The following is a 72,089-nucleotide window of genomic DNA, read 5'->3' as shown; positions in this document are numbered from 1 at the left end:
TGCGAGAAGCGGTGGTATGTGTTGCAGTCGAAAGCAAGAGAGGAGATTGCAGCACACAAACGTGAATCTTCACGCACAGGTGAGTGATATACCACTTACAACCGCTGGCAAAAGTTAAATACATAATTAATGTGTACATATTGGTCACTGGATTGCTTTTTAGGGGGTGGACCACCTGCTAGGCAGCTGTCCCAGGTTGCAGAAACAGTGTTTAATATACTGGGACAGTCAGAAGTTAGTATGACCGGGCTGAGGGAAGGCATTGACTCTTCAATGATGCAGGTCATTGAAATGCAACAAAGGTAGGACAAGTGAGTTTTCATATATCAACAGGCAGGTAAACAAAATATCAAGAACAATATTTATTCATTACGTAAGCCATTTCTCATATCTCTTGTACATGCTCATTCTGCTAAATCAATGAAAACAAAACTATAATTAAATAAACTAAATGTACCGGAACCGGGGCCCTCAACATCGCAGGTGTACGACCCTCAGCTTGAAACATCAGAGTTCAGCCTGCCTGCTGCTGCTGCTGCTGCTCAAACACCATTCCTGCAGGACAGAAGATTGGAGTTGACAATGGATGTCTTCAGACAGCAGAAAAAAGTTCTATGCCTACAGGAGGAGTACTATCGACTGAAAATTGAGCTCCTAAAAAATAAATCCCATGACAAATATATATTGTGTCTTCTTGTGAGTAATATGTGTCATGTATTTAACTATTATAGGCTATGTATAGTAAAACTGTGGTATATTAGTTCAATGCAGTCACAAGTTTTCAAATGACATATACTGTAACTTGCCTGAAATGTAAATTTGTAAATTGGGCTCTGTAAGGCAGTCCACTTTGGGTTGTTGGTTGGTGCAACACAACATGTGCGTGCATGCGCGCTTCTTCTTCTTCTCTAGCCTACAAGCATGTAACTTCCTTGATTGTTATTGTTGATAATTCTATTTAAATAGGCTACATTTTCATTTCCCGAAACATTCTTAAACAAGAAAGGAATGATGGTCTCGACCTAGTTTCAAGGTGAAGACCAGACACGCTGCCACACGCCACACGTAAACTAGTGACATAGCGACCTCATCATCACATGTAATCCTAGCGTGACGACAAGTGCAGTAATCCCAGCGTGACGTTCGCGTGACGCACTTGCCTAGGTGACGCCGTTAATGTCGTCAGTGCAGTAATCCCAGAGTGACGTCCGCGTGATGCACTTGCCTAAGTGACGGCGTTAATGTCGTCAGTGCCGAGGCTATGACGCGGCAGTATTTAAAGCCACGCCGGGCGCACCACCGTCCTTGTTCCCTGTCCTCTGGCCGCTGCACTGAGCTGATCTAATTCCTTCTCTGGAAGCCGCGTTTCACTTCTCAAGCTGCCCATTCCTCCAGATCCTGCTATCAAGCCATCCGCATTCACGAGACCTTCCTCCAGATTCCGCTATCAAGCCATCCGCATTCACGAGACCACTCACCGTTCTCTCCTGCATCATGTCGAGCTGCTAAGACGAAGACTTCGAGGCGCAGTACCAATTCGAGCTCGAGGCATCCAGCTCCGACGAGGACTTGCCCATCGAACCATCCATGCCCGGGCACGGGCTGCAACAGGCTGTTCTTTCGGGCCATCAAGCCATTCAGTCTCCAAGCGTCAGCTGTACGGATCCTGCTAATCAAGCTTCTCAGAACGTCCACGCTCGAGGCAGGCCCAGTCCCACGACGCGGTCGGGGAATTCGGCTCCCACGATTAAACGCTATTCCAGCCGGGACGGCTTGCAGCATCGTCAGAGCGCAGGGAACGCCCGCGGAGCGCGTCCCGGACAGCAGTCGAGCGCAACGGTAATTAACCTATTAAATTCATAACAGTGTCATATAATTTTAGCAACCAAATCTTAATTTTAAATCATTTCGGCGTGCTTCAAAAACAATCTAACCATTCCCTGCGGTCCGCACGTCGGGCGCAAAGGAAACGAGCTGGGCATAAGTAGCAATGCATTCATCATAGTGAATGAATGATCTCTCGACAATCTCCGTGAACTGGTCGTTATATCCTCGCCTACAGCTAAAGAAAGACGGCGGAGCTACATTAAATGTCTCTTCATCCAATAACGTGAAATTAAATAACCTGGTGCATTCGAGAGCAAAATGAAGAGGCTAAATCTATGGAGAACTACACACATCTCTAACGTGTTAAATAATTAGGCCTAAACAATTAATATTAAATGTATTCACACATCGTGCTCAAATTGCATTTATTGCGACAATTTACAATAGTTAATAGCCAGCCAGAATCATTGCAAATGGACGTTCAAAGCATCAGTTAGCAATAGCAGTCAGTTATTCAATGCCTAATGAAGGCCAGATTCAGTTTTAAACTTTAAAAATGTTTCCCTTTCTCCGAGTCGATGCTCCAGTCATCCAGCCAAATTAACAGAAGCCGTGCTGCTCATTGAATATACTCATTAAATGGCAAACCAAGTGAGGTCACAGTAGCCCACGATTTGGATATTTAACCGCGCGGCGGGGCGATGCCCATCATCTGTAGCCTATACGGCTCCACATATAGGCCTACTCTCATTCCACGGTAACAATGCTGCAAGTTAAAAATATCCGTTCAGCGACTATTGGCGTCCAGGCTTCTCCAGGCATCGCCGGGCCGTCATCACCGTGCGTCACCGCATCCTTGCATCATTCATAATAATAATGCTTGGCGTTGGGGTGTTAGTTCATGCATGCCACAATGGCTAATATTTGAACGTGCTATCCTGCTGGCCAAGATTTCCATTTAAGTGCTAAATAGCCTAAGCATCATTGATTCATTCCGTCGCGTAAGCAGGACCGGTCACAAGTGGCACTTTAAAAGGCCTACACGGGATCATCCCCACAAATTATTGGCCCGTAATATCCAGCTCAGGGCAGACCTAGTCACATGGTGCATTCGCATTTAGCTCTGCCCACTCATTCAGTTCTGGTCCTTGCAACACAATACGGCTGAGGGGGCTAGAAATTAAATTCATTGTCTCTGACTAAGCTGAATGCTTAGTCTCGCTGTCAACGAAACTGGAAATCAAATCCATTGCCACTGTCTAGGCCGAAATCAAGTCACGTCTCTGATTAAGCTGAATGCAGAGTCATGGCCGGTGACGAAGCCGGAACCAAATCCATCGTCTTCAAACGGACGTTCCAAAAACGCAACCACCTTAAGCAGCATGGCAAAGGCAAACCCGCGCAGCAGCACCCTTTCATCGCAGTTCATTGGTGGTGGTCTCCCCGAAATTATAGCGCCAGCAGTAAGCCGCCGTACGTCGCTCGTTGCGCAGGGGCGAGTCTAAAGTCATAGCGCAGCAGTAGCAATGCTCCGAAGTAAGTCGGTGGAACAGCGTGTTCCCTTCCAGCGCTCTCCCCGAAGTTATAGCGCAAGGGGGTGCTAAAGTCATATACTGTATATAAACTTTATTCCAGACTCAGGTCCATATAAAATACGTACACAAACACAGACAGTACAATAAGAAAGAATTAAAATAAAATAAAACCACACAACAATTAGATTTAAAACACATACAAGCAGCTATTGCCGTGCTTCCAGAAGTGCAACATAAATTTTGCGTCACTTCGCGCAGGCACCCGCGAGGGCCATAATAACTCCATTCTCCGACTGGCTAAGTCGACGCATAAAACTGTAAATAAACTGTCTCAGAACAGTGCGGAAAGCGAGCACATTACTCCTCACAAACACATGGCTAGCACCGTCCATCTCGGATGCCTGAGTAAAATCCTAAATGCACCATTATATTATATACTATCCTGAGCAAAATCCTAAATGCATCATTATATTACGTACTATATTATAGCGCCGGGGGGTGCTAAAGCTATAGCGCCAGCAGTAGTTATGCTCCGAAGTAAGTCAGGTGCAACAGTAGTAAGGCTGCGCAGTAAGCCGGTCGAACATGCGTTCCTCTTCCAACGTCACGCAGCAGTAGTAATGCTCAGAATTAAGCCAGGTGCAGCAGTGGTAATGCTCCGCAGTAAGCCGGTCGAACAAGCGTTCCCCTTCCAGTGCCGCGTGCGCGTAAGTCACTGGAGCCTGTCTAGGTTGTAGTGAGTGGTTTTGCTAAGTCACCGCGCCGAAGCTCGCCGGATCGGTCGATCACCCAGCGCCTGCTGTAGCGCTGCGGCCACGCCCAGGGGGCATCGTAAGTCGCTGCGGCGGTAGCGCTGGTCCTCGCCAGCCTATGCGGCCTACACCCGACCAGAGCAGGCCGCCAGTTTATGGGTTCCTCCGCGTCGGCGAGTCCACATGCCCGGCGTCGTTCGACCCCTCCCGGGACGTGACCCGGTCCGACCTAAGCTTTCACCCCGATCATCATCCCCCCTGTTCCTCATCTCGCCCCACCATCCCATGACAAGAGCCTGGTTCACTCTTCACCTCAAGCGGATCCTCCAGACGTGCGACCTCCCAGCGGAGCACTATTCCGGCCACTCCTTCAGGATCGGCGCGGCCACATCAGCCGCCGCGCAAGGGGTGTCCTCCGCCTCCCTGCAACCGATGGGCCGCTGGTCCTCGTCAGCCTACGTGGCCTACATCCGACCAGAGCAGGCCGCCATATTGTCTGCCCAAAGATCTCTCCTCCCCTAGGCGTCACATGGCCGAGCAGAGCATGGACGGCATGGTGGCGCAGTGGTTAGCACTGTTGCCTCACAGCAAGAAGGTCCCGGGTTCGACCCCGGTCCGTCCCAGGTCCTTTCTGTGTGGAGTTTGGATGTTCTCCCCGTGTCCGTGTGGGTTTTCTCCGGGTGCTCCGGTTTCCTCCCACCATCAAAGAAAGACATGTATGTTAGGGTTAATACTCCTGTCAGTGCCCCTGACCAAGGTACTGGCAAAATAACTGGAGTTGGTCCCCGGGCGCTGCACAGTGGCTGCCCACTGCTCCTAGTTCTAGGAAGGTTCCTAGTAGAGGATGGGTCAAATGCAGAGGATGAATTTCCCCAAGGGGATAAATAAAGGATAACTTAACTTAACTTAACTTAACTTAACTTTTATAACTTAACTTTAACATGGTAAGCACATGGCATCCATTCCTGCATTCCTCGCAATAGCCGTTACTTCGCATTTCGTTGGTGGTGGACTCCCCGAATCAGTGTCGATCTAATTGATTAAGCATTCTATGTGTTGAGCAGCCTGCAAGTGTTCGGCGTTGAACAGCCCGCAACAAATCACTAATTCCGACCACAGTAGACTACTCAAAGTGTTCTAGGTGTCGAGCAGCCTGCAAGTGTTCTAGGTGTCGAGCAGCCTGTAGTCACACCAATTCAGACCCCAGCAGACTACTCAAAGTGGTCTACGTGTCGAGCAGCCTGTGAATGTTCTAGGTGCCGAGCAGCCTGCAAGTGTTCCGGGTGTCGAGCAGCCCGTAGTCTCCCCACTAATTCAGACCCCAGTGGACTACTCGAAGTGTTCCAGGTGTCGAGCAGCCTGTAGTCAGGGGGGGGGGGGCTCAATTCAAATCTCAAAACCGAGGGGGCTCAATCCAAATCTCAACGCTGAGGCAGCATCACTAATTCAGACCTCAGTAGACGACTCAAAGTGTTCTAGGTGTCGAGCAGCCTGTAGTCACATAACTAATTCAGCAAGACCTCAGTAGACGACTCTCACTAATTCAGACCTCAGTAGACGACTCGAAGTGTTCTAGGTGTCGAGCAGCCTGCAAGTGTTCTAGGTGTCGAGCAGCCTGTAGTCACATAACTAAGTCAGCAAGACCTCAGTAGACGACTCGAAGTGTTCTAGGTGTCGAGCAGCCTGCAAGTGTTCTAGGTGTCGAGCAGCCTGTAGTCACATAACTAATTCAGCAAGACCTCAGTAGACGACTCGAAGTGTTCTAGGTGTCGAGCAGCCTGCAAGTGTTCTAGGTGTCGAGCAGCCTGTAGTCACATAACTAATTCAGCAACACTAATTCAGACCTCAGTAGACTACTCGAAGTGTTCTAGGTGTCGAGCAGCCTGTCAATGTTCTAGGTGTCGAGCAGCCTGCAAGTGTTCTAGGTGTCGAGCAGCCTGTAGTCTCCCCACTAATTCAGACCCCAGTAATCTACTCGAAGTGTTCTAGGTGCCGAGCAGCCTGCAAGTGGGGGGGGGTTCAACGCCGAACTATGCCAACGCCGAATTATGCCGGACTGGTCGATCGTCCCGCGCCCGCGCATCGCGGCGGCCTCGCTCGGTCGATGGTTTCCGTAAGTCGCCGTGCTGCCGAGCCAACCGGTCGGCGACAAGCGTCGCCTTCCGCCCAGCGCCCGCTGTATCGCGAGGCGAGCAGACCGGTTGGCCTTTCAGGTTTCTCTCTTTTGGGGGGTTCCCTATTCTAGCCCGGGCAGATGCCCTCCTGCCTCAAGAAGAGAGGCATCTTGCCACGGAGTCACTACGCCAAAGAATCAGTTGCCATGCTGCCACGCCATCAGAATTAATGCCATACCGCTTCAGGCCATGAATCTCATCGCCATGCCATACTTTAATAAAGCTTGCTGATTAACCTTACCCTCTGGTCTCTCATGATTGAAATGATGGTCTCGACCTAGTTTCAAGGTGAAGACCAGACACGCTGCCACACGCCACACGTAAACTAGTGACATAGCGACCTCATCATCACATGTAATCCTAGCGTGACGACAAGTGCAGTAATCCCAGCGTGACGTTCGCGTGACGCACTTGCCTAGGTGACGCCGTTAATGTCGTCAGTGCAGTAATCCCAGAGTGACGTCCGCGTGACGCACTTGCCTAAGTGACGGCGTTAATGTCGTCAGTGCCGAGGCTATGACGCGGCAGTATTTAAAGCCACGCCGGGCGCACCACCGTCCTTGTTCCCTGTCCTCTGGCCGCTGCACTGAGCTGATCTAATTCCTTCTCTGGAAGCCGCGTTTCACCCCACCCACCTCCCCAGTCCACCACCAATGTATTGACTCCCGAAGAATCCCCCACGGGTGGGGGTTCCCTATTCTAGCCCGGGCAGATGCCCTCCCGCCTCAAGAAGAGAGGCATCTTGCCACGGAGTCACTACGCCAAAGAATCAGTTGCCATGCTGCCACGCCATCAGAATTAATGCCATACCGCTTCAGGCCATGAATCTCATCGCCATGCCATACTTTAATAAAGCTTGCTGATTAACCTTACCCTCTGGTCTCTCATTATTGAAACATAGTGCACTGCAAAATATTTTTAATTACATTTGTAAAAAAAAAAAAAAGGATTTTTAAATTTTTTCTCTGAAATTCTTACCGAGGTCCGGACCTCGGTGACCTCATAGCTAGATACGGGCCTGTGTGTGTGTGTGTGTCTTGGGTACCGTTCACATTTGAACCGCTACACCTGGAATTCGGTACCCAATTGTACCTATTTCCGGTACTTCACTCTCTCCATAATTAGTGTAATTTCAGTTGGGGGGGGGTTATATATAGTTATATTAAACTTTTAGTAGTCCTCTTAACACATCTCATTAAATGAAAATAATTGGAATGACTCATCTTTAATACAATTTTGACAGTTTTCAATTGGGAAAAAGTCGCCAAATGTTATCATTTTGGAAATACATTGTAATCCCAATCTTTCCAAGTACCCCCTGCAAGCTGCTCAAGTATCCCTAGGGGTACACGTACCCCTGGTTGGGAATCACTGACATAATTAACACTTGTTTCAATCATGTTCCCTGGTCTTATAAAAACATGACATACAATTACATAAAAACATCAGGTAGACAGTACAGATCAATAAAGAATAAAAGGAACAAGAGACATAAACCAACATACACCGGGAGACTCACATGTTACTGTCACAGATTTTGCGAGGACCCAAATGCAGAACACACAGGAGACAAGTTGAAAGTCCACAAAGTAGGTTTTTACTGAGAAGTATCACAAGTACAGAGCACCACAGACACGAGGCACAATAATCGAACAGCCACTGAGTGTGGCACACAGGCTTAAATGCCAAGCAACCTAATCAGAGTCAATGTGTAGCAGCCGTTGATGATTGAACCAGCCACAGCTGGGACTCGAGCAGGAACCCCTTGGCAGGAGCCTTTGGCAGGAGACTTTGGCCTAGCAGCCTAGGGAGTAGAGGTCAGGACCCTGACAGGACCCCCTCCCCTAGGGACGGCTCCAGACATCCCTCCGGGCAGACCAGGGTTCTGGCGGTGGAACTCCCGGACCAAGTGAGGGTCCAAGATGTGACGGCGAGAGACCCACTGGCGCTCCTCTGGACCATTACCCCTCCCAGTCGACGAGGTATTGAAAGCCCTTGCCGTGGCGCCGCACATTCAACAGCCGACGGATTGTATACACCGGACCCCCGTCAACCATGCGAGGAGGTGGGGCTGGCGGGGGGACCGGAGCCAAGGGACTGGAGGAGACAGGCTTCAACTGGGAGACATGGAACGTAGGGTGGACTCTCATGGACCTAGGAAGTTGGAGACGGACAGCAACAGGATTCACAGCACGGAGCACTTTGAAAGGACCAATGTATCAAGGAGACAGTTTCTGAGACTCAACTTTCAAAGGAAGATTTTTTGTGGAGAGCCAAACCTTCTGACCGGGGCGGTACTCAGGAGCAGGACGACGACGGGCATTGGCATACCTTTGATACCGAGCCCCTGCCCGGAGAAGACCGGTGCGAGCCGCTCTCCAGGTCCGATGACAACGTTGAATAAAGGCATGGGCTGAGGGCACCTCGACCTCCTTCTCGACCTCCGGGAACAGAGGTGGCTGGTACCCCACGGAGCACTGGAAAGGAGACAAACCAGAGGAAGAAAATTGGCAGAGAATTGTGTGAATTCTCCACCCAGGGCAGTTGGCTACTCCAGGTGGTGGGATTTGTGGACGCCAAGCAGCGAAGAGTGGTCTCCAGGTCCTGAGGAACCTGAGGACAAGCTGACAGAGGCGTTAAGGAGAGAACAGAATGCCTTCCAAAAACTGAGGCCCCCTGTCTGAAACAATATCCTGTGGCAGGCCATGCAGTCGAAACACATGTCTCACCATGAGTTAAGCCGTCTCGGCCGCAGAGGGCAGCTTAGGAAGGGGCACAAAGTGGGCAGCCTTGGAAAACCGGTCTATAATGGTATGATATAAGTATCACCGTATTCCCACTGGAGGGAGGCAAGCCAGTAACAAAGTCTATGGCGATATGAGACCAAGGGCATTTAGGAACAGGCAGGGGATGAAGGAGCCCAGATGGCCTCTGCTTAGGACCTTTGTTCTGAGCGCAGGTGGCACAGGCGGCAACAAAGGCGCGAACATCCACCCCCATGGCAGGCCACCAAAAACGTTGCCGGATGAGGGAGAGAGTGCGCTGAGCTCCAGGGTGACATGCTAGGTTGGAGGAGTGCCCCCACTGGAGAACCCCCGACCGGGCAGACAAGGGGACGAACAGATGATTTGGAGGGCCCCCGGCGGGCCCTGGGTCCAGTCGCAACGCCTCCCGGACCACCGACTCAATAGCCCAGGACACAGGAGACACGATCCAGGAACCGGGCACAATAGGCTCGGGCTCAAGCTCCCTCTCAGAAGGACCGAACTGGCGGGAGAGGGCATCAGGCTTCACATTCTTCGACCCTGGGCGATAAGACAGCGTGAATTGAAAACGACACAGAAACATGGCCCACCTGGCTTGTCTAGAGTTAAGTCTTTTGGCAGACCGGATGTAAGTGAGGTTCTTGTGGTCCGTCCAGATGAGAAATGGATGCGCTGCCCCCTCCAGCCAGTGTCTCCACTCCTCCAATGCCATCGCCACCGCCAACAACTCCCGGTTCCCAACATCATAGTTCCGCTCAGCCGGCTTCAGCCCACTGGAGAAAAAAAAAGCACAGGGGTGCAGCTTCTGATCCTGAGGAGATTGCTGAGAAAGCACAGCACCAACACCAGATTCTGAGGCATCTACTTCAATCACAAATGAAAGTGCAGGATCAGGCTGGGTGAGTATGGGAGCAGTTGTAAACAAAGTCTTCAACTCACCAAAGGTTTTCTCAGCAGCGGCCGACCACTGGAACTTGGAGGAAGGACCAGAGGTGAGTGCATGGAGCGGGGCTGTCACCGCACTGAAGTCACAGATGAACCGCCTGTAAAAGTTTGCGAACCCCAAGAAACGCTGAAGCTCCCTCAGTGTCGTGGGCTGCGGCCAGTCCGTAACCCCCCTGACCTTAGCCGGATCCATCTTGACGCTGCCTGCCGTCAACACATAGCCCAGGAAGGAGATAGTGTCCTTGTGAAATTCACACTTCTCAGCCTTTACGTATAACTGGTTCTGCAGAAGACGCCGCAAGACACTGCGGACGTGCTGGACATGCTCCTCTGGGGATCTGGATAAAACCAAGATGTCATCCAAGTATACAAAACAAAACTTGTTAATCATGTCCCTCAACACATCATTGACTAATGCCTGAAACACAGCCCGAGCATTGGTGAGACCAAATGGCATAACGAGATACTCATAATGGCCTGTGTGAGTGTTTTCCATTCGTCTCCTTCTCTGATGCGAATCAAGTTATAGGCATTCCTTAGGTCCAACTTCGAAAAGATGGTGGCCCCCTGCACAAAATCAAAGGAAGAAGCGATCAAAGGGATCGGGTACTGGTTCCTGACAGTAATCTTGTTCAAACCTCTGTAATCGATGCAGGGCCGTAATGAGCCATCTTTCTTCCCAATGAAGAAAAAACCAGCGCCTGCTGGGGAGGTTGATGGCCGGATGAATCCCGTAGCGAAAAACCCCCCTTGACATACTCCTCCATGGCTGCTGACTCTGGAGCCGAGAGCGAATACAGATGGCCCCTGGGGGGGAAAGTACCTTTCCGTAGCTCTATAGCACAGTCATAAGGCCTGTGGGGCGGCAATGTAGTAGCTCGGTGCTTGGAGAAACACAGGCTGAGATCCGCATACTCCCCAGGCACTCCAGACAGATCCAGCGGCTCGTCAGATTGACGAGTGACGCCGTATTGTGCGATGACTGACGTGTGAGGAGTGAAACAGTAATGCAGGAAGAATGACAGCGTTTTCGTGTGAGGACTGAAGGTGTTTCAGACCACACTCGACATGTCGAGTGTAGGAGGCATGACAACTGACAACGCTTAGACTGAGGAATGACAGCCAAACCTCTGAATGACGAGGATGCCCTAAAATGGTTGCCGTACCGCGCTCACTCATCTGTCTTCCGTGTAACGTAAAGAGGAAGGCAGAGCAGACTTTACGACGGTTACACAGGAAGTCACATCACACATGACGTCTAGCTTACAGCTCACAATACAAGCGCATTCTAACAGACTGGTTATAAAACATACACATATATACTGGCACATTCTTTAAAGTCCCTGGAAACCAAAATCCACAAAAACCTTCTAACTATTAAATGTAGGGTCTTATGTGAGTAATTGTGTGCCTCAGAAATTAATTGACATTACTTTCAACCCGAACCCCAAAAATCGACACTTTTCTACAAGGTCTGGATTTCCATTTCCTCATTGAAGAGAGCGATGCGCGCTGTGCTAAAATGCATGATCTTATCACGTCATAAGATTTAATCGAATCACACACACGCACGTGCGCACACACACACTGACACACAGTAGCGCAGCGGCAGAGATCTCTTCCTCTCTGTAAACCCTCTGTGCTATGCGCCGAGCAACGCGCAAACACACACACACACACACACACACACACACACACTCCATCTCTCTTTCATTCTCTCTCTCTCTCCTTCTCTCTCTCTCTCTCTCTCCATTTCTCTCTCCGTTAACGGAGAGAGAAGTTTCCTCCGAGCAGGTCTCCTCCAAGAGAGAGAGAGAGGAGACCTGCTGCAGACGGGACACGCCCACATAGTCCGCGGGAGAAAATACACTCTAAAATCTAATTGATTCTCATGACTTTTGCCATGACTGTCAAACCTAAATTTATATACTTTGCGACGTTCATCATCGTTCAAATTTGGCTGGTGGCTTATTAACATAGGTTCCTGTGATGTGATGAACTCAAAATGCTAAATAATAAAAAAAAAAATATTTCTGGTTTCCAAGGACTTTAACAAATCATAGAACTCAAAAGCCATAAACAATATTACAGATGAGAACACATAGCTCAACAGGGAGCCAATTCAAATCCATAAAATGAGATGGGCCAATGTGCGTTCTTGGGCTGAGGTCAACGATGACCCTCATTCATTTATTTGGGGCGTTTTTTCCAAGCCTGTCTTTAGATGTTTTTGTTATGCTGTAACATACAGTTACTAACATACAGTTACTGTAACATACATAATACAGTTATGTACCAGGATAAACAGGTTTGCACAGGTCGGATCCTTCTCCCCCACCCCCCTCTCTGCCACTGCGTGTCTGTCTGCAAAAGGTCAGAGCAAATTTTTTCCCTGAGTTCTCTTGAACCTTCATAAGCCCCCGAGCCAAAGCCCGGCCCGTTCCGCCTCCGTCAAAACACGAGAAAAGTAATGGTTCTGCATGCTTGTTTACCCCCCCCCCCCCCCCCCCCCCATGAAAGGTGAGAAATCTGCGGGTATAAGTATCTCATAATAAGTCTGCTCCATAAGAGTCACAGCAGCCTGGTACATCAGCAGAGAAAAATGCTTATACATAAAACAACAGACACATCTCTTCACCTTCACCTGGACAGAAAATGACTCATGCTGCTGACTGTCACACATGTAGAGGTGGGCAGGGCTTGGGGAGATGACAATACTAGACTATGTGCAGGAGGAAGCAAAGGGGATTTTTCTTCACTGAAGATGCTTAAAAAGAAGTGCCAAGGGCACTCAGCCGAAAGAAGAGAGACTGAAGGAAAGAGAAAGGTGAGAGACAGAGAGAGAGAGAGAGAGAGAGGGAGCAGGGAAAGGACAGGAGAGCAGAGACATGCTAACCTGTGTGGGTGCCGTTATCTACGTGTTTATCATACATTCCCTGATAATGTTGGAAGCAGGGCATGCCTCCAGACCAGCTGGTGCTACAGCTCCTGGAGATATCATCATCGGGGGCATCTTCCCAATCCATGAAGCTGTCGAGAAACAAAACAATGTATTTTCACCCCACCTAGACCTACAACCATGTGTCAGGTGAGTCCACTCTTTTATTACACTGTCATCATCTTACCTTTCCATTAAACCCCCCAAAATTATTGTTCAGGTTCAATTCCCGGCAGCGGTACTTCTGGTCAGACGTTCCTATAGGCACAATTGGCCCGTGGCTGCGGGTGGGAAGCCGATAGCGTATGAGTCCTGGTCGCTGCACTAGCACCTCCTCTGCTCGGTCGGCCTGTTTGGGGTTGAGGGGAACTGGGGGGAATAGCGTGATCCTCCCATGTGCTACGTCCTGCTGGTGAGACGCCTCGCTGTCAGGTGAAAAGAAGCGGCTGGCAACTGCACATGTATCAGAGGAGGCATGTGCTAGTCTCTACAACTCTCCCCAGATCGGCACAGGGCGTGGATCAACAATCGGGACAGCAGAGGGAATTGGCCAAATACAATTTGGGAGAAAATGGGAGAAACCCAATAAGAAGGGGAAAAAATATTGTTGCATCCTGTCTTACCTTCAAACAAGACACACAGAGTCTAATAACACCGGTGTTGGATGTGATGTGGACGCAGGGGAATAGGCAGTTGGCTCCATATACAATCTCTTCACTTCCACTTCAATTTTTGTTTTAGCCAGATTTATAGAAAATGCCTGGTGACTAAGACAGGGAACATTGTGCTACCCAGTATAATTGTTTCTGGAAAGTGAATGTCTCAATTATTATTATTATTATTTTTTTTTTTTACCTTTATTTATACAGGGGGAGTCTCACTGAGAGCAATGCTCTCTTTTTCAGGAGCCCTGTTCACATTCACACACACATTCATACCTGGAAGCTGACCAGTACAACCACAGTCTGATCTGCTGGCCACTGATCAGCTCCACTGGAGCGGTTGGGGATAGGGGCCTTGCTCAAGGGCACCTCAGTGGTGGCAATGAGGGAGGGGCAAGCGCTGCCTTTTCACTTTCCCCACCCAGATTTATCGTGCAGGTCCCGGGGATTGAACCTACCTACCGGTCACAAGCTCGCTTCTCTAACCATTGGGCCACCACTGCCCACCACTGCTCAATGAAATGCCCTTTCTTTTCCTTTCTTTTCTTGATTCTGTACAAAGGTATATTATGATTTGTTGTGTGGCCATCTTGGCGATTGTAATTATGATATAGTGTCTTGTAAGCTCATATGGGCTGGGCACCCAGGTGCATGACACTTAAATAAAAATATCAATAAAAAAAAAATCCATGGAGATAGACAGCTTAAAGTCCACGTGAAACTTGTCCATGGAGATAGACAGCTTAACACACAGCGGTCATTTTGACCTTTTTGAAATGTATATGTACAATAACTTTGTTGTATTAAAAAATACAATGCTGCTGGTACCTGACTTTTCCTAAAAGTGTCTGTATTGTGATTTAAAATAGTTTTTATATGAATTACACAAAAGGCAAAGAAAATATTATAATTTTTACTTAGAAAGTGCACCATAGGCGGTCATTTTGACCTGACTGGATGTCCCAGCTTGTACACCTATTTTTTAGGGGGTCATCCCTATGTTCCCCGGGTCCTATGTTCCCCGTTTTTGTGGGACCGGGGCTATGAAAAAGGGGCCTATGTTCCTCGCTTTTCCCAAATAGGGTCCTATGTTCCCCGCTTTTCCCAAATAGGGTCCTATGTTCCCTGCTATGTTCCCTGGTCCGATGTGTCTCCCAAAATGCCAAAAACAGCCAACCTCATATGATCGCGTGCAGGGTTCGAGTTATAGTCAGATAGCTATGGGGTCCCCCTAAAAAATTGGGCCGTTTTTTCCTCAAATTGTGGCCGTTTGAAGCCAGATTTAGAGGAATATCTAATTTTAAATTAACATTCGGTTTAGACTGTTGTATGATGTTATTATTCAGTCTTACACTTGCATCTGATAAAATACAACAATTTAATTTTACAAATGAGACAAAATTGCTGAACTTAAATTAACATTTATTTAACTCTGTCTCTGCACTTATAAATCAAAAACTACAAAAATAAATACATAATGCTCATACATACATATACATAATGCAAATACAATTTGCTTTCCGAGCAGTTCTCTGCACTCAGCAAGAAACGCTATCTAAAAACAACAACAAGAAGAAAACAGATGAATGGGGCAGCCATCCCCTAGCTACCGTTGCATAGCAACAACAGACCGGAAGTTACCAGAGTAGGCTAACCTTACGAACAAACCCCTTGTGCACAGGTAATCAAGAACTTGTGAATGAAAAACAAATTGCAACAAACAGCAGCATATTTCAGCAGATACAGTAGCAGCATCTTGTTAGAACAAAAACAACTGTAGGCGTAATACTTACAAAATGAAACGTCTCAGTCTTCTCTCCTCTCAGCTGTGTCCATAACGTTAGCTTACCTACTAGCTAGTAGCAACCTAGCTGTAACAGGTCGTTGTCCCTTGTCTGAAGCCGTTCTTTGTTTCTTTCTGAAACCGAAGCTATCCAGGCTTGTACACCCCGTTGGCAGCTTCAGCCTTTTCTTCAGTGGCATGATAACGCTATACTAAAGATTAATAAGATCTTGTTGGCTCAGGCGGCTGTTTACATCACGTGATGGTTGCATGTTGTGGCTTCTTCTCCCTGCAACTCGGTTGTAGTAGTAGAACACGCGCTCATGGGCGGCACATGGTGGCTTGGAGGTGAAATGCAGCCTATTTCACACAACAATTCAAACGGTTGTTTTGGGAAAACTGAAAACATGTTTCTTATTTAGCCTATTTATCTAGTTAACATAAATAATAATAATTATTCCATCGAAAAATGTGTTATTTGGAACACAAAAAAGGAAAAAATAAATAAAAATAAAAAAGTTATATTTGTGGGGGTCCCACAGGTGTTCTGGACTATGGGGTCCCAGACTCTAGCTATGGGGTCCAAGACCCCATAGGTCCCCCCATAACTCGAACCCTGATCGCGTGATTCAATCAAAAGACAACACTCTCCGTAACATTTGGAAAGGGCCTGCCGACTAGGTCATTTTTTTCCCACCATCATTTTTGAGTTCTGTCTCGGGGATTACCAGGCCTTTTTTAAATATTATGTGAGTGTTGTCTGCGCCTTCATCCCTATTACGACATGCCTCTATGGGGCGGAGCACATGAGCGGGCCTTTAAACCCAATAAAGCTTGACATTGTATGCTTTAACATAGCCTACATGCCCGCAACAGCGGGCATGTAGGCTATGTCGGCTATGTCGGCTATGTAGGCTATGTTGGCTGAGTGCCCTTGGCACTCAGCACTCGAGGATAGTTTTGGATCTTTAATATGATATTTAATAACAACATGAGATATGAATAAGTGGAAAAAGTAACTAATATTGCTGACAATTAAATAATAATTCACTGTCTCCCCGGGTTTCTCTTCTCTCCTCTATGCCTGTAATCTCTGTGCAACTAAACAAACAGGTTTGACAAGAGAGGATTCACGTGGGCTCTGGCTATGATAAATGCTGTAGAGACCATGAATAAATCCCCTATCCTGGGTGATGTTGGTATCACTCTGGGGTATCGAATTCACGACTCGTGCTCTGATGTCAGCACTGTGCTGAGGGCCACAGCAGACTTCACCCAGCAAGCTGGAGAAGGTAACACCTCCACTTCTGGCCAACCAGTCATGGCCGTTGTTGGGGCGTCTTACTCTGAAATATCCATTGCCAGTGCCAGGCAATTGACCCTCGACATGATTCCTCAAGTAAGTGAGAAAAAATAAACTCCTTTTGACTTAAAACAAGCGAGCAGACCAGGACACATTTGCTGTTATGCATGGGGATTGGAAAAACCCCTTTCACAGCCATTTTCTGTCTCAAAGGAGGGCAAACACAGGTGTAACCAATACCATTAATGAGGTCCCCGGCAACAGAACGCCTACATGGAATGGAAGTTGGAAACCATCATTAATGGTTTTGGTTACACCTGTGTTTACCCTGCCTTGAGACACAAAATGGCTGCTGTGAAAATGGTCAATGCAAAAATCGGTTCAGTATCTCATTAAAACGAGAAACGTATATTGTTATGCAGAGATCTTTTTCTCGTTATAGAGTAACAAGATATTTTCACATTATGACAATTTGTTGGTAAGTTATAACCTCAAAGATTTTCATCTAAATAAATATATGTTAGGTCACTATATATCTGAAATGGCTCATTTCCACCACATATAACAGCAGAGTAAGTTCTACTGGCCTTACTCGTCTCTACTTGATATAGACTCTGCTTCCATAGCAAGTTTACTCGCCTCCACCCACACCTGGTGGTCATACCGACCGCATATCTGCCCTCTGCCGATAGCCGAAGTAGGCTATAATGTATAACATTACAATTAAATCCATACACAGAACTTTTAAACTGGTTATGAAATACCGGTGCCTCTAAATGACCTACAGTACATGGGCAAATAGATACAGTAAACACGATTCTGCCTGACCAATCAGTCGTCTGGTGTTTTCACGTCACCGTATGGTATCCGCTGGAACCTCAACAAAGCAGGGACCAAAACTAGCATGACTCAACCCCGACTCAACCCGGGCTGTCCAGGTTTTTGATCGGTGGAATGAGACAAAAAACTGCGCTCCGCCCCTTGTTTCACGCAACACGAAAGTAGGGGAGACCAGGGACAGTTATAACAAGGACGTGTGTGTGTGTGTGTGTGTGTGTGTGTGTGTGTGCGTGTGTGCGTGCGTGCGTGCGTGCGTGCGTGTGAAGGCTTAAAAAGAAGCAGCATTAGTGCATTACTGAGTCTATGTTCTTCTGGGCTATAGCCTTTCATTTAGGGAATAAATATTGTTCCACAGATTGAACATGCTGTTTAGATGGCTGGGTTAAGCAAAGTGCATTGGTAAAATGAGTATTAACAGCTTAGTTGTATAAGCGAGGGAAAAAGATCAGATCGGATTGATATCGGTATCGCCAGATACTCAAGATTGTGGTATCGGGTATCGGATCGGATATGGAAAAAGTGGTATCGTGCCATCCTTAGTTCCTATGGCCGAACAAACTGACTAATGTCACATTATGCAACAGTTTGTATCCCACCTGCAATTACCACTCATCACCATAGGTGTCACCCAAGAGAAGAAAACTGAAATCTTATGGACTAGGGGCCCAATCTTCGCAAAAGCGGTAATTTAGCGTCTGCGCTCGTTTAGCACGCACGCAATGCAAATTGGGGGCATGGACAAGCGCATGCCTGTTATAATTGTACTGGACATAGGAGTGCCACATGCTGAACTAGGCATTTCAGCGCAAAAATGTGGGGATAGATGGCATTATCTTATCATCAGCAGCGCGCAATTACTTTGTGCTAAGAGCTTTTAAAAGCACCTCTTACGTGCTAAATACTCTGTTGCGCTTGAGCGCACCATAATCTCCACTCCGTTGAGCTTGAGCGCATCATAATCTCCACTCCGTTGCGCTTCAGCGCACCATAATCTCCGTGCAGCGCATGGATATGTCATTACGCACAGCCTTGCCACGCCAGGACATCAAATTATGCTGCTAAAATTGGGTATTAGCAGATAATTCAGTGAGGCAATCAACTATACAGTAACTCACTGAGAAACTTTTATCACATTGCAAAGAAGGAAATTAATTGAGAAAACTAGTTGGACAATGGACATAGGCTATTCACCTTCATAACCCGGAGGGTCGTTGGCACCACAGACGATCTGTCAATAAGCTGTGTCCATCTCTCTCTGTCCTCGCACGAGTGAGTACACTCTATTACGCATGGAGAGGATGACAGCATATTGCATGCCTCGCGCAAACAGCGATTGCGAGATGGGAATCCGATTGGTTTTTATTGATGTAACGCCCAAGCATTGCCTGGCACGTGCCGTGAACGTTTCCGCATCCCCGCCGAGTATTGCATCCCAAACATATTTCGGGGCTGTTTTAACTTAGAAATCAGGGAGGTCACGTCTACCCAGACACCCAGATATCACTTTTAAACAGTTAGCCTACATTTCTGTATAAATCAATATGCTCCCGTGAGGTGCGGATGCGTTTAGCTGCTGCCGGGTGGGGGTGCAAAACTTGGCATAACACCTGGACAAATGCGCAAGGGAGACCGCTATCTTCCCTGCTTTAAGGCAAGCACAAAAAGGTGCGCAAGCGCAAATAGGGGATATCACCTGTACCAAGATAGTGCCCTATAACTTTAATGACATACCAATATATCTCATTATGAGGAAGGTTTCTTGTTATAACGGCATATTGAACCTATATTTTTCTCCCTCTGTGACATCAATATGCTGCCGTATTTTCCTGTACGAATACGAAAAAACAATTGCATTTTATTTGTTGAATAATAGGCACATATAGGCCTGTAATTTCTTTTCTATTTTACAGATCAGTTATGCATCAACTGCCGTCACTCTGAGTGACAAGAGCCGCTTCCCTGCCTTCATGAGGACCATCCCTCACGACCAGCACCAGACGGCTGCCATGGTCAACCTGCTGAGCGAGTACGACTGGAGCTGGGTGGGAGTCGTCACCACGGATGGAGACTACGGCCGCTCCGCCCTCCAGAGCTTCCTGTCCCAGGCTTCTGAAAAGGGCATCTGTGTGGCCTTTAAAGCGGTCCTCCCCGGATCTGTGAGCAGTCACGACGTCCAGTCTGCTATCAGGCAGGCTGCTGCAACCATCCGCAACAACCACAAGGCCAAGGTGATAGTGTCATTTGCCAAGTCAGCTCACATGATGAACATTTACAAGGAACTGAGAAGCCAGGCACTGAGAGCAGGGCAGAAGATCGAATCTGTGAGGAGGATCTGGGTGGCCAGTGACAACTGGTCCACCTCCACCTCTGTACTAGGACAGTTAACACTGGAGGACCTGGGGCATGTTGTGGGCTTTAGCTTCAAACGTGGAGACCTGTCGTCCTTCAGTCAGTATCTGAGTAAGCTGGAGGCCACAGGACATGACGATATCAGGAATAACTCTTTCCTGGAGGAGTACTATAGGACACAGCTGATTGCCAACGGGGATGCCGGAGACACTGGATTGGTGTCCAAAGCTGTGGAGATCCTGAGAGAACATGCTTATGCTCACAACATCTTCAGTGTTGAGCTGGCTGTGAGTGCCATTGCTCAAGCTGTGGCATCTGTCTGCCAGAGCAAAGACTGCAAAAGGCCTGGGACAGTACAACCCTGGGAGGTATTGCCACATTTCATACAATACTATCCTGAGCAGGACCAGTTAGTTTAGGGTTAAGGGTCCTTACACACCGGGAGCGTGTCCCCCCCCATGCAATTAATTTGCACATCAATCAGATTTTTCTAACCTACATTCAGTCAATGTAACTGTGCATACCAACGGCAAAGTTTTGCTGCACAATATTGCAGCCTTTATTTTATTTTTTGGACCTAGGTCGATTTTTCTGTTGCTATGATTGACAGGTGGGTCAAAAGGTGCCCCGTCTATGTGCCGACAGACCGCAGTGCCGACAGTCCGCAATGCCGATAGCCCACAAGCAGAGCTGGAGCTAACCTCTCCCAGCCCCCACGCCTAAACCTAACCTCTCCCACCCCCCACGCCTAAACCTAACCTCCCCCAGACCCTAAGATTAGTTTCACACAGACAACCTACGCCTTGCCTTGCCTCAACCCACGCCTACGCCGAGCTGGGCGTGAACCTGTTACACGCTTTTGCGATCACACCGCACGCCTTTTGCACGCCGAACCTGGAGCCGAGTCACAAGCGCCTCTCCTCTCTCCCGACTGTATTTTTTCACGTGTTGTCCAGAATTGTCATGGGTAGCCTCTACTCTAGGTAAAATAAATCAGATATATTTAATGTTCTATTGATGCTGGATATGTATAACCAGGTCTGACTATAGTCAGACATTTTAGAGAGGTGATCTTGCAAGAATATGTGCTGGCACAACAACATTGTCCATCTTGCTTCTTCGGTCGCTATTCTCTCTCATGAAGATTTGTTTGCCGACAGGGAGAAAGCCCCACGTGATAGCCACCCGTCAATCTCTCTCTCGCTCTCTCTCTCTGCTCAATACTGTTGTAGAAACTCCATTTTATTTTGAAATTCAGTTGACTTTGCCAGTTCCCACGGATATTGTCGCGTTTTTCTTTCATGGCTTGACAGAAAAGCCTGCCTGCACGCGCCTTGTCGGCGTGAAAATAGAACTCTCGCCTATTCGATAAAATCGGCAAGGCACAGGCAAGGCGTGGGTACACGCAGGGTTCACGCTCAGGCGCCCGGTGTACACAGCCTCATTGACTAAAACGGACGCCTATTTAAAAGCGTGGGTAAAGGCAAGGCATAGGCAAGGCTTGGGTCGCCGGTGTGAAACCAGCCTTACCCTAACCTCTCCCACCCCCCACGCCTAAACCTAACCTCCCCCAGACCCTAAACCTAACCTCTCCTACCCCCCATGCCTAAACCTAACCTCCCCCAGACCCTAACCCTAAACCTAACCTCTCCCACCCCCCACGCCTAAACCTAACCTCCCCCAGACCCTAAACCTAACCTCTCCCACCCCCCACGCCTAAACGTAACCTCCCCCAGACCCTAACCCTAACCTCTCCCACCCCCCATGCCTAAACCTAACGTCGGCATTGTGGGCTGTTGGCACTGCGGGTGGTCGGCATAGCGGGTGGACCCCGGGTCAAAATTCGCCTCACAATTTCGTGCTGTTTCTTCACATCACTCTTGGTGTGTAATGTCCTTAAGATTCAAAGTAGGATTGCAGCATCTGGGTAGTGTAGAGATAAAACCATGGTCAGATGTTCCTACAGACATAATTGGTCGTGTCACTGGGTGGGTGGGAAGCCAGGGCGGTATGAGTCTTGGTCGCCGCACTAGCACCTCCTCTGGTCGGTTGGGGTGCCTGTGGCTCAGTGGTTAGTACTGTTGCCTCACAGCAAGAAGGTCCGAGTTTGCATGTTCTCCCCGTGTTTGTGTGTGCTCCGGTGTCCTGCCACCACCTACTGTAAATACATGTTTGTTAGGGTTAATACTCCTGTCAGTGCCCCTGACCAAGGCAATAGCAAAAAAAACTGGAGTTGGTACCCGGGCGCTGCACTGCGGCTGCCCACTGCTCCTAGTTCTAGGAAGGTTCCTAATAGAGGATGGGTCAAATGCTGAGGATACATTTCCCCTTGGGGATAAATAAAGGATAACTTAGGGTGTATTCACACCTGTAGGTTTGTTTGTGTTCACACAGCCACAAATCAAACGGTCCAAATAGTATTGCCAAGCCTCCTGGATTGGCAAGGAGACACTCCGGTAGGCTAATTGCCTCTCGGGATGGAAAAAATAATTCTCAGAGATTTTCCTATATGATTATAAGAATGCGTTTTGTTAGACCTACATTGTAAGCTACGTCGGGCATGCGCCGTGCGAGGAGAGAGAGAGAGAGAGAGAGAGAGAGAGAGAGAGGAGAGAGAGAGAGAGAGAGAGAGAGAGAGAGAGAGAGAAAGAAAGAGGGAGGGATCGGGAGAGAGAGGGAGAAAGTTATTTATTTATTTATTTATTTATTTATGTAGGCTATGTAGCCGGTAAGCCTATGTATGTATTTAGCCTATTGAGGCTATCGGGAATTTGGAGATAGAAGATCAAAGACCCTCGCAACTTCTGCTATTACTGTCACGGAGACTTCAGAGGATTAGCCGAGACATAGGCTATATGAACACCTGTCCTGTCAGGAATAAAATATTAATAAATAATTTAATAATAACGGACATTTCGAGGAAGACATGCAATCAGTCTGATTGTCTGATTGAACCAGAAAATCTTATCACAAAGAAGGCTGGCTGATTACCACGACTTGTTTTCATTTAGGCCTATTGAATGGAGACCAGAGGTAAGTTGATTGAGTTCAAACTGCTGATGTGATGATCCAAAAATCCCCCAAAGTTTATCCATGCAAGTCACAAGTCGCCAAAACAGGATCTGAATGAAGATGTTTTTAAATGATAAAAATGCTCGTTCTTCAGGCCATTACGCACAGTGCAGCTGACTACGGCAGGTGGTTTATCAAAAAATGTGCACTGTTTCCTGTAGTTGTTGCGGATCGAGGTCGGATCACATTCTCACCACAAACGAACCCCACCAGAGTTGGTTTAAAGCGGACCGAGACCACCCTTTCTTGGCGATCTTGGTCCGCTTGTTTTGTCCCGCATCCGAGTGCGATTGCTGTGTTCACACTCCCCCAAACGAACTGCACCAAGGGGGAAAATGCTCTCTGTTTCGGAACAACTGCTCCAAACGAGATAGGTGTGAATACACTCTTAACTTAACTTAACTTAACTTGATCCTCACATGCGCTATGTCCTGGCGGTGAAAATCTTCGGTGTCAGGTGAAAAGAAGCAGCTGGCGACTGCACATGTAACGGAGGAAGCATGTGCTAGTCTACAACTCTCCCCAGATTGGCAGAGGGGGTGGAGCAATGACCGGGACAGCAGGGGGAATTGGCCAATACAATCTGAAAAAAGAACAGAAAAAAAGTATTACAATCAGGATTAACGAATAATAATTTATAATAAATATAAAATATGTGATAAAATAAGCAAATTAGTCCATGGTGGAGACGATAGACCCTTCTCACGGGGGCCATTTTGTGTCGAAAAAGCAGGGTAAACACAGGTGCAAGTAAAACACTAATGAGGGTTTCCAACTTCCATGATTGGAATTTGGAAACCCTCATTAGTGTTTTGCTTGCACCTGTCTTTATTCTCCCTTTTCGACACAAAATGGCCCCCGTGAAAAGGGTCTGTTGCTAGACTCCATCTCACACCAGTGGTTAGTGCCAATATTTCTCAAAAATAATACTACATTTCCCATACACCCCCATGCTGCCTCTGGCATCCTTGTCTTTACTGAAGAGGATATTGTGGTCCCCCCCCCCCCCTCATCTGCCTTCCACTCCTTCCATCATCTGCCTGTCAGAAACTCAGAAAGCATTAGCTCAATTTGCTCTGGAAGAACAGCCCTCTTCCTTTTTTTTTCTTTACAGCACAAATAGGAGTCACATAATGCTGATTTGTTTGAAATGTCTAGTTGACCAATCAGATTGCTTGGTCGGAACTACCTGTTGTATAATTGTCCATATATGTACACTTTAGGTGCTGCAAGCTCTGCGGATGCACCAGTTTAAGCACAACGAGAAGAACTATAAGTTTGATAACAAAGGAGACATCAACCTGGGCTATAATGTGATACTGTGGAGGTCAGAGGAACGGACTATCCATGTCCATGATGTTGTGGCCGAGTACCAGCCAATCAACAACAGCCTCACCTACACCAACCACAACTCCACCAAGCAGCTTATGGACCTGAAGAAGGTAAGCCCTCATGCCCTTATTCCAGTTCTGCACACACGTGCAAACACACACACGCATGCACACACACACACACACACACACACACACACACACACACACACACACACACACACACACACACACACACACACACACACATACACACACAGTGGTGTATGTTCACTCAAAACAAGACTCACGCAAGTTCAGGATGCCAGCATAACTCAAGAGAAAACCAGTCACCATTGTCTTAGGCTACAGCTGACTTGTGCTGGCATCCTCCCATTATGTACAAACTTCACCTGTGTTTCAACTGGCATGGGGGTGAGTCGATGACATCATTTTCATTTTGTGGGTGAACTGTCCCTTTAAGAGGGTAAATGTACACACTAACGCCTCCTCTGGTCGGTACAGGCACCCCGCATGTGTCGCTAAAAACAAACGTGTAAGGTAGATAATCATAATCTGCTGTACTCTAAAAGTACAGCAGATTATGATTGATTTGTATACCTTTATAAGTCTTCTCTAACCCGTGGTCATCCATTTTATTAAAAAAAAAAAAAAAATTATGAACGTATGAATGCTAATAACGTCTGTAACTGTCATTCTCACTCAGCACATCGTTTCAAAATGTTCAAATAGCTGCGTACCTGGAGAGTTCAAGAAAACAGCTGAGGGTCAACATACCTGCTGCTACGAGTGCATCAACTGTACTACGAACTACTACTCTAATCACACAGGTAAGAGATCCCCTCCCTTCCATCCCACAATCATATTTGCAATCTTCTTGATGCTTTTGTTAACATCAAAATGTACACCTGTATATAGAGTGCCAACCATAGACATAAATAATATGGACGTAGCTATCCCATTAAATTTTGTTTTCCTGGCGGAGTTCAAGCGGTGGCCGTCACCATTTTGATTTTTCGTCAGCAGAGTGGGAGGGAATGGGTTGAGTCATTCCGCAGCTCACGTGAGATGGGAGTTTCCCAGGGCCACAGTGCCGTCTGCTATTGGCAAGCTGCGTGATCACTGGACAGGCGATCTGTCAATCACCCCCTTTTCTATCATCTATTTTAAACCAAACGGGCGAGTTATATAGGATATGACCGCCCCCCCCTACAGTTGTTATGAAAAGGTGAAATTAACTATATAGACCAAAACCGTGTTTCGGTCCAGGCTGTAAAGATGTTTAATTACTGTTACAAAGTGGGGCATTTTAACAGGGATGACGGTACTTCTGAGTCCTGCCTCAAGTGGCCATTCGAGGAATCACACCTTTCAGGGTTACTTCCTGGTCCTCGAAAACCTCATGCCTTGCCCACTGGTGCAAACAAACAAGGGATTCCATTCGCCATTCATTTTTCCATAGACATTTCATAAAATGCTTATACAGTACAAAAGTTTTACTTGGTCAAACCAAGCAATTCAGCTATATTTAGAATCAGGATTGACTATATAACTTCTACACTCTACAACTTCTAAAGTCTACAAAAATATGTCATCGCTGCGGGACTCCGTCAGGTCACTGGTGCTCTTTACGCTTCCTGAAAGTTTCAGGCCGATCACACGTAAAATGGCGTAGCTGTGGCCGGACACAAATGTCTGGAAAAAAGAATGGCGGATGAAATCCCTTGCTTCCTAGGCCTAACCCGGAAGGGGGCATGACTTTGGCACTCTATGGGAGTAAGCCAAGTATCTTAATAGGGTTTCTCATAATCACTATGAGCTTGCCTTGGTTATTCCAACCCAGTTACGATGTCAATCCAAATCCAGTTTAGTTGAATAACTGTGTTAAGAATGGAATTCTCTGTAAATGTAAATCACAACCAAACTGTGCTCCTCCACCCCTCCAGATATGAGCCAATGTCTGAGCTGTGACTCAGAGATGGAGTGGTCTCCTGAGGGGAGCTCCCACTGCCTCCCGAAAGCCCTGCAGTTCTTCTCCTGGCAGGACAGCTTCGCCGTGGTGCTGCTGACGTTCGCAACACTGGGCATTGTCCTGGTTCTTCTGGTGTCGGCTCTGTTTCTGCAGCAACGCAACACTCCCACAGTGAGGGCTGCTGGGGGGACACTGTGCCAGGTCATGCTCTTCTCTCTGGTGGGCAGTTTCATCAGTGCCGTGCTATTTGTAGGTCGACCCAACAGCCTCCAGTGTAAGGCCCGGCAAGTGCTGTTTGGCCTCAGCTTCACCCTGTGTGTCTCCTGCATCCTGGTCAAGTCCCTGAAGATCCTCCTGGCCTTCCACTTCAACCCCGGGCTGCAGGAGCTTCTGCGGAGGCTCTACCAGCCTTATGTAATCATTGGTGGCTGTGTGGCCTTGCAGGTCGCTACCTGCATCTGCTGGCTGGTCCTCAAAAGCCCATTTCACAATGTCATTAAGAATCCAACCACTTTGCTGGAAGACTGCCACGAGGGCTCATATGTGGCCTTTGGGGTGATGTTGGGCTACATAGCTGTGCTGGCTGTTGTGTGTTTCATCTGCGCCTACAAAGGACGCAAGCTGCCCCAGAAGTACAACGAGGCCAAGTTCATCACCTTCAGCATGCTCCTCTACCTCATCTCCTGGATGCTGTTTGTTCCTGTCTATGTCACCACTTCCGGGGTGTACCTACCCGCCGTGGAGATGGTGGTCATTCTCATCTCCAACTATGGCATCCTCAGCTGTCATTTCTTCCCAAAGTGCTATGTGATCCTTTTTAGGAAGGAGAAAAACACCAAAAGTGCTTTTAAGCGGAGTCTGTATGAGTATTCCAGGAAAAACACTCAATCAGTCTCTGTCTCTTCTCTGTCAGAAAAAAAGTACATTGGTCAGCCCTACATCATCAGTGCTGCTTCGCTCTTTGTGCCTTCAGCAGAGCCTCCGAAAGCCGGCGCGGTGACAAACTACAAACACAATAGTAGCTGCAGTTCATACAGGGGTTCAGTCACGCAACAACGCAAATGTCTCAGGAGAAGCACCAGCATGTAAACGGTTAATGATACCTGTGTATGCTGAATACACTGAATTTATTTAGGGGTGGCTGTGGTTTAGGAGGTAGAGCAGGTCGTCCACAAATCGCTTTGGAATAAAGAGGTCGCTTGTTCGATCCCCGCCTCCTCCAGTCTGGAGGTGTGAAGTGTCGAAGTGTCCTTGGGCAAGATACTGAACCCCAAATTGCTGCCAGCACCGGGTAGCTTGACGCCATCGGCGTATGAATGTCTGCGGGAATTAACTTATTTATTAAAGCACTATATAACAAGCAGTCATTGGGTAAACGCACTATATAAATGCAGGCCATTTACCATTTCTGCATGTGTAGAATTTGCATGCATTACAGTTGTCATCATCTTTATAGCCAGCATCCTGAATAAGCATCAGTGCGTAGAGATTAGTGTTTGCTGTGTTCCATTATTCTGTTTGCAGACATCCAGCCACCAGTATTGGAGGTACAAAGAAGACACGACTGCAGTCGTCTGAAAGCATGTCTGCTGTTGATGCGCTGGGAAAGTCCTTTGACTCGTAAATCAACAGGGTTGCGAAACCTTTGTCTCGTCCAAATGCTTTCTGTTAGGTAAATATGATGAAGTTTAAGAACATATAAGAATGAGGAAGAAGCAAACACAAAGGGCAGACTGTCGCATCGCCCTGGCACACATAAGACACATTCAACTATGGAGTTCATAAATTCCCTTTGAAGCAGGTGCATCCCTGAATCACTGCTCTTCTTTCTTCTGAAATTCCCCTGCATACACACACACACACACACACACACACACACACACACACACACACACACACACCTACATACACAATAGCTCTTTTACTTCTGTCATGCCATGAGTAATAGAAAATACTGCTGAAGTCATTACCATAAACAAATGGACCATGGGTGGTATGGTGGCTCAGTAGTCCCGGTTTCGATTCCCTCCCCGTCTGCGTGGAGCTTGTATGGCCTCCCAATGTTCATTGTCTCCTGCTGCCTGTCAAGTGGACTGGAGACTCTTAATTAAAACAATTTTATCCCCCGTTAGTGCTAATTTTAATGTATTTATCCTGGTTGCTGCTCCACCCTCTGCCAATCTGGGGAGAGTCCGAAACTGGCTCCATGCTTCCTCCGAGACATGGGCAGTAGACAGCCGCTTCTTTTCACCTGACAGGGGAAGCTTCACCAGTAGGACATAGCACGTGGGGACGATCACGCTATTCCAACGAGTTCCCCTCCCTCCGAACAGGCGCCCCTAACGACCAGAGGAGGCACCACATCAGCGACCAGGATATTGCATGTTTTGGTGAAGGTGTTCCTATATGAAGGAAACCCCCAGGGGGCATGCGGAGAACATGCAAACTCCACACAGAAAGGCCCTTTTGATGACCCCACCGGGGCGGCGGGCACTCGAGGACATGCGGACGGGCACGCACTCCTTCAGCGCTCACAGCGTCCCAGGTGGGAATCGAACCCAGAACCTTCTAGCTGTGAGGCGACAGCGCTTACATCATTATTGGCCATGCTTACACAATCTACCTCTACCCTTTTCTTTCAGGCTATTTTGGGGTATTTTTTGCCTGTATTTGATCTGTTTATGTTTAGTATTTGTCACATTAACTTCTACACCAGTGGTGCCCAACCAGTCAATCAGGATGTACTGGTAGATTTCAGGGTGCTTACCGGTAGATCCCAACATCATTTTAGATCAGGAGTGTAACTTTGTAGTAGTGTCAGTGTCTCACATTCAACCAGTCAGTCCGTGCATGTTATTTTGTTGTCACATAGGCTACTGCCTGTCAAAACGCTCACGGAAACCACCTGACATCCTTGGTGGAGATACATGCTTTTACATGCTTGTAACTACGTGTTCACGTGGACATGATGGCATGTAGGCCCGGACATACTTTTCCTGCATCCGTTTGGCCATCGTCCCAAATGGATGCAGGATACACACACGAACGCATAGCCAAAAGCACTCCGGTCAACCTTTTAGCAAACCACAGCTGCAAAATTTGGTTCTGCGTAATTGCACGGCACCACAGCTGCTATCATTGAAATTATAAACAGCATTTGATTTATGGTTGTCTACCCAGTACCCACACTTGATCGCTATGAAGTATGGAGTACGAGTTCATGGTCGCTTTCACATATAAGCTGTTTGGTCCGCTTTAAACGCGCCAGAGTTCGTTTCCTCGGATAGTGCGCTTCGTTTGGGGTGGTGTGAAAGCGCAAACGAACTCTGGGGCGGAACAAACAAACAAACTCTGGTCCGCTTGAAAACGTGGGTCTCGGTTCGCTTCCAAGTGAACCCTGGCGCGGTTCGTTTGTTGTGTGAAAGCAAACCGGACTAAACACAAGAGCGCCAGTGCATCTGATGCACTCATGCAGTGCATCATGAGTAGTAGAAGATGGTATAACGTAGAAGGGAGCAAAACAACCACTGCGGTGCGCACACACGTCTACTACAGTACCTGCGTGACTTACGTCGTCATAACAACAACAACACATCGTTTCTCAACAGCTTTCTCCTTCGGTACGTAGACTACTCGTCTCATCTGCAGAATGAAATGTTCAACAGCTTGCTGCCTCATCTGCTGCTCATATTGGGCACATTCTTGTCAAATATTTATTCGATAGTAACACCAAAGTAAAACCAGAAATCCTAATATCCCAATATTGCTCCATGGTTTGTGTTTTGCGGATTCACCTGTGTTGTTCAGTCAGCCCTCAGCCAGGCAAGAAGCCTGCTCAAGAGGAGAGATTTCCCTTCTCTATGCTGTCCAATAGACAGAATAGAGACTTCCCTGGCCCACATTCGTCTTAAGTCACGGGCATCGCGGCAGGTGTGGTCTCTAGTTTTGTTTGTTTGTGTGTTTTTTGGTATAGAGTCTGACTGTGTGGGACTTGTTTGGGTTTATATGTTGTGATCTCATGGTGTTTTGGTAGTTAAAGGGGCATTATGTCATATTTTGCACAATGTTATTATTATTAATGCAGATTTTTTTGCTCCGCTTACTAGACCCTTTGGCTAGGCTACCCTTTTTACAATGATGATGACGATGATGAATATGTTGATGATAACAATAAGTAATTTCCTTTGTTTGCCTGTTTCACCGAGTCACTCTTAGGCTACATTTAGATTCATGGTGGAGGTTTATGTTAATTAGGGTTTTGTGTTGTTTGGTTGTTTTGCCTGTGACACCATGGTGGAAATGATTGATGATGATGACACACACACACACACACACACACACACACACACACACACACACACACACACACACACACACACACACACACACACACACACACACACACACACCTCTATCTCATCATGATCTCATCTCAACTCCTAGATACACTCAAGAAAATGGGCAGACCACTGGCGGAACAATAAGAGAGCTGATGCTAATACACTATTTCCTGCAATTTTACATGCAGTATTTTTATATACAATATTCGGTTTGTATACTGTGATGCTTAATTCTCAATGCTACATTAAAGAACCCAATTTGTTAAAGAGATGTTAAACACAGGAGAGGTGTCTGCAAAGGCTTAATTCTTTTTTGAAACTAACATATTCACAGGCTATACTACACAAAATGACAAATTATCCAGTTACATGGCATGCCGAATGCCAGAATTATTCACAGGCGTGGTCTGGGCGTAACATCAATTCAACCAATCAGATTGTCCTCTCACATCCCCTTTATAGTCAGGGTAGAGATCATCTCTTATGAGCCACGCATAAACAATTAATCCATTGTTTATTGAGGTGTGATGGGTTCCCAAAGAAAAAGCTAATTTTAAGCAATGAAACCATTGCATAAGAATAACTGGTCAGTCCGCTAGTACGAGAGGGTAAATAACCCCCAGGCGTTGCTCATCATCGAGTTTCATCCAAAGTGAAAATCCCCTCCTCTGAACCTGCTAATCTGGTTGAGTGGCAATACAAACAAGGTGTTAGATAGGAAGGTGGAGAGGGAGACGACTCCCATAAGCTTAGTACTTTAAGATGTTGTTCTCCTCCTCCTTATACAGCACCGCACTCCTTCCAGAAGTATTTTTGTGTTCCAACATCCTTGCATTTTTTGACTCGTGGCTGTGGGATGCCATATGGGAATGCGAAAATTCATTTTTTTATGTTCTTGCATGCTCTGTGTGTGTGTGTGTGTGTGTGTGTGTGTGTGTGTGTGTGTGTGTGTGTGTGTGTGTGTGTGTGTGGTGGGGGGGGGGGGCTGGTTGGAGGGTCAAAATTACATTGGTGGATCTCCCCCTTTTTTGCAGTAAAGGGTATGGTCAGGACTCTCGTTCACAGAAAGGCTTATTTCATGTGCATTATCAGCATTATTGTCCACACAGGTCACTATTATTTAATGACTGAAGACTGAATCGCACAGAGCTCAACAGAACAGATTATCATCCTTTGAATCCCACCTATGTGAACTCCAACCCCTTCCAAGGAAAGAAAGCTGTGTTGAAATGGGATATCAGTGGTGTGGAATACCTCAGTCTTGAAGCCTATTGTCAATAATGCTCAAGGATATAATCTATTTTAACAAGGGATGGCCGGGCGGCTCCCCCCCCCCCCCCCCCTTTCTTCTTCAACTGAGAGGTGGAAAGATGCCATGAATAGAATCAATTAAAAATGTAAGAACTGGAAGCGAAGCATCCTGAAATATTTGAAGTTAATAATGTCAAATAAACAAAATAAAATATAATCTTAATGGACCATTCTTTCTTGCTTTGCATATGGCTCAAGTGAAATTAATTAAATTCAATTATCAAAATTAGTGAATGGTATCAACTTCTGTAAATAAGTGAACACTGAATTCATCATCTAAGTGCATTGTGCAGCTATAAGTATTTATTTTATAATATTACTATAATTTTGCTGGGTGTAACTTGTCTTATAGATAAGCAAACTGTTTGCTCTAATTGTGGCCTAAGCTCAACTAAGTTGTGATGTGCTTTATGAAGGATCAGGGTAGACAGATAGAAAACGGAAGTCAATTGCTGAAAGTCAAAATAAAAGTACTGGTATCCTGTGTTAGTTATCAGTTAAATAGTGTTAGCTAACTTCATGATTGCTACTATGGATATCAATTTTAGGTAGGCTATTGTTTCTCGGCCCAGAAACTGTCATGGACCCGCGTGGCATTATCAATAGTTAGCGGGACATTAGTCTCGCTGGCCAGCCTCCTCTCCCTTCCATCCGAGGAGTCTGGTGCCGCAGGTCTCCATAACTGGGATAAACCCTCCCCTGCTCTACAGCTGCTCTCCCATTGGAGCGACTGTTTCGATGTCCGCTCCTGGCTTATTACAAACTCTGTCATTGGCTCCGACCATGTCAGTCAGAGCGGCTTCCGCTCCCTCCTCCCTGTGTGTCGCTGTAAATAGTGCCCTGCCGCCTCAGTGAAAACAACAACGCTAACTAGCTAGCAAGCTAACGGCAGAAACCGACACGCTAGCTCGTTGCTACACGCTGAAAACGGCAAATTGGATTGTTGGAAACTATTTTCCAAGGGCACTGCCGCTAAGCGCCGGCCATCGCAATCCCACTATGGAGACCTGCGGCGCCAGACTCTTCGGACGGAAGGGAGAGGAGGCTGACCAGCGAGACTAGCGGGACATTAATGGCTAACCCTATCTCTGAGATTAGCATTATAACAATCCCCGTGGATGGTGTAACGCTATTTAACTGAGCCTAACAGGATACTGATACTTTTATTTTGACTTTCAGCAATTGACTTCGGTTTTCTGTCTGTCTGTGGGCATACCTTAAAAGGTGGGCGTACCCTGAATTGGTCACGTGCCTTCCATTTTCAATTTTCTAATTTGTATTTTTAACTTTGAATTTTACTTTTCAATGTTAATTTTGCATTTTTCCAATCCAAAATCCTAATGATAAAAAGGGTATGGCCAAAATGAATATGGGGTCAGACTTTGATTGTTTTTGTGTTTTTTGATTCTGTTTGAAAATTGATTTTCAGCTTCAATTTTCTTTTCTTTTTCTTTTTACTGTTTTTTATTCTTCAATTTCGATTTTTGACAATTTCCCATGTCTCAATTAGAACGGAAAAATGAATTATACTTTAGTAGCCTACCCCGATCATGAAGCATGTCTGGTATGAGGCTGACCTTTTCTCTGGCAGACTGAAGGTGGGCAGGAGTTGGAATTGAATCAGCTGCATTGTGGTCTAAACACAGAAATAGATTATGTTAGCATTTAGTGCCCTAGGATATCTGAAGTCGTCGTCCTGGACAATAGCAGCATGTATTACCAGTCCAGACGGATACAAAGTGAGACTGCATTGTTCACCCTGAGGTGTCCAATCTGGTTTGACTGGATCCAGTGTCAGTAAGGGGATTTATGCCTTATGATGGAATGATTCAGTCATAACAAATGCGTTGAGATGAGGGTTTCCTTGATAGGCTTTTTTAAACTTATTTTTATTTCAGCATTTCAGACACAGCAGCACAGACCATAAAAACAAATAAAAACAGCTCTTTACTGTATTACAAAATAAATAATAAACGGTCTCCATAAAACTGTTACAAAATAATCAATAAGCTATAAATAAAAAGCGGTTTCAGGCGGAGGAGAATCACCATGACACAGCCATCTCGTTGCCATTCCCATCCGACTGTGTTTCTGGAGCTGTGCGCATGTGCACAAAGTGACGTCACCACGGGGGTGCATTCACACAACAACAACAACAGGCTGTACCACGAATGTTGTATAATAAGATCCAGGATCTGTCCCTTGATCTGGTTTGGCTAAACCAGATAATTGCCATCTAGCTGGATTTTAGTTAACTCATACGAAGGTGCCACTCGTTAAGTGGAACCAGGTTTTTCTAATCAAGTTGAGAGCTCGTGCACATGAAAATGCCCCACAGGAGCTCGTGCCCGCAAAAGAGGCGTGGTTTTTAACAACTGCCAATCACAATGCAATATTTCAACTTCTACAGCGCCAGACACGCTCTTTCCTCATTCATTCAAAGCGCAAATCGTGAAGCTTTACTACTGTCAGAATCAAAATCCGCCTTGGATATTATTAGTCTGTTCCCAAATGACTATCTAAAGTTACTACTTTTATTCACATCAGTAATTTCTTTGAAGAGCGGTTTCTGCCTCCACGTAGGCTATATGCAGCTCAATTCACCCTCTCAATAAACTCAAACTCAATATAACCTGCATGTCTATTTCCAAAATCCGTAGGTGTTTTTAGACCATTTAGGCTCAATGAATAATAATGAGCTCATGATGTGTTTGGTCGCACTGATGGAATAATTCCTATAGGCTAATCAATAAAAAAAGAATGATAATAAAATTAAACAAGGCTGCTGAACTGAATCGACACAGTACGTGCGGGCATAGATTTCATCTATAAAAAATAGCCTATTTTGTTGTCACTTATGGCAGCAGAGTCGCATATCTCCATATTTCATACAATGACTATGCTGGAAATAATATGAAGTTCAATCACATCATACAGGCCAAAAGCAACACAGTTGCAGCTGCAAAATGCAGGAGTAGCCTAGATATGAATGTGCAGGTGATGCCATATTAAATTGCTTAGATAGTACATAGTAGTAGGCTATTCTGACATGTATGACTATATGTCCAACCCAACGTCAGCCTCAGCTCCATTGCGCACACGGCACCGTGCGCTTTGGAGACGTTTATGTAACCTTTTTATGCCGGTTTAGTGATATTTGTCCACTCACCATTCAGCTACAATCGATCCGCGGGGTCAAACAACGTATCTACTTGAGAGCACAAAAATTTATATATAAAAACATATTCCAAAGTGGTAAGTAGGGCTTAATTTAAATGTAGCCTGCAACAAGTGCAAGGCTAATCAGTCCTCGATTAATTCAACAGGAGATTTATTTTTTATTTTTTATTTTTCTTTTCTTTTGAATGCAATGTATTTTTCATATGGGGACCATATGAATGGCAACTCGCTGTTTCCAGAGAGCTGATTGGTAAGCAGGTGGGTCTGTCATGGGTTTTGATCTTATCCTCTGAATTTAACCTGCTACAAAGCAGGCCGTAGAGCACAAGTTGCTATGGTGATCTATCTCGGTAAGAAGTTAACTAGCGTCGTGGTACGGCAAACCTATACGGTTAAACCTGAAGTTACCTCGCTAAGCCACTAATCTTGCTTCGTGGTACACCCCACATGACACAGCCATCGCGTTGCCATTCCCATCCGACTGTGTTTCTGGAGCTGTGCACAAAGCGACGTCACCACGCAACCACCACGGGGGTGCGTTCACACTCAACAACAACAACAGAGCACTCAATTAAGACACACGCACAAAACGAAGAAAATTGTGGTGTTTTGGTTAAATTCATAAGTGAACCAGATTAACCCGTTACACAATAATGAAAACAATAATAATCTTCCATCTTTGGCATCATAACATCATGATCCTATATGCATATCTGCACCATCTTGCCCCAGTATTCAGATACTATACTTGCAATCAATGCTCATTATAACATGAAGTGTCCGATAAAAAGAAAGAGAGTGAGAAAGGAAGAAAGACCGAGAAGCATTGATACTTTCAACTGGAGTTAAGACATTCATTCACCAAGATTGATATTTACAGGTTTATTCAGAGCAGTGATATGCAGGATTTCCAAATGGTGGTTCCCAACCTTGGGGTCACGACCCTATGTGGGGTTGCCCGACGCTTTTTACACCACACACAATGTAAAGAACAGAACTAAGGCCCCATGTGACACATTTATTTGAAATTTGAACCCTGAGAGAGGGGAGAAAAAAAGTCAGAATTTATGTCGCCACTGATCTCACCCGAGTGGGGTGTATCTGAGAGCCATGCTCTCTTTTTCACGAGTGCCCTGTTCACATTCACACACAGCAGCTAACCTACAGTACAACCACAGTCTGATCTGCTGACCACTGTCACTGTCAGTGATGTCATTAGCTCCTGAGAAAAGGGTTATGACTTCTGAAGCTACATCATCATGAGCTACTGGTCTAACAGCGCGGGCTCGCTACATCGGGCGCTACGTGGCCTCGCCCGTCCTGCAGCTCGCCAAGCTGGCCTTGCAGTGGCCTTGCATTACATCACTGATGATGTCATCAGTGGGATTTATGACATCACTGATACATCATCAGTGATGTCATCAGTGACATCATCGCTGTACTATAGCCTTGTGTGTGTGAGAGAGTGAATTTATGACATCACTGATGATGTCACAATGCATATGTATGACATCGCTGATGACATCAGTCACTGATGATGTCATCAGTGACATCATCACTGAACTATAGCCTTTCATCAGTGACATCATCACTGAACTATAGCCTAATTCACTCTGATGATGTCATCCCTGTTAAATGTTCCTATCTTTGACAACTTTTTGTTTTTATCAATAAAGGTTTTGACAACAGTGAAAAAGACAGGCAGTAATTACAAAAAAAGGAAGAGAGAGAGAGAGAGAGAGAGAGAGAGAGAGAGAGAGAGAGAGAGAGAGAGAGAGAGCAAGGAATCAGTCTGTGTCTGATCAATCAATCAATCAATCAATCAATCAATCAATCAATCAATCAATCAATCAATCAATCAATCAATAATGGGATATGCACTGTACATGCTGCATGTTGTACTGTCTGGACAAAAATATTGGTAGCAATCATTCCATCAACCAACCAACCAAACAAACAAACAAAAAAAAACTGTGTTTTTATTTTTGTACCACTTGGTGTCAGTGTTGACCTTTAGTTCAATGTTATCCAGCAGAGGTGCTGCAGTTTTTGGGCAGCAGGGTGATGCAGTGAGGCCTGTGGAGGACCTGTAGGCTGGGCTCAAACCCCCTGAGGTGTCCTACTGAAGTGCTCTCGAGCAAGACCCTCAACCCCCAACTGCTCCAGATTCTGTTCTGTAACAGAGGCTGACCTTTGACCTCCCTGTGGAGCGATAAGTGGCCTGCGACAACAATGGTAGAAAAACTAAGTAGTGTTACTTAACACTGTAATTCTTCACTTCCTCATAGCAAGACCCCTGATTTCTCTCAGACCCAAATCTTTGAGTATTTCTTTCTTCTTACTGTAGATATGATTTTGTCCAGATGTACAGTATCTGCAGTGTAGGTTGAGATATAACAGTGACACTATGATCAACATTCTCTTAACTTCTTATAAATTAAATAATGGTGAAGTTTAACAATTCATCAATTTTCTGATCCTGGAACCCCCTCAAGGACGCCTGGTGTCCCCTGGACCCCAAGTTGAGAACACCTGACTTAAGGTGTGATGTAGGTGCCTACACTTTGGAAGGAGAGTGATGAATTTACTGTAAACAGATTATCCACATGAACAAGCAAGAGGAGCTCAGTGGTTTTGCAATCCTCGCATCGCGCTCAATGATTGCTCCCTGTTTACGCTTTCATATATTGGGCCAAAAAGCCTATTGTGCAAGTCTATGACCAAATACAACTCAGACATGAACGGATAGCCAATCCCAGTGCACACACCCCTCGACAATTACTTGTATTTAAACATGTGGATACACGTTCTGCAATATATTTTTATCGTGCAAATGTTACTGTATTACCATGTTAGATTGGTCTCAGTGTCCTTACACATTTTTAGGGCAAAAAAAAAATCCAACCATAGCTATCCTGGGTGGAGTGTGTATAATTGATTGTTCATGTTTTGTTGACATCCATCGCTCCCCAGCTGCTTTAGCTTTCCACAAGCATTAAAGCATGGCTTTGCATTATTCCAGGAATTGAAGGCTTACTGGGAAGAGTTGTGCCAGCCCCCAGACAACATTGGTCGAGTTTCATGGTGGTTAAAAGAACTGATGTTTACTGCGACCTCTTGCAGTGCATACACCAATGTGGGGAGCTGTAACCATGAAGTAGCAGTGACCTCTGGTGGTCTTTAACATAACAACAGTCTGATATTGAAGTAGCCCACCAACATACTAGTTTGGAGAAGGGGTGGGATTGGGATGGGATTGCAACTTGTCTTGCAACTTCCTCATCGCAAGTGACCCAGTTTGCGGTGCCCTGGGGGGTGTAACCCCGGTGCCCCAGCTAAATTCACAGCTGTGCATCACCCAGGTGGGAGCTACTGCATCGGTGTTGGATGAGTTGAGTTACCCCTCTCCCTATGTATGTCTAGAAAGGCGCTATATAAATGCAATCAATTAACTTGTGTTGTAGTGTGTTGTGTGTAGTGTTGTAGTGTGTTGTGTTGTAGTGTGTTGTGTTGTAGTGTGTTGTGCTGTAGTGTGGTGTGTTGTGTTGTGTTGTGTTGTAGTGTGCAGAGGTTTTTTAGCAGAGGTTTTTTTTCCAGTGAGGCATAGGAGGATGGTTCTCCTCTATTTTCTAGAAGAGATGGGGGATTTTATATAATAATATATATTTTTTTAATAAAATATCAATCAAATGTGTTTTTTTCTTAATAAAAATCATGTTATTGTTAAAATGCTTCAACAACAGTGACCCCTGTAGGGCAGTGATGGGGGGACTGCCCCCTAGTCCGATACCTCACGAGTCCGATACCTCACGAGTCCGACACCTCATGGTTTTGGGTTAGGGTCTGGGGGAGGTTAGGTTTAGGCGTGGGAGTGGGAGAGGTTAGGTTTTGGGTTAGGGTCTGGGGGAGGTTAGGTTTAGGCGTGGGGGTGGGAGAGGTTAGGTTTTGGGTTAGGGTCTGGGGGAAGTTAGCCTCTTTTTTCGGACTCGTGAGGTGTCGGACTCATGAGGTATCGGACTCGTGCCATGGCACCAGTGATGGAGCGGCATGCAGACAGAGTCTGTGCCAGTCTGTCATGCCCAGTCATGCCCTCGGGGGGGGGGGGGGGGGGGGGGGTAGAGGAGAATTATTTTTGATTCCCATGGTCATTTATCTCATGCAAAATATTATTGGTTGAAAACACATGCATTTGACAAGGAACAGTGAAATGATGTGTTTTTCAACCAAGTAGATTTAGCTGGAGCTTAACCCGCCCTCACCAATCAATACCATTCATTTATTCAACCTAATTGGTTGTTGATTGGATAGATTGCTAAGATTGACATTGTATACTGATGAATGAGTCTCTCAACGCTGAATCAAGTTCACTATAGGAAGTGAAATCCACTTTGCTGTCATGACCTGACAGGAATGATTTACACACTGACAACAGTAGCAGCATATTATATTTCCCCCTTATTTTTATTTACTTTTTAAAGTGTGAGTGGTAATCTTTATACCATATGAAAGTAGAAGAAATAAGGAATCGATTGGGACGAAGCATGTCAACCTAGCATGTAGGGAAGGGGGGGTAAATACCACTCCAAAGTTGATGAATTGGAATGTAACTAAACGAGTAGCCTATGCTAGAAGTTGTTGCAGCCAGGGGAAGGCACACTCTGGTTCCAGATGCAATAAAGTGTCATTAAAAAAAACATGATTTCAGATGGCAGCCCGTCTTTATTGTCACACGAACACACTACAACACATGCATGAACACACTACAACACATGTATGAACACACTACAACACATGCATGCGGCCACTACACACACTCATGCTGATGGTGGCCGGTGAAATATGTCCTCTGCATTTGACCCATCCAGGCTTGTCCTTTCCTCCAGGGGGCAGGCCACGAGCAGTGGTCGCCAGGCACGTGCACACATAGACATCAAAGTGGGCTTGAGCCCCTGCCTTTTTTTCAGTCTGTAAAAAGTACCCTTTCCTGACCATGAATGCAGCATTTCTAATGGTGCTTTGTATGGAAATTGCCCTTTCCATGCCGTCCCTGAAGGCAGCATTCAAAGATAAATGCCTTTTCTGAGCTCCCTTGGCCTTGAATGCACCATTTCTAATAGGTCGCTGCATGGACTAGTGTTTTTCTAAGCCGCCCCTGAAGGCAGCAGCCCAAAAACCGCACGTGGCTTGCCCATTGACTGTTGAGAGCGAGACGGCCCGTCCCAGCCCACTCCAGCAGTGCGCACTCAGCCTTCAAATTGCCTGAAATTTCCAAACTTCATTTTTGCGATGAAGTGCCCTTTTAAGAATTGGAGCCCCTGCCCCTCTAATGTTTTCTGCACGTCCCTGGTGGTCGCTATTTCTTTCCAGCGCCCGGGGACCTTCATTGGACCATCATCGGACCAACTTCAGATGTTGTCGTCACTGGTCGGATGACGATCTTCTGCATGTTTTTAGTGGGGGGTTATGTACGGAGGAACCCCCTGGGGGGTACGGGGAGAACATGCAAACTCCACACAGAAAGGCCCTTTCGACGAGATAGCCCACCTGGGCAGTAGGCACTGAAGATATGGGGGGGTCACAACTCCAGCGCCCACAGCGTCCCAGGTGGGAATCGAACCCAGGTGAGCTGTGAGGTGTGAGGCGACAGTGCTTACCACTGCACCACCGTACCCCGTAACGCTATTTGACAACAGTTTCGGGCCTAGACTTTGTCAAGTCTCATACAAACACAGTGCAACACAGCCATTATAAAGACAGGTGGGCTGATTGAATGGACAACACCTGTCTTGTGAAAGCACACCTGAGTGTGAGACATCATAGGATCAGTCATGCAGTAATAGGCTACATTTTCGGTACTGGCGCAGATTAATCAAAACATTGATGTCACAGGTAGGCTGTATACCATAATATATCATGAATCTATGTGAATAAATAGATTTATATAAATAGTAATCACAGCCTAATGCATAGAGATAAATCCTGAAACCTTCTCGCAACAGTTCTAGCCTAAGCCAGTGGTTTTCAAAGTGGGGTCCCCAGCAAAAAGGGGGGATAATCTATTTTCACTATAATTCCATGCCATCCATAAGTAACACAATCTAAGATAGTGTAGAAGTGAGTAACTAGGCTAATTATAACCATAACAGCACAAATAATTGACAAAAATCTCGAAATAAATATACAGTATTTACTCTGAGAAATGAAATAATGAGAAAAGGGACAATTATTGATGGTTAAAACTGAATAATGACATCACAACATTCTAATCGTAATGCTAATTTAAAATGAGATATTCCTCTAAATCTGTCTTCAAACTGCAAAAGAGAGAAAAAAAAAACGTCAATTTTTTTTCCGGCTACCTCCCCTGTTTCCAAGCTCACCAGCCGCCACTGGTGTGTAGTGTTGTAGTGTGTTGTGTTGTAGTGTGTTGTGCTGTAGTGTGTTGTGGTGTGTTGTAGTGTGTTGTGTTGTAGTGTGTTGTTGTGTGTAGTGTGTTGTGTTGTAGTGTGTTGTGTTGCAATGTGTTGTGTTGTAGTGTGTTGTGTTGTAGTGTGTTGTGTTGTAGTGTGTTGTGTTGTAGTGTGTTGTGCTGCAATGTGTTGTGTTGTAGTGTGTTGTGTTGTAGTGTGTTGTTGTGTGCAGTGTTGTAGTCTGTTGTGTTGTAGTGTGTTGTGTTGCAATGTGTTGTGTTGCAGTGTGTTGTGTTGTAGTGTGTTGTTGTGTGTAGTGTGTTGTGTTGTAGTGTGTTGTGTTGCAATGTGTTGTGTTGTGTTGTAGTGTGTTGTGTTGAGTGTGTTGTTGTGTGTAGTGTTGTAGTGTGTTGTGTTGTAGTGTGTTGTTGTGTGTAGTGTTGTAGTGTGTTGTGTTGTAGTGTGTTGTGTTGCAATGTGTTGTGTTGTAGTGTGTTGTGTTGTAGTGTGTTGTGTGTAGTGTTGTAGTGTGTTGTGTTGTAGTTGTTGTGTTGCAATGTGTTGTAGTGTGTTGTGTTGTAGTGTGTACATGTGTCTATTTGTTTATTTAAAAGGATCCCCATTAGCTGCCGCCAAGATGACCACTAGTCTTCCTGGGGTCCAGACACATGACACATTACAAAACAGAGATAAGATAAGAAAAGAAAAGATAAGAAATAGTCAAATGCAATGAGCACAAAAGATAATTACAGCAAACAGAGTAAAAACAGTACAAAGACAAGATAGAAAGAAAAAAAAAAGCTTGGCCAGCTAGTCCTGTAGCTGGCATATAGCCCAGAAGTCAAACAATTAGTATAACGCTCTATACTTTAAAAATACATAGAAAGTAAAGTCAGTGTGTAGTGTATTGTGTTGTAGTGTGAGCAAGGAGCAGGAGACTCAGGCCCCTATCATTCACAGAGTGAGATACGGTTCAAAGAGTTGCTATCACTCGAGAGACTGCAGGTAGCGAAAACAAGCCTTGGAAAACATTGAGAATCTCTCTCCCTCGCACACACATTCGCGCGCGTGTGCGTGCGCACACATCACCGGTGACTACGTCCATATTTTTATATAGTCTATCACAACACTTGGGGCTCTATCTTCCCCCTGGCCTTAGGCGCTAAACTGGCGTTAAACGTAAAAAAAACACGCTTCGCGCCTGCCTACCCGTGACTTGGGAAGAGAGCATCATGTTTTTACGCCTCGAAATGCGCTTTACGCTGAAGAGGCGTGGCGCAGTGCCAGAATAGGCCAGAATTGGCGTTTCGGCCTTAAATACCAACCTAAAGCGATCTTCCCGACTGGCGTTCATTTTGCGGTTAGCGCTTTTCGAAAACCAGGCCTTATTGGGTGCGCCGGCCCCGGGGATCTGATGCGCGCACGGCGTTATTCAATCACTCTTTCTGCCGCTATCTCACTCTCTCTCCTCCCTCTCTCTTTCTCACTCCCTCTCTCTCGCGCATCAATTTCTGCCCCTATAGCGCACTGCAAGCATCAGATCTGAAATGTAGGCTACACCACAGAATGACAGAACCATCACTATTTTGGGGTAAAGTCCACTAATGTATATGTTGGCACTAGGCAGGCAATGACCGATGAAAAAAAAGTTGTTATACCGTAGTTTTGAGCCCCTGTCATTCAGAGGCTGTTGCATCATCCTACCTGTCTAGCCGTGCAGAGGGGGAGAAGAGAAGACAGCAAGAGAAAACGATACGATATCATGCTGTCCAAACTTTCACCAATCTAATCTCATCATGACATCCAGGGATAGGCTATATTTTTCTAGGCGATGCGTTCAGAATATTATTCTCAGTTTGCTCTTGCTATAGTGTAGCGTATTTAAATGCTTGCTGTATTTAAACTGCCGTGATATTTGTTTGAGGAGCATATATGGAGACATATGGGGATGAAAGAGGGGGGGGGAGCTCACAGCGATATGATCGGGCTTTTCTGACCGGACTGGATCGCTCCGTGGAATCGGAGCTGGAAAGGGAAGAATGTGATTGGTTTACTGCAGATCGCCAATGGCCACAGTTGTGAATAATTCTACGCTTAAAAAGGCATGGTTAAATGGTTAGCGCCGGCTTTATCGACGAGGAAAAATTTGGGAATGCGCCTGACCACGCCCACTAATAGCGCTAGGCCAAGCCATGAACCCAAATTTAAGGCCAGGGGGAAGATAGAGCCCCTTGTGCGTGACAGAGCGGTGATACGAGTTGGAGTGATTTGGGCTGATCAGGCAGATGTTCACATGAAAATCTAGCCTACTGCTGCTTTAAGCCCCATGAACAAAGAAAATAAAAACAACATTAGCCTCCATTGAAAAAGATAGATGAGAGCTGCTGATAGGTTTGGAAGAGCTGCCAGGGAATCAAAGGCTGTGTAGCAGCATGCAGGTCTAGTGGATTATCACCTGTACTATCACACATTCTGACCACTTACATATGAGAGGTGGATGACTATTATTATTAAATAAATGATGATGATGATGATGATGATGATATGTGGTCTCCTTCTGTTTGTTTGTTTTAGTCACACTTTAACATTGACTCTGTGCCGCTAGGGGGTGGCTGAAGGTAATACATACACATTAAAAAGACGTGAGAACCATGTGGACTCAATCACGGGATCGCAGAGCCAGAAATGTAGAAGTACAATTTCTAAACACAAACCATGCAACATAATCTGGAAGATGGAGTTGTATTTAAATGTGGCGATTACGGCCAATCGAGCTGACAGAAGGCAGGACATATGAACTGACACAGGACGACGGACCCAAATGGCAAATGCAGACTAAACGAGACGATTACTGGCAGGTTTTCTTGCACCAGTCTTCTGGAGGTCAGGTCACGGTGTGCGGCCTCCATGGAGTCCCCATGGCTTGCAGGGGGCCCGGGGTAAGGCATGAAGGGTTCAAGGCTGAGGGATGCCAGTAGGTTAGAATAGTTTAGGTTAGGCTGTTAGATCAACTAGATTTTTGTTGGGGGGGGGGGGGGGGCATTGTTATATAGCTCAAGCTAAAATTAGATTAGAGTAGGTCAGGACCATATAGACAGTAAAAAGGAGGGACATCCTGAGTGTGACGTCACCCAGCAGACATTTCCTTTTCCCGAGCGCCCCACTCGTGATGTTCTGGCCATTCGACAGAATACAATTTCTGGGTTAGCCTCACCGAATGGAACAGTGACATGCCCACTGGTCAGGACAGGGCAGACTAGGCTGTAGATTAGCTAGATTCCTTGTTAGTTTTGGTTAAAGTCGAACTGAACCTGTTCGTCACGTGCATAATGAGTCCGTTTCAGACTGAAAACATAGTTTGTCTAAGATGACAGGTTGAGAGGCGGGTCATAGTATCATGTCGATGATTTTATTTGACAATTCTGGGGACTGGATTGGGCTTTGGCCAATCCTGGCGTGTCCCGCCTCCAAATCGAATGGGATTCAGTGTGTTGTGGGCGCTCCCCTTGGAGCCCCTGACAACCAAGCTCTCGGATGCGCGCGCCATTATCGCTGCTATAACGATACGATTTTCCTGGAATGAGCGTTTTAACGAGCCAGTTACATTTCTTTGCATTCTTTGAGATTATAGTTTTTGTTTTTTATCCATGTTTCTAACAATTGGCCAAGTTAGTAGTTAGTTTATGGGATAGTAATTCTGCCAGATGACAGGCACTAGGCGCCATTTTCGACTTCATTTGGAAGAGAAAATTATCCAGAAATGAAGATTTGATTGACAGCTGCATGTCGTGATATGATTGGTTGAAATGGGGTCGAAATTTGATAGTACTGGGTGACGTCAGCAAACTGTAAATTACTGTTATCAATGAAATCTTGAAAAACGAACTTTTGATGTGAAAAAGTGTGAAAAACTAAAGAAATTAGATTGTTGTGATTTGTTTACATTCCAGGTATTTGAACTAAAAGAAAAGAAAAGTCATTCTTGGGTTCAGCTCGACTTTAAGGTTAAGGTTAGACAGAATATCTGCAGCTGTTGCTCGGCTGTTGCCCGTTTGGTTTGGTCGCTCTGCTGCCGGCTCCGGTGTACCGGTGTCGGTGGTGCTGCGGCCGAGTGACCGGGCCAAATGAGTAACAGCTGTATGCCCTAGGGCTGGGCGATAATTCAGTACTATTGTGACAATTGCCTGGTAAATACAATGTATGGTCATTTGATTATTAAACGTGATTTTGCTTACATACATCTTGTGATATACATTGGTATTGAGAAAGATCCTTATGGTTATCGTGATATTGATAATTAATAAAAAATAAAAATAGAGTCCGCACACTGGCAGCTGCTCCCAAATATTTATTTGACCACAAAAAAGTGACGTTTCGGGCAAGGCCCTTCCTCAGACATAAATTAAATGTAGGGACACACCCCTTAAGTACCCTCGCAGGGGTCACCTGACACATCATGTGATACATATAATTAAACATACAGTGCACTTGTTCACATAATCAAATGGCAACTGGCAATATCAAAACATAATTGTCTCAAAGGACAATAATGGAAGTATTCAGAACAACTTGAATATCACATAAACTGGGGTTATCAGGCACATGCGTGATATTGATCCCTACAGTATCGCCCAGCCCCAGTATACCCTGTTCTCTCTCCTCTCTCTCTCTTCTCTCTCTTGTCTTCTTCTTCTCTTGTTTTTTGTTTTTGTTGCTGGCCAGGTGCAAAACTTCTGAGCTTGGCATTTGTGTCATGAACTTTTTGTGTCCACTGTTTCTGTTCTATCATGGATTTCAAGGCGGGGGACCAAAAGGACAAAGGCGGACCTAGACCTCCTCAGCACATCTGCCGGGGGCTTGTCACTAATCAGAAATCTGGACACTTGTGTTTCCAAGCTCTCCTTTCCTTCCTTGCATCCTCTTCACCCCCTCGTTCAGCCAATCCATTTGACAAAGGATGAAAAGGGGCCTGCATTCACGTTTTATTTTTACATGAGCAAAATGAGCAAATTCAGCACTTGTAAAGCATGTAGCATTATCACTCACCAACATCTGTGGTAATCCATGGACACTGAAACTTTGTCTGAGCTTTTCAATGGTTCCATGAGTGGTTGCTGTGTTTCCTGGATATACATCATCCACGATCCACTTAGAATTGGAACCAGTACCAAAAACACCTTGTCTAAGGAACCTGCGGAATCCACATGAAGCCGAGTCCATCTGGCCGTTCCCATGGATGCAATGGTGCTATAAAAACGATCTTATATTGGCAATCTTATATTGGGTAGATAACAGAATTTGAGACGATTGGTCACTTATATGTGTATAGAGAAAGAAAGCCATCTCTGTGTCGGTCTCAAACCTCTTCAGCTCCGTGAAAGCCGGCCGCTTAACTCTGGTTGGTCTCATGCCCTTCTTTTTTCATGCACCTTCCTGGCTCTTTTAGCCCCTTATAAATCTACTGTTAAGCTGCGATGGGTCAGCCGGGGGTTGGAGGCCAGAGTCTGCGCTCTGTTGTGTTCCAGGGAGCCGGCGGACGGGAACGATAAGCTGGTGCCTCCGGGTCTCCTGCTGTCCTCCATCTGCCTCTTAGCTGTTTTAGCCTCCTCGTGTCTGTGTAGACTTCTTGTTTTGTTTTGTTGCAGAGCAGTTGGTCCAGCAGGTTCTCTGCAAGGTTTAAATTGTTGGAGTCCTCCACTTAGATTTCTCTTTCTCTTTTTCATTTGTGTTTTCACTTTTTTTCCGTAGGTTACCATTTTGTGGCCGGTGCAAACTCTATGGCTCTCTGCCTCTCTGTATGTCCAGAGAGGGGCACTGAATAAGGCCTGGTTTTGAAAAGCGCTAACCGCAAAATTAACGCCAGTTTAGCGCCTAAGGCCAGGGAGAGAATAGAGCCCATAGTCTTTGTTGTCCCTAAATTTAAAGCTCCATCTGACTGGAAGAATTAGATCTATCACATCTTTTCATTCCTTCAAGGCATCTCTCCTCACTTATCTTCAAACAACCTGCTCTCTAATTATGTTTGAGATTTTGAAATAACTTGCTCATGATCAATCATGCATGTAAATTCACCTTATCTGGGTATGTGTACACTTACAGTATGTATTCTCACTGTATATATTATGCTATCTTTGGTGACTAAGGGGTTGGGGAGTGGCTAGGCCTGGGAGTGCTTCTTATGTGTATGAGTGTATTTGTATGTTGTTTGTCTTATGTAACACCTGTTTTCTTTCTGTATATTTGTGCTAAGGACGCCCTCGAAAACGAGATGGTTCATCTCAAGGGGTTTATCCTTCTAATAAATTGTAATTGTAATTCTAGAGTTCAGTGGACAGAGCCAGAGGACCATATGTTTTGCAGAACATAATTTAGCTAGCAGCCTAGGCTACCTGGCAAACTTGAAGAAGGAATAAGCTTAAACGGCAACAACCTTTTTTAATGTATTGCAATCATGATGTTGGCAGGCTAGCTAACTAGCTTAGATAGCTAGCCAGGGTAGTATGGCTAGTCTAAATTTGGAAGATATCAGCTGGCAGCGGTTCCCCTTAACTTTATGTGCAATAAGTGAATAAACAAACAAGGTTTATGTAGAAGTTCCCTTAACGTTATATGTGATAATTAAATAAACACACAAGGTTTATGTGGAATTTCCCCTTAACTTTATACAGTATCTAATAAGTGAATAAACAGACAAGGTTTATGTGGAACCTCCCCTTAACTTTATACAGTATATAATAAGTGAATAAACACACAAGGTTTATGTGGAACCTCCACCTAAACGTTATACAGTATCTAATAAGTGAATAAACAGACAAGGTTTATGTGGAACCTCCACCTAAACGTTATACAGTATCTAATAAGTGAACAAGGTTTATGTGGAACCTCCCCTTAACTTTATACAGTATATAATAAGTGAATAAACACACAAGGTTTAGGTGGAACCTCCACCTAAACGTTATACAGTATCTAATAAGTGAATAAACAGACAAGGTTTATGTGGAACCTCCACCTAAACGTTATACAGTATCTAATAAGTGAATAAACAGACAAGGTTTATGTGGAACTGTGATGGAAAAATTGCTGAAATGCCCCGCTGATCCATACCCGTTTCAAGTGTATTTAGGAGGTTTTATTCTACATTAACATCTGTGCACAGAGGGTCTCTTCCCGACCACGTTGTCAGACAAGAGCCACGAGTCATTGTTACAACTCATCATATACTGAAACTATGGCACCTGCCCCCCCCCCCCCCCCCCCCCCTGGAGGGCAGTACTTTTCCACTTCATTCAACCTCTCTCCAACTCAGTAATTTCCATGACATCAGTAGTCAACCTGATGTTCACAAGACACAACAATCCACGTCTACCCACCCAAAACAAGATACATGTTCGTCCTGTACAGGAATATTCTGCAATTGGTGAAGAGCATAGTTCACAAAATACATCTTAGAAGGGCCATAGATCATAAGCAATCAATCAATAAGCACTCAATCAATAATTTGCTATCACAGAACCTCCCCTTAACTTTAATAAGTGAATTAACACACAAGGTTTATGTGGAACCTCCACCTAAACGTTATACAGTATCTAATAAGTGAATAAACACAAGGTTTATGTGGAACCTCCCCTTAACTTTATACAGTATATAATAAGTGAATAAACACACAATGTGTATGTGGAACCTCCACCTAAACGTTATACAGTATCTAATAAGTGAATAAACAGACAAGATTTATGTGGAACCTCCCCTTAACTTTATACAGTATATAATAAGTGAATAAACACACAAGGTTTATGTGGAACCTCCACCTAAACGTTATACAGTATCTAATAAGTGAATAAACAGACAAGGTTTATGTGGAACCTCCACCTAAATGGTATACAGTATCTAATAAGTGAATAAACAGACAAGGTTTATGTGGAACCTCCCCTTAACTCTATACAGTATATAATAAGTGAATAAACACACAAGGTTTATGTGGAACCTCCACCTAAACGTTATACAGTATCTAATAAGTGAATAAACAGACAAGGTTTATGTGGAACCTCCACCTAAACGTTATACAGTATCTAATAAGTGAATAAACACACAAGGTTTATGTGGAACCTCCCCTTAACGTTATACAGTATCTAATAAGTGAATAAACAGACAAGGTTTATGTGGAACCTCCACCTAAACGTTATACAGTAGCTAATAAGTGAATAAACAGACAAGTTTTATGTGGAACCTCCCCTTAACGTTATACAGTAGCTAATAGGGGTGTCACAATATATCGTCCCACGAAATTTCGCGATAGTAAAACGTCACGTTGAGATGAAATCTCATATCGTGAATTTTTTTTTTTTTTTTTTTTTTTTTTTTTTCAAAAGTAGACAAAGAAACGTCTTTGTTTGTTGAAGTTCAATGTGTGGAAAGTAGTTCAGTTGAACAAGTCTCTGAAGAGACACATGAGAAGTTATACAGGAGAGAAACCATTCAATTGAGTTTCTGGCAAAACTGTTTACTTGACAGGAAAAACTGAAGATGCATAAAAAATAGACTAAGAAAAGTCTTGTTGTTTGAGTTTGAAGAAAAACTGAAGATGCATAATGAGAATTTATACTACTGAGAAACCTTTTAGTTCAAAGTAAATCTAAGTGACGGTGTAACTCATTCTATTTCAAGATAAGCCTTATCTCCAATCTCATGTTTTTTCTAGTTGTTATTGTAATAACAATTTCCCACAACAGCATGTTTTGTATTTGTGCATTTCAAATAAAATACTACTTTTCCAGTCATATATTGTCATTATTCAAGTTTAAAAAAATATTGTTAAAATCGTATCGTATCGTATCGTTATCGTGAACCCAGTATCGTGATACGTATCGTATCGTGAACTGAGTGTATCGTGACACCCCTAGTAGCTAATAAGTGAATAAACACACAAAGTTTATGTGGAACTTCACCTTAAAGTCCCTGGAAACCAGAAATATTTCTTTATTATTTAGCATTTTGAGTTCATCACATCACAGGAGCCTATGTTAATAAGCCACCAGCCAAATTTGAACGATGATGAACGCCGCAAAGTATATAAATTTAGGTTTGACAGTCCTGGCAAAAGTCATGAGAATCAATTATTTTTTAGAGTGTATTTCCTCCCGCGGACTGTGTGGGCGTGTCCCGTCTACAGCAGGGAAATTTCCCTCTCTCAGTCAGACCTCTCTCCTCTCCTCGGAGAGGGAGAGAGAGAGAGATGGTTTGTGTGTGTGTGTGTGTGTGTGTGTGTTTGCGTGTTGCTGCGCACATAGCGTACTGACGGTCATCTGTCTATCTGTCTATCTGTCTGCACGCGCGCACACACACACACACACACACACACAGCAGCGCCGCAGCAGGCAGAGGAGAGGTTTCTACACACCGCCGACGAGACTAATCTCTGCTCTGCCACTTCGAGTGCACAGCGCTTCTGTCTCCCTCCCACCGTGTGCTGTGTTCGTTCTCTCTCTCTCTCTCTCTCTCTCTCTCTCTCTCTCTCTCTCTCTCTCTCTCTCACTAGTCCAGAGAGACAGAGAGAGAGAGAGAGAGAGAGAGAGAATTTTTTTTTTTTAATTTCAAAACATCTTTATTGCTCAAACAATCAATTCATTTCTATGATGCCATTTTCAAGAAGCATATACGGTAACAAACAGTACAGACATAAATCAGCTCAAAAACAGCCCAAACATCAGCCCATCTTCCATAACTGAGCATAAAACATCATCAAGACACCATATATTCATAAATTCTTCCAGATTATTTGTAATACTGTAGAAATTATAATCCACTTTCAACCTGGCTTTGACCATTCTGACAAAAATTGTTTTTACATGAAAGTCCAAAGAACCTTCTACTTTATTCCTTCTGCTAAAATAGATAGCCATCTTTGCTTGACCCAAAATGAAGTTAAACAATTGACACTTCACTCTTTTGTTTTGACTGTATCTGTATCCTAGGATGAACATCTGTTTAGAAAAAAATTCCCCAAAACTCCTGAACATCTGCTCTAGCATCTGAAGCAGAGGACTCAGTCTACCACAGTCTGAAAAACAATGATAAACCGTTTCTCTTTGTGAGCAGAAAGGACAATTATCACTTACAGTAGGGTTAATAACAGAAACAAAAGCATTGACAGCCACAATACCATGCAGAATTCTCCATTGCAAATCACCAGCCCTTTTTGTTAACGGTGGTTTATATAGTGCTCTCCACACAGGTTTGACCTTATTTTCAAGCCCGAGATGAGTTCTCCAAGGAGTGTCATCCCGGCCATTTAATTTGTTCTTATTTAAAACCTTCACCAACAATTTGTACATAGTTTTACCTCCTATACCATCCAATGTGTTTATAGTAACTTCAGTGGATTCTACTGGAGTCTCCCCAGACTCTGCTGGAACCTCATTGGACTCCAACAGCCGACCAGTACAGTCCTTGAAATCTGGAAAAAGTGTTAGTACAGGGAAAGGATCATCCGCATTTGGCTGACAGTGTCCATCACAGTATTCATTTAACAAGGAGAGCTCAGCCTGTGTCAGCTCACCCTTCCAGATATTGAGCAGATGGTCTATGACCCTGACAGATCTAATACCCAGCCGAGATGCCAGATCTGTAGCATTGTCCAGATAAGGTCCACATAGTTCGACCACGTGTCTCAATGTGACGACTCCCACTGAGCAAAAACACCGCTGCACAGAGGGTCCCGCCGCACGCTCTACGTTAAAACGGGTGCCGTGCACAACTGGTTCTTTCAAAAGCCAAGACAGGGAAACACAGTTTGTCGGTCTCTGTTTGTGGAACATCTCCCATACAGTGAACAATACATAATAAAACTTAGAAAGATTGCACAGTTTGTAAGCACTCAGATCCATCAGAAACAAAGGTTCAGCGAGACCCAATTTCCCACCTCGGCTCAGTATAGCTTGGGCTATGGGTCTCCAGACGAGGTCTACAGGCCCGACGAGGAGCCTCTGGATGAACTGGAGTCGGAAAGCAGCACCCCTGCTGGGCAGGTGAACGAGCCCCTGTCCTCCCTCCTCTTTTGGCAGGAACAGCACACTTTGCGGGACCCAGTGCAGACGGTCCCAGAAGAAATCCACCAACACTGCCTGTATCTTAGCCAACAGACATGCTGGGGGGTCCACACATGCTAGTCGATGCCATAACATGGAAGACACCAAGTTGTTGATCACTAATATGCGGCCTCTGAAAGACATATTTGGCAGAATCCATTTCCATTTCTTGAGACGTCCTTCAACCTTCTGCAGAACATTCTCCCAATTTTTGCACAAAAAAGAATCGTTACCAAGATAAACACCAAGATATTTAAAACCACCCTTGTTCCAAATTAATCCTCCAGGCAAATTAACCTTCCTGGGCATGTTATCACCAATTGCTAGGCCTTCACTTTTCCCCCAATTAACCCTAGCAGAGGATATTGCACCAAAAGCATTAACAGTTTCAACAAGGATGTTAATATCATTTTGATTTTTAACCAGTATGACAACATCATCAGCGTAAGCAGACAATTTAAAAACTTGGTCACAATCAGGGAAAATTACACCTGAAAGGTGCAATCTCAATTTATGCAAGAGTGGCTCTATGGCTAGAGAATACGGCATGCCAGATAGGGAGCAACCTTGTCTCACTCCCCTCTGAACTTTAAAAGGAGCACTTAAACCACCGTTAATTTTTAGTAAACTCTCAATGTTACTGTACAAGACCTGTATCTTCAACACGTTCTCACTCCGACCACGTAGCATATTGACGCTTTGTCCCGTCCCTTATGCGCCACTTGTTACTAACATGGTACCCTTGAGCGACCCATGAAACGACTTGGGCTTTCCCACTAAACTCAATGCAAACCCATACAAGTCATCTTTCACGCTTATGGCAACTGCTCCCCCATCAGCCTAACTGCTCGCCCATTAGTCAACTGCTCGCCCATTAGCGTCTGGGGGGAGGTTAGGTTTAGGCGTGGGGGGTGGGAGAGGTTAGGTTTAGGGTCTGGGGGAGGTTAGGTTTAGGCATGGGGGTGGGAGAGGTTAGGGTTAGGGTTAGGGTCTGGGGGAGGTTAGGTTTAGGCATGGGGGGTGGGAGAGGTTAGGTTTAGGGTTAGGGTCTGGGAGAGGTTAGTTCCTCCAGACCCTATGGGGAGCACTTGACTAACGGGGGAGCAGTTAGGCTAATGGGAGAGCAGTTAGGCTAATGGGGGAGCAGTTGCCATAAGCGTCAAAGATTACTTCCATGGGTTTGCATTGAGTTTAGTCGGAAAGCCCAAGTCGTTTCATGTGTCGCTCAAGGGTACCATGTTAGTAACAAGCGACGCACAAGGGATGGGACAAAGCGTCAATATGCTACGCGCTCGGAGTGAGAACGGGTTGGTATCTTGGCTATGAGACCAGAGCTGAACCCAAACGCTTCCAGTGTCTGCCATAAGTACTGATGTTCAACTCTGTCAAAAGCCTTTTCCTGATCAATTGAAACCAGACCAAGCTCATAACCCAAAGATTTGGAGAGGTCCAAAATATCACGAATTAATATAATGTTGTCAGATATCAGCCTACCAGGTATACAATAGGTCTGGTCGATGTGAATGACGTCCTCCATTACATGTCTCAGTCTCATGGCTATAACCTTGGACAAAAGTTTATAGTCAGTGCAGAGCAGTGCTACTGGCCGCCAGTTCTTTATTTCTTGTAGATCTCCTTTCTTGGGAAGAAGAGTGAGGACTGCTCTCCTGCAACTCAAAGGTAACTGTCCTTTTTTAAGGCTGTCTCTGAGAACGGTCAACAGATCCTGACCAATTACAGGCCAGAACGCCTTATAAAAGTCTGCAGGGAGGCCATCAATGCCTGGTGCCTTACCGCTCTCTAGACTCTGCAGCGCAGCATGCAGCTCTTCAGCAGAGATCGGTGCATCCAGCTCTTCATTGACCTCCTTAGAAACCTTTGGTAGACCCTCATAGAAAGACTGCGCCACGTCTCTCCTGGAACTCCTTCTTGAAGAGCTCCTCGTAGAAGTCGACTGCACATCTGCGAATCTCTCCAGACTCCTGCAACAACTGCCCATTGCTGGACCGCAAGGAATGCATGAGTCTTTTTTGTCCATTCTTTTGTTCTAGGCCGAAGAAGAAATGAGAGGGAGCATCCATTTTAGCAACATTCTGGAAACGGGAACGAACCAATGCACCTTGAGCAGAAAAACCCAGCAAATCTGCCAGAGCTGACTTTTTTTTTTGAGAACTCTGAAATGTTCTCCTTCTCCTGTGGAGTCTGCTAAATCTTGCAACTCCACTATTTCTTTCTCCAAAGCTTTCATAGACTTGGTCATGTCCCTTGTAACATTGAGAGTATACTGTTGGCAGAGATGTTTTATTTTGCCTTTGCCTATATCCCACCACTGTTGTAAAGTGTATTTCGATTTTGTCTTTGTATAATTACTCCAAAAATAACGAACAGCATCTTTAAAAGCATTATCAGAAAGCAGAGTCACATTAAAGTGCCAATATGCACTATTACATTTGATATTTTTAACAAAAATGGACACCTGTACAAGAGAATGATCTGAAATACCTACTGGGTGTATTGAACAACTCTTAAGTATATTGGCCTGATATTTAAAACAGTAAATCCTGTCAAGCCGAGCCATGGATAAAGAGTTATCATTAGCATGAGCCCATGTATATTGACGCTGAATGGGATAAAAAAACCTCCAAGCATCACATAACTCATTTGTTTCAATTACCTTAACAAGACAATTCTTAGAGGCTCCATGTGGTTCAGGATGATTTCTGTCTAGAGCTGCATTTGCAGTACAGTTAAAGTCACCAGCCAGTAACATGTATCCTTCCCCACTACAATCATTAATAACAGTGTTCAAAGTGTTTAAAAAAACACACCTTTCTGTGCCCACAGTTGGCGCATATACATTAATAAAAGTCATTTTTATATTTTCGAACACAGCTTGTATTTTTAACAAACGACCTTCAACAACTTCTTCTGTAACACAAGAAATGGGTAAAAAGTCTTGAGAAAACAAAATACCAACTCCACCACTGTTACTGCTCTTATGGCTAAGGAAAACCTCCCCATCCCATTCCTTCTTCCATGCAGGTTCATTGTCAACTGTACTATGTGTCTCTTGTAAAAAAATAACATTTAGCTTCTTGGCCTTAATCAAATTGAAAAGAGAAGCCCTCTTAACATCCTCTCTGGCCCCATTAATGTTTAAAGAGCCTAGTTTGATTTCACACATGTTAAGTATAAAGCTAGATGTAAACAAGAAAGAGAAAAGCATGGAAAAAAGGAGGAAAAGAACAAGCCTAACAATCATGTTGTCCTTTGTTGATCTTAGTCATGATATTCTTGAGACGATAACCTTCTTGCTTAGTAAAGGCTTCATGTGAGCCTAGTGAATTTTTCATGAAGAATTTGACTGATTTAATAAACAGTTTTAAATCTGGGAAAACATCCTGAATATCAACAGCTTTTTTGTTTTTTGTTTCTATTAGAAAACTTCCAATTCTAGTGAAAGAGTATACACTCCCTACATCCACTTGTGAGCATACACTCTCTACATCTACTATGTCAGGTGGATCATTTTCATTTTCCTGTGTGGTCATTGCACTATCCTGCACCTGTGAGGAAGACTGCTGAGTCCTTTTTGACACTTTATTAGCTTTCTCACTGTTTGATTTGTTGTCTAGAATTTTCCTTTTTGATGCCCCTTTAGACATTTCATCCTGAATCATTTCATCTTCACCCAAAACTGACTCTGCCACTCTAGTAGCTGTGTGACCAATTACTGCATCTTTTTCCTGATCATCATGCTGACTTGTTAAACTTTCCAAGTCTCCAACATCACTGTCATGATCACTGTAATCATCACCTTTTTCCTCCTCCTCCTCCCGTGATCCATTTGGTAGAGAGGCCGCCCTGCTGGGACCTGCCCCGCTGGTACCTGCGCTGCTGGTACCTGCGCTCGGCTGTCCAGCCCCACCGGCAGAGGTAGACGGACGATCCGTGGTGGGTGTGGACTGATCCGCACCAGCCCCGTCAGGCCGTGGCCCAGGTGCAGCATCAGTCCCAGCAGCAGGCCCGGGTGGCCCCGCAGCAGCAGCAGGTCCAGCAGCGCCAGCTCTCTCTGGGCACGAACGAGCTATGTGACCCAAAACCCCACACCGCAAACATCGCATTTCCGAGGTTACATGCACAGTGTAGTCAAAATCATCAACTTTAAACTTGAACACCAAATTCAGCTCCTCACTATTTTTAAGGACCATGAAAACATGTCTCCTAAAAGACACAACATGCTTGAGATGAGGAGATTTGCTGCTGATAGGAATCATTTTGATTGCGGACACTAACTTTCCATACCTCGCCAGCTCTTTCTCCAGAAGCTCATTTTTCAGAAATGGGGGCACATTTGAAATAGTTATCTTTTTGGCAGGAGAATTTAGTGAGAATACGGGGGTAAACGTACCTCTGATCACAACTCCAGCTTCAAGTAATTGATTCACCTTGTCTGTACTGTCAAGGAAAATCACAACAGCGCTGTTCATTCTAGATGCAGATTTAACACTTTCATATCCAACCACCTCACCTACAGCTAGACTGCACTCTTCAATAGTACAGCCAACAGCCGGAGAAAACCTGATGGCATGTCGGCGTGTTAGTTTGTGATAATCACTTGCAGCCATGCTGACCAGCCTTGCTGGCAGCTGCAGCAAGCTGCCTACACAAACAAACAAAAAAGCCCTCCACCAAACCCTACTTCACCAAATAACACCACAACAACTAGCCTACATAAACAGTGACAGAAGAATAAAAAAGAGCGAAAAGAGTTTGAAAATTCACAGTTTGACAGTGTTTAAAACACACTCTCACCAGAGCTCCCCGCACTCCCCACCATTCACTCAGAGAGAGAGAGAGAGAGAGAGAGAGAGAGAGAAAGAGAGAGAGAGAGAGAGAGAGAGAGAACGAACGAACGAACACAGCACACAGAGTGGGAGGGAGACAGACAGACAGCGCTGTGGGGGCAAAGAACGCGCGTGTACAAAGGTTATATAGAGCTTATGACGTCATAAGCTCCTGCGTTTTAGCACCTCGCGCACTGCTGTCTTCAATGAGGAAGTACTTTGTAGAATCTTGTAGAAAAGTGTCGATTTTAAGGCTTTGGGTTGAAAGTAATGTATAATAATTTCGGAGGCACACAATTACTAACATAAGACCCTAAATAACATAGTTAGAACGTTTTTGTGGATTTTGGTTTCCAGGGACTTTAATGTTGTACAGTATCTAATAAGTGAATAAACACACAAGGTTTATGTAGAAGTCATTTGCCTTTATTTAATTTAGTCAAATCTGTTATTTTATTAAATGTATTTAATAGACACAACATGATAGATCACAGTGTTGGGCAAGTTACTTTCAAAATGTAATATACTACATGTTAATAGTTACTTTCATTCGAAAGTAATAAGTTACTTTACAATATTACTGTCTGTGTAGAGTAACTTGTTACTTATTACACTACGTTTGCATTACTTTCACCAAAATAACTGCAGTAGCAGAATGACATCGCCGCCGCACGTAACCATCCCGAAAAATAATTTTAAACGTCTTGAAGTCAGTGTAAACCGTCCAAAATTCTAAATGTTATAGTTTTTGGCCGGTGTGTGCGCATGCGCCTGTCATCTCCACTCGTCCATACAATTTGCGTGCCCGACCTGGGGCCCATCCTGGTCTGGTCGTCCCACTGGTCATCGCTGTACGGCGCTGTACTCCGCTTTCAAGTTGTAGGAAGCTGTGCTCTGGCAAAGCGATTAGTTTAAATGGAACGGCACATAATAGACCTAGTTCACACATTCGCACCGCAACGTCTGCATTTTGATGAGAAAAACGCTATGGGCCTTTTTCACAACGGCCATTTGTGTCTAGAAGACTGAGGCCCCTATTCTCCCACAGGCCTTCGGTGCTAAAACGGGCCTTCGGCGCTAAAAAACATGCCTTGCGCCTGTCTGGGGAAGATATCAACATGGCTTTAGGCTGGTAAATGCGCTTTACGCTGAATGGGCATGGCGCACTCACTGAATGGGCGAGAATGGGCGTGTCAGCCTTAAATGCCGGCCTAATAATATCTTCGCACCTGGCGTAAATTTAGCGATTTGCGCTTTTGAAAACCAGGCCTATTCAGTGCGCCAGTTGAGCGGGGCGCTCCTCTGCCTCTCCCCTGTCACCCTCTGTCTCTCTCTGAAACCAGGCCTATTCAGTGCGCCAGTTGCGAGGAGCGCTCTTCTGCCTCTTCTCTGTCACCCTTCTCTGTGTCTCTCTGACTCCCTCGCTCAGACAGACACAACCCATAGGAAAAATAAGTTGTAAGTTCACTGCCTGTGTAATGTCCCAGCATGCATTGTGCTACTCCATTTCGCTACTAAATAGCAACCAAATGAGCCGAAATAGATATAAAGGTAGATCTAAATAATGTGTAATGGTAACACAACCTGCAATTGTAGAACATTTCAATATTGGACCAAATAAAACATTGAAATGAAAACACCACCCTATGTGAAACCTATATGTCATCCTGGGCCTATATATATCCCTTGTCGATTTAACGTGATTTAGATAAGTGACAGCGTAACGCGCTTCTACTGTCATGTCCTATTGTGATGTCCGCTCCAATAAATTGGCTCTACTTCACATTTTAGTTTTACAATAAAAACACATTTATGCAATGACTTTACATAATGTAGGCTATATTTATGTGCATCATCCTACCTGCAGCAGGGGAGAGAAAACGATATCTTTCTGGACAAACTTTCACCAATCTAATTAATCTCATCATATAGGGATAGGCTATATTTTTCTAGCTGATGCATTTAGAACATTCTTTTCACTTTGATCTTGCTAGTGTAACGTATTTACATGCTTGCAGTATTTAAACTGCAGTTAGATTGGTTTGAGAAGCATAATAATATGGAATAATAGCCTATATATGGAGACAGACAGACGGGATGAAGGGAGGGGGGGGAGCAGAGCGCTTGGCTTTGTCTGGTTTTACTGGACCAGTGGAATTGGAGCTTAAAAGGCATTCGTTTATTGCACTCATCCAATGAGCAGATGGTGCATAATTTTACGCTTAAAAGGCGTGGTTGTAATGCTTTAGGCTGCGTGTAGCGCCAACACCAAGATATCAAGTGCGGTGGTCCACGCCCACTGCGCCAGGCTGGGTTGAATAAACAAGACTATAATAAATGTAATGACAATGTAAAAGACATTTTCCTAGCTTCTAAGACCTTAGATGATTTGTGTGTCCTTGACAAGTCAGAATAAATCAGATACATTTAAGCCCTTAAGCTGGCCATGGATATCTTTATATGGTCAGCTTTGCGGTGACATAAAAAGTGTGACACCTATATGATGATATCAAATTTTCTCTGTTACACCCTGCTGCAAGACAGGTGGGAGGGGTTTGCAGGCTCATGTAGAAGTGATTTGCCTAGTTGACAATAATGTGATGGGACGGGCTGAGAACAGCTTGACAGATTGCTTCTCACCTCTGGATGAACCAGGTGGGTTGGAGCCGGAGGGAATAAGGAATAATGAATGTCAGAGGGAGGGCTGACTGAGTGGAGATCACAGAGAGTGGAAAGTAAGGACTCAAGGTCTGACATCTATATCCAAGATCATGACATGAGGAGATGTAAAACAAACAAATAAACAAACAAAACAAAAACAGCTGATTAAAAGAGAAATCGAATTAGGGAGAGTCAGCAATTAATGGCTTTGAATACACAGTCCGTTTGGCTACTACTCCAAAAGCTGTTCCAAAAAAGTTAGACTGATATATTGCTTTACAGATAAGGGCGTATACAGTAATACAAATGTTTCCTCCATGACAAGAGCAGCATTCTGGAGATAAAAACGGAATATGTCTCTTTGTTTGAAAGTTTTTAGTATCATCAAATTTCTATGAGTTTTAATAATATCTATAGCTATCGGCAGCTGCAGTCAAAAAATCTGGATATCTCGACCTTAGGAAAACACATTGAACACTATAAACTACTGTAGAGCTGAAGCTGTGAGAAATCAGGGATGGGTAAATCACCATGCAGCTAACAGCGCACGCCCACATCACTTCAGCTGCCCACTGTCGTGTCCCCACAAACTCAGTTCAGAGTCAGAAACTAGAGAGTATGGTCAGCTGATCGTCTTTCACCGCCTGAGGCAAAAATGAACTTCGGGAGCTTTTTTATTGTTCTTTTCAGATTGAATTAAAAAGGTCATGCTCTTTGATGCTGCTAAATTATTTTTACTATGATGTCCCCCAAGCTATGAGGGTTATACTGCATGAACTCCTCTTTGCTTTCAAATCGTCCTCAACCATCACCTGTTCCACAGATGTTTCTTTCTCCCCTCCATCTTCCTCCCTCTTCTTGGCTAATGTGGGAGAAAGACGACTAAAGACGAGAGAGAGAGAGAGAGAGAGAGAATGAGAGAGAGAGAGAGAGAGAGAGAGAGAGAGAGAGAGGAGAGAGCTGTCTCCTATAAAGCAGATTATGCAGTAAGTGCCCATTTCTCCCTGCCTCCCTCAGTCAGGTTAGATCATGATGTTCTGGGACATGACTTGCTGTTCAGAGAAGAACAGTTTGCACTTGAAAAACACTGATGTCAACTCTCTGACCATGAAGGTATCAGTCAGTCTTTCCAGGATTTCAGAGTTTTTTGTGTGATTGTTGCAATCAAAAATGTTTGATTTTGTAGCGGCTTTTCTCGAAAATTGCAATGCAATTTGCAAAGTTTTATGTGATTTTTTTTACCTGTAAAACTGGCAAAAATTGCAAGTTGAGGAATCTTGGCAACTTTTCTCAAAAATTGCAATGCAATTTGCAGTGTTATGTGATTTTTTTTGCAGTAAAATTGTGGGAACTAGCAAAAATGTCAAATTGGAACATGTTTTGCCGAAATTGTGGGAATTTAGAAAATTGCAAGTGCCTGCAAATATTGTGGAGATTGGTTTAATTTGCATTTTTCCTGCAGGGACTAATTCGTCTGCTGATATACTGTGGGCTGATAATGGCCTTTTTATAAATAATCGAGTGGAAAAAATAGATGAATTTGATTGATTTTGATCAGTTTGATCAAATTCGACAGAAATGGATTATGTTTTATTACTATTTGAGGTGGAAACTACCAGTTGTAATTGCTTGATACACTTGATGCTTGAAGAGGATACTTGACTTGACTTGGGTTCTGGTGACTTGACTTGTAATTTGATGACTTGAATTGACTGAAAGTGATTGGGGAAAAAAGATTATTGACTGAAAGTGATTACATTTAAATTCTGTTTTCAGTTATCAGTTGAAACTGTTATAAAGCATGCAACGGCGATGTGCATTCCTGTGTGACCAAGGCATAGCTGTGGTGGCCCGACAGAATTTCTGACTCACAGAGACTTTGCATTCTTGTTATACATACATATATACATATACCGGTCTATTTATTTTTCTTTAAGATATTACATTGAAATTGGACTCTTGATTTGTTCTGACTTGACTTGTGGTTCTACATTTAGACCCCTATCTTCCGTATTGTGGCACCACCCCTGCAGCATATGCCCGAGTCCTATTTGCTGACTTTAGCTCCACTTTCGATACTCTCAGACCACACTTGCTTGCTCAGAAGCTGATGAAAATGCAAGTCAATCCGTTTATTGTTAAATGGTTTTACTCACTTTTAACTATGAGGTCGCAACAGGTCATGATCAATGGCTCTCTCTCTAGTATCAAACACAGCAGTACAGGTGTGCCCCAAGGGGACGTGAGCTCTCCCTTTCTCTTTACTGCGTATACAAATGACTGCAGAAGTAGTCATCAAAACAACACTGTCATAAAATTCTCAGATGACACAATAATCCTAAGCCAAGATGACTGTCCCTCAGTGTATCATAGGGAGATTTCGGCTTTCCAGGTCTGGTGCGAGAGCAGAGCAACCATCTAATCTTAAATACAAATAAGACCAAAGAAATGCTTTTTGACCCTAAGGAGGTCAGAGCTAGAGGTCTTCACGGGTCCAAAATCACAGACCCGGACCCTAATGGACCCGGGACATTTGTGCCCGGACCCGGAGTGGACCCATCTATTATTAGAAATCTGAGACCCGGTCCCGTTCAGAACCGATAAATGTCGGACCCGGAGTGGACCCGTCTATTATTAGAAATCTGAGACCCGGCCCCGTGCAGATCCGAGAAATACCGAGGCAGAGACTAGTGGTGCCGACGTCAAAGTTGCTTGTTAACTGCTACAAGTTGTAGGCTATATCAAATGAAACTTTGGGCATCTTTATTAACTAACGTTATAGCATATTCTCCCCTGGTTGACGCTGTCGAGCTGCTGCCCCGGACACTGCCTGACCGTGACGTAATGCATATTATCCATTCATCCCTGCCAAGAAATGTGTAATAAAAAAATAAATCCACGTTTTCTGTTATTCTTCTTGCTGACTGAAAAGCCACATGGCTAACTTTAAATGCGAAGGGACACACCGCCAACATCTTCACTGTGCGTGCATTAGAAAGTGCGTTTCACAGTGAAACATGGGGGCTGCTACTGTTAACGCTAGTTAGATAGTACAGTGGCAGTCTCTATGCTACCGCCGTTCATTCGCCCAAAAACACACACAACAGCGCTAGAAACAATCACATACATGTTGTGACTTGTGTACTCACCATGCGATCATCAAATAATAATCCAAAGTACAGGAAACTGTCATTTTCAAAGTAAATCCATAGTGAGAGAAACCAGCAAGAGGGTTACCTCTCTGCAACGAAAATCACTTCCTTGTTTGCCTGAGACGCATGTGTACCCATGCGCTCACATGCGCCTCATGTAAACGAGGAAGTCATGTAATTTTCGTTGCAGATGGGAACGCTCTTTGCTACTTATTTTCTCTATGGATTTACTTGCAGTTTGTGACAACAAGCCTCACGTGCTTTGATGCGTTTCTCTCGTGATCAGCGCTGATCACGGGTCTTCTCGATCCACTCGGGTATTACACATAAGGATAAATAGACCCGGGACCCGTGGGGACCTTAATTGACCATAAGAAATATGGACCCGGCCCCGTACGGGTCTCGGGTCGGGTCCCGGGTCCTAGGGTCCGAGTAGACCCGTGAAGACCTCTAGTCAGAGCCCATGACCCCGTGGTCATAGGGGTGTGTGAAATTGAACGGGTCCTATAAGTACTTGGGAGTAAAGATTGACAACCTGCTAAAGTGGAATGTACAGATTACTTGTGCAGTAAACTTGCTCAAAGACTCCACTTTCTCTGCAGGCTGAGACTGTTTGGAGTAAGCACCATGATCGTGCTAACTTTTTATAATGCGGTGCTGGGTAGTCTAATCAGCCGATCAGAGGCTCCTGACAGTCCGGAGGTTCAACCTCAAGCTTAGGGGGGCCGTGCCTTTGCTGCCGCAGCCCCTGTCCTGTGGAACAGCATCACCACCTCTATCAGGCTCGCACCCTCGATAGAGGCCTTCAAATCAAACCTGAAAACCCATTTCTACCTGCTAGCATTTCCTGATTCTAGATCAGGGGCACTCAATTAAAATTCAAAGAGGTCCAGTTCGAGAAAATTTCCTTAAGCAAAGGTCCGGAACAATATAACGTAGCTTGCATTATGATTCAGCGCCATTGAACTCAATGACTGAAGTAGCCTAATGGTACAATGTCTGTATACAACTGACTGTTAAATCAAGCCAACAAACTTCCAGCTCCACCTTTTCTCTTTAGAGAAGTGAGCTATCTATCTATCTATCTATCTATCTATCTATCTATCTATCTATCTATCTATCCATCCATCCATCCATCCATCCATCCATCCATATATCAATCTATCCATCTGCCCCCTCTGTCTGTGTCTGTGTCTGTGTCTGTCTGTCGAGCGTTCCCAATGCAAACTTCTCATGCCGTCGGGCAAGTGAATGTGTGTGTGCGCTGGTGTGTGTACGTGTGTGTGTACGTGTTTGCTCATGTGTGGCGCTTCAATAGACAGGTCAGGATCGGATTGCACTTCAACCGAGACATACTGGTTTTGAACTGCCCGTAAGAACAATGAAAGGACATGTAAGAGTCATTTGTTTTGACCATGCCATGTGAAATTACTTCTATGTCTCGCATCCCCTCCGTCCGTGTGTCACTCTCACAGCAGCACTAGGAAACGACAGGGAGAAACGATTCGCTTATTTGATTGGCCGAGTAGCATCACGTGCGATGATTTACAGCGCATTCATTGGTCTGTGAGCTTCCTGGCAGATGAACGAGTATTACCGTAAAGACTAGAAAAGCATGTGCCGGTTAAAATAGAAACGCTCCGTGAAAATGTAAGTTATCAATGATTTGTAGGTTATAGGGCTCGGTCCGGATAGGATGGCGTCTCGGTCCGGATGCGGACCGGAGTCCGGACTTTGAGGATCGCCGTTCTAGATGATTCATGCCTTGGTTTCCCTATGGTTTCCCTATGTTTTTTGTATATCTCTACCCTATGTACAGCACTTTGGTTGACATGTGTCATGTTTAAATGTGCTCTATAAATAAATTTGATTGATTGATTGATTGATAATAAGGCATGGTATGGAAGCATGGTTTGGTATAATAAGGTATGGTATAATAAGGTATGGTATGGAAGCATGGTTTGGTATAATAAGGTAATGTATAATAAGGTATGGTGTGGAGGCATGGTTTGGTATAATAAGGTATGGTATAATAAGGTATGGTATGGAAGCATGGTTTGGTATAATAAGGTATGGTATGGAAGCATGGTTTGGTAAAATAAGGTATGGTATAATAAGGTATGGTATGGAAGCATGGTTTGGTATAATAAGGTATGGTATAATAAGGTATGGTATGGAAGCATGGTTTGGTATAATAAGGTATGGTATAATAAGGTATGGTATGGAAGCATGGTTTGGTATAATAAGGTATGGTATAATAAGGTATGGTATGGAAGCATGGTTTGGTATAATAAGGTATGGTATAATAAGGTATGGTATGGAAGCATGGTTTGGTATAATAAGGTATGGTATAATAAGGTATGGTATGGAAGCATGGTTTGGTATAATAAGGTATGGTATAATAAGGTATGGTATGGAAGCATGGTTTGGTATAATAAGGTATGGTATAATAAGGTATGGTATGGAAGCATGGTATGGTATAATAAGGTATGGTATAATAAGGTATGGTGTGGAAGCATGCTTTGGTATAATACGGTATGGTATAATAAGGTATGGTATGGAAGCATGGTTTGGTTTAATAAGGTATGGTATAATAAGGTATGGTATAATAAGGTATGGTATAATGAGGTATGGTATGGAAGCATGGTTTGGTATAATAAGGTATGCTATAATAAGGTATGGTATAATAAGGTATGGTATGGAAGCATGGTTTGGTATAATAAGGTATGGTATAATAAGGTATGGTATGGAAGCATGGTTTGGTATAATAAGGTATGGTATAATGGAAGCATGGTTTGGCACGCTTACCGTCCAGCACAAGTCGAAAATCAACAAAATGATCAAAATGACAATGAAGTTCATAGGCCAGAAAGACTACCCACCTCTCCAGACCATTTTTGAGAACAAGGTTGTCAATCTGGCTCATAGAATACTAAAAGACCCCTCCCATATTCTACATTCTGAGTATGAGTTACTACCTTCTGGTAGGCGCTACAGAGCCAGCAGATGTAAGAGCAACCGATACAAGCTCTCCTTCCTCCCTACTTCCATAGCCTTACTAAACAAACAACCTGCCCTTCCTCAGGGGGGCAGCATTCCTTAAGCTGGGAATAGGCTCTGGGGTCGCTGTAGCCTGTCTTTTGTTTGTTTTTATAAGTTATAGAATGTTTTCTTATTCTTTTGAATCTCTTATTCTAACCTCTTGTAACCTTTGGTATATATACTGTGTTGGTTATATGGAAATGTAACAAGCACACTTAGGCAGTGTTAGGGGTATGCCGGGTGCAATATTTGGGCTATTGCAATATTTAGTGATAGGTAGGAACTAAATGAGACAATATGTAATATGTAAGAATGCTGCAATATGAGTGGTCAGGGATTTGTGCAATACTACATGAATTAAGCAGGAAAGGTGTAACATGCAACGGGCTGAATCCTGATGCTCAGGTTGTGAATGTCTCTGTCCCCGTCTTGTCATGTTCGTTCAACTGTCTTGATTTGTAAAATGCACTGTATGTTGTTGTTTTTATCGCAGTTGTAAATGTGCCTAAGACAAATTTCCCCTTGAGGGACAATAAAGTTCAGTTCAACTCAACTCAACTCAACCACAGTGACGCTAGGGCAATTGACGCCAGGGGTTGGCGCAGTTGGAGGCGTGTCCAAGTCGTTTCCTAATTTGATGACGCAGATTTTCCCCTTTGTGCCGTGCACAAAGCTTCAATGGGCTAATGGGTTAAGTAGAATTATTCACAGGCATGGTCGGGCGTGAGATCTACCCAACCCATCAGATTCCCCTCTCTCATTCCATCTATACCATTTGTGCGATGCCATAGGATGACAATGGGTTGGTATTCTCCTTGCGTAATTGGACATCTCCAAAACGTCTAACAGCACTCATTATAGGTTGAGGCCACGTCTCGTCATAGACGCTGGTTTAGCTGGCTCAGCCTGGCTGGGGGCGTGGTCAGGGTGGGGTAAAAACCCCTGTTCTATCCATTCAGCAAAGTTAGAATTTAGCTGATAGCCCAGCCCAGGCAGACACGATCGGGGATTTAACCACCGCAGTAAACGCACATCTGAGCAGACGTCTTGTGTTCTGCTCTAGAACCCCCAAACCTGTAGTTTAGAGCCACAGCACCGGCTTTTGGTGAGTCAGCCCATGATATATATGGGCGGTTTTACCCCACTCGGGCGCCAGCCATTTAACATTTTGTGGGCGTTCCCAGACATGCGGACTGTCTCTATAGATTAACTGATTAACTTTCCACACCCACTAACAAAAAAGGGGTGTGGCAATGGCCATGGCCAATCACAAAAAGGCACTTAACTTCCACAGAGATTCACGTAACACCACGGAACTTTGCAGAAATGTTGGTTATGGGCAAGGACCAACTGATTCACTTTCCACGGCCACTAGCCAAGGCGTGGTGATGGCGATCACAAAAAGTCACTTACAGTAACTTCTACACAGATTCACGTAACACCACAAAACTTTGTAGATAAGTAGGTCATGGGCCAACTTAGAACTGCTCAACTTTCCACACCCACTGGCCAAAAGGGGGTGTGGCATGATTCAAGATTCAAGATTTTTTATTGTCACTCTGTATATACGCATGTCTGAAATTTGTATGCTGTGGGCTCCCTTACAGACAAGGTAGTAGGTAAATTGATGCACAATCACAGCAAACAACAAATAGAGCAATAAGGCAACAGTTAAATAGGGCAACAATGTAAACAATGTATGTAAAGGGAAATTAAGGCAAACAGTAAAATAAGAAAGGTAATACAGTAAAAGTAATAAAGTATTAAAATAGAATAAGAGAAAATAAAAAAAGTGTTCACAGTGTCCAAAGTGGAAGTGTACAAATAACAATAACACAGGTTTAGTGCACTATTGTGTGTGTGTGTGTGTGTGTGTGTGTTATTTATTGAGGAGTCTCGTGGCCTGCGGAAAGAAACTTCCTCAAGTTCCTCCTTGATGATCTTCCGGGACTTCCTGAGGCACCGCTGAGTGTACAGATCCTGCAGGGGCAAGGGATGTGTCCAATCACAGAAAGGCACCTAACCAACGGATTTACACGGAACTTGGCAGAAAGGTTGGTCATGGTTAGAACTCATTCACTTTCCACGCCCACTGGCCAAAAGGGGGCGTGGTAATGGACATGTTCAATCACAAAAAGGTGCCATGGATTCACGTAACAGCATGAAACCTTGCAGAAAGGAGGGGCTAAGGATGAACTGATTAACTTTTTACACCCACTAGCCAAAAGAAGGCGTGGCAATGGGGGTAACATTCCATGGCATAAATAAGAACTAGCAAGTGCCCTCTAGTTTTCCTTTCTATTTACGCAATGTTTTGGACTTATATGGAAATGTTTTATTTGTGATCGTGTTTCCTCACGTTTGTAGCTATGTTAATCTTGTCATCTTTATTACCTCCACCAAGGAGGTTATGTTTTTGATACTGTTTGTCTGTCACTTATAGCAGGATTACATAAAAACCACTGGGCTGATTTTCATGAAACTTGGTGGAAGTGTGTAGCATGAACCAAGGAAGAAGCCATTACATATTGGAGCAGATCTAACTCACAAAATGTGCATATCATAGCAGCCTCGACTATATTGAACAAACTTTTTAGGAGAGCAGGCGCTGTGCTGGGGACCACGCTGGAGCCCCTGGAGGTGGTTGTGGAGGGAAGGATGCTACAAAAAATACTCAAAATAATGGATGACACGACACACCCCCTACACGACCTGCTGGCTGGACAACGGAGCGGTTTCAGTCAGAGGCTCCGTCAGCTCCCCTGCAGCAAGAAGCGTTACAGGAGGTCTTTCGTGCCCACCGCAATAACAATATACAATAACTCCTGGACATGCGGAGAGAGGAGGGCCCTCCTCTCCCTACACCTCCACCCCCCCTCCCTCCCCTCCTATAATGACCCTCCTGAATGTTGAATCCATACTGCACATGCACAGTGCACACTCATGCCCACGTTGCACTTTGCACACTCACAATGCATAGTCATAGCTGTCATTGATGCTACTGCTGCTGTAATGCCAGAATTTCCCTACGGGGATGAATAAAGTATTCTATCTATCTATCTATCTATTGGCCTTGGTGGAGGTCTGTGCTCTCCGAGTGCACTTCTACTTATGTATGCATTTATTATTATGTGCGATGTGAACAAAAGTATAATACTTTCAAAAACTATGTGATTGCATGGACTCAAATTACGAATAAGCTTGTTTAAGTAAATAATTATGTACTACATCAGTTCTCGCGCACGCACGCACGCACGCACGCACACACACACACACACACACACACACACACACACACACACACACACACACACACACACACACACACACACACACACACACACACACACACACACACACACACACACACACACACACACACACACACACACACACACACACACAGCCATCTGTCCTACATTGAGTGGTTCCTGGCTGCCAGCAGTGTAATCAAGTCAAGGTGCGGAGCTGTTCCTGGGAAAGAGACAGAGGGAAGAGACGTTCACTAACACAAACAGTGTGCTACGAGCCTGTCAGAGAGACAGCTGGAAACCCTGTGCCTGATCTCCACAGCAAGACAAGAGTTTTACAAGAGGGATGCATTAACACAGCACACACACACACACACACACACACACACACACACACACACGGGCCGGTTGCACAAAGCACCTTAAGTTAAGAGTCCGAGTTAAGGTGTCCATAAAATAAAATTGGTTGCACAAAACACCCTTAAATATTCTCCTTAAGGTTAAACATTTTAAGGAAAACGTATAAGCACAAGATTTAAGCGTGTTTTGTGCAGCCGATTTAATTTTATGGACACCTTAACTCGGACTCTAAGGAAAATCTTAACTTATTCCTAGGGTGGAGATGACATCACAAATGCTCGAGTGACATCACTAATGACATCGCAAATTGCTAGAGTGACATCACTGATGACATCGCAATTGCTCAAGTGACATCACTGATGACAATGACGTCACAATCAGGACAGACACCACCACCACCAGCCACAAACACCATAGCCAATTTGAACTAAAGAGAAGAAGTGCACTCAGAGAGTGCAGACCTCCGCCCCTGCCAATACTCCTAACCCTGACCCACCACATACCCCCAGACACTCCCCTTACCCCACCCTCGAATCCAGACTCTCTACGACCTTCCTATCCCTAGCTCCCTTTCCCCTAGCCCCGCCCCCATCCCATGAGCTGACCCAGATCGGATCCACTCCTAAAAGTAATGAGTTCTTCCTTGGCCCATGCTACTTCCACCCCAAGGTTTCATGAAAATTGGCCCAGTAGTTTTTCCGTGTCAAATGGACAGACATACAGCACTGAAAACATAACCTCCTTAGCGGAGGTAATAATGTCCATTCCACTCCTCTGTATTGTTGATTGATATAACACACTACTAGTTATTTTATACAGACTAAATTATATCCGGTTTTCATGAAATCTTTTACATTTGCTGTTTACGTTTTTGTTTGTTACATTTGCACTTTTCTTTGGAAAAAACTAAATTAGAACTGTGTATGTAAAATGAGCAGATGGCCACATCAGACAAAGAGAAAACAGCGCCACCTTCAGAAACTCAAACTGCATCGACAGAGAGCCAAGGTAGATGTCACACACTGTTATTGGTAGGTGATCACTAGGAAGTATACAGTGAAACAGCACAGCTATTAGCACTCAGCAACAAAGATACAGACAGAAGCACAGGATTATACCACTTTAAAGGAATGTGAAATGTTTTCATAGGGTTACAGGCTCCTCCATGGGTTGCACAAATTGTGAGTTTTAAAAGCACGCTTGGTGCTTATAAAACTCTTGGATCAACTCAAAATACATTCAAAATATAAACAAGGCTGTTTTTCTTCCTTTGGCATTTTGAAGATTTGAGGTTTGTGTTGGATGTTTTATTAGTAGTTGGATAACAGTTCAGAGAGGCGGAGCCTCCATGGGCCAATTACTGGCACACAAGTGACAATGGGAGAAGCGAAGCAGTAGAATAAATACCTGAGGGAATTTGGGTTTTGATTTTGCTATATATCACAGTTCAGTTGCAAAACAACACTGTTACACAACAGTGCTGAGATGAGTTGTCTCCTACTTTTTGCATCACCGCGGCTTCTAGCAGAACATAACAGTGATTCTGTTGATACACATTGGATTTCACTGCAATAAAATGATGGTATGTTAAGCTCAGCAGGAGACTGACAAGTCAACCTCTAACGTTAACCAGAACATCTTAAAATTCAAGACACACTCGGACCCATGTCAATACAAAATAGCTGCTCGCCTTGAACTTAATGTTCTGTGACTGTGAGCTGTCTGTTCTGATCTTTTTGTTATGTTCTGCACCGCCGACAGGCACATTTAAGGCGACTTTCCCCAATAGTCAGAAGAGGAGTGATCATGTCTGAAGGTGTTCCAAGACGTCGGCCCACTTTGGAGATTTAGACGTTTTCATTCATTGCCTCATGGTTATTTCAGTGGTGAGTGAGTTGGATAGTGATACTCTGGCAGATCTGACTCCTAGCTGCCCCCTATTGGGCTCTCTCAATTCGTCCGGGTCCGTCCGTGCTTGCTGGGATTGGCTGTCAGATTTGATCAGTTTTTAGTTTTTATTTATTTTTTCCTTTGTAAAGTGCTTGTGTGCCCACTGGGATTTCTCTCTGCAATGCGTCTCACACTGAAGAGGTCGACGGACCCTAGAAACAATAGATCCTGCGGTTATTTTATTATCATTTTTGTATATTGCCCAATACAAGCCAGTCGGAGATGATTAACTAGAGAAGGAGTGTTCCAGACA

At 44.7% G+C, this 72,089-nt stretch overlaps 1 protein-coding gene across 1 annotated transcript; it reads left to right on the top strand.

Moving 5' to 3' along the window:
- Window positions 1–12,940: 12,940 nt before the first annotated feature.
- Window positions 12,941–38,658, top strand: gprc6a (G protein-coupled receptor, class C, group 6, member A; the record flags this gene model as incomplete). Its single annotated transcript, XM_083632951.1, has 7 exons — window positions 12,941–13,086; window positions 16,495–16,780; window positions 19,435–20,241; window positions 24,169–24,387; window positions 24,983–25,106; window positions 26,223–27,244; window positions 38,641–38,658. The coding sequence occupies 7 exons, from the start codon at window positions 12,941–12,943 to the stop codon at window positions 38,656–38,658; spliced, it is 2,622 nt and encodes an 873-aa protein (XP_083489077.1).
- Window positions 38,659–72,089: the final 33,431 nt, after the last annotated feature.

Source organism: Poromitra crassiceps (genome assembly GCF_964638095.1).
Source record: "Poromitra crassiceps genome assembly, chromosome: 1".
Classification (NCBI taxonomy): Eukaryota; Metazoa; Chordata; class Actinopteri; order Beryciformes; family Melamphaidae; genus Poromitra; species Poromitra crassiceps.
The sequence above is the reverse complement of the archived record's forward strand: the minus strand, read 5'-3'. Positions and strand labels throughout refer to the sequence as shown.